The sequence below is a fragment of the Amborella trichopoda genome, chromosome 10 (genome assembly GCF_054954075.1).
Source record: "Amborella trichopoda isolate Santa Cruz 75 chromosome 10, AtrichopodaSantaCruz75HAP2 v2.0, whole genome shotgun sequence".
NCBI classification, from domain to species: domain Eukaryota; kingdom Viridiplantae; phylum Streptophyta; class Magnoliopsida; order Amborellales; family Amborellaceae; genus Amborella; species Amborella trichopoda.
In genome coordinates, this window is record NC_142345.1 from 3,071,760 (window position 1) to 3,143,848 (window position 72,089).

The window sequence follows — 72,089 nt, forward strand, 5'->3', positions numbered from 1 at the left end:
ATAAAAATCTTCAGTACATGCCTGTAAAGAAGGCCCATCCTCTCAAAGAAGTGACAACTGCAAGAAAAAGAATTGTCATGGCAATTGAATTTCACTAAGTAGGGTCTAGATCTCATCCCTGGGACTGCCACCTTAAAGGTAGCAACCTGTCCAATGTCTTCAACTGTCTCCCTTGTAAAATTAAAGCAATTAGCCACCTCTTTCCCAAATATCTTTAAAATCTTTTGAGTATAGATTTTTTATGCTTGTGACTCAATGAAAGTGGTTGTTCGTAAGATTGAAGTAGCAAGTCATTTTCCCTCTCTTTTCGCACCTTCTTATCTTGGACTTTTGCAACAACTTCTAATAATGTACCCAAGCTTGTTGTGGGTGTCAAGTACGTTTTGAAGTGTGAATTCCCGCTATAAATGTGTCAGCCAAGTATGCATCAACCCATTGCATTCGACAAGTATGCATCAACCCATTGCATTAACCCATTGCATTCGACAACTATAAAGCCTACTTAGCCATTCATTGTCTTCCAACTGATAATTCTCAATCATTGATTTCCATCCTGATTCAAATTCATTAAATCTTGGGCTAGCCACACACCTCCTAAAGGTATCTGAATAAGAATGATGCATACACAAGACATGACACATTTTTTCTGTGATCTTTATAAATATGTGCCACTTACAATGATGCTTACTTTGGAAAAAAACTTGTCTTACTGCATATGAAATTGCAGGATCTTGATCAGTGAGAATAACACCTGGCTGCCGTCCACCCATGGCTTCCAACCAGTTTTCAAATACCCATATAAATGATTCTATTTTCTCGTCAAATATGAGTGCAAATCCAAATAAAGTTGTATTGAAATGGTGATTTACACCACGTATAGGTGCAAAAGGCATACTAAACATATTTGTCTTATATGTGGTATCAAAGGTAACCACATCAGAAAAGCACTGGTAGGAAACTCTAGATGTAGAATCTACCCATAAGATACTGTGAATGTGATCCTCATCATCAAATCTCAAACTATAGAAAAATGTTGGATTCGATTGGTTCTTTCTATAGAGCCATTGCAAAATTAAATTGCCATCCTCTAAGTTTCCTTTTAGCGCTTGCTATTTCATTTTGGATATCCTTTTGTGTACAAGGGACATTGTCGATCCCTCCAGCCTGCTCTATGAATATATCATGAATATGTCTTGGCTTAACCATTGCCGAGCTCATTGAATGTATCAATGACTTTGTAACACTCGACAATGATCGATGTGTGAGAATTAAATGAGATTTTTTTGGAGTAACTAGATCGTGATTATGATCTAGCTCAATGCTAGTCACTTTCCACTCACCGTCTTCTTAGCTACTTGTTCATATCCTAAGCTTACACCCACACCTTAACTCAGGGTAAACCCTTCCACTTTTATTAGATTTTTCGGGTTTAAACCCTTCCTTCGAGCAAACATAAACCCTATCGATCCATTTACCTTTCTTGTTATGAGTGCTTCCTCTGTGAATACCAAAACCTCTGGTCAATGCATAGACTTAAAGTAGTCATTTGCATCATCCTCTGATCTAAACTTCATTCCTACACATGGTTCTTCTATTTCTTGGCCTATGTTTACTGAGCCACAACCACCATCCACGATTTCATCATTGCTGCCTACATTTGGGCATGTGCTAGATGGCACACCGACTGAACTGGTGGGATCCATCTCAGATTTTTAACTCATCCAATGTCTAACTGCAAACTACAAAAGTACATGTATTCAAACCTTCAGCTTAAGAATACCATGAAAGTAGAGCCAAAAGTGAAAGTATGAGGCAAGATGATGACAATTGACAAATTAGAGCGGTAAAATTATGCGCCATGCAAAATTTAATATATTGACCATTATGTGGGTACTAGGAAAAGGGCATGTCAATAAAACTATCAACCAATAAGAACTATGTGTCAAAAACCTCTCATGGTAGAGCAAGTGGATAAAGGTATGAGGATTGATGGGTTATTCAAACCTTCAGCTTAAGATATACCATGAAAGTAGAGACAAAAGCGAAAGCATAAGGCAAGATGAGGACAATTGACAAATTAGAGGAAAAAATTATGCAACATGCAAAATGTTATATATTCAGCATTATGTGGGTACTAGAAAAAAAAACCTGCTTTTCTTCTAAAATTACCTAGTAGTGAAAAAATAACTTGCTCTCAAAAGGGCTTAACCATTGTCAAAATGCAGGTGTCTCTACCACAAATACAGAGCAAAAACCTACTCTGAGAAAAATCAGAATAGGTATCAATTAACAAAGAAATATTCAAAGCAAAAACCTATTCTTGAACAAAGACATTTTCCGAGTGAAAACCTATTCTTTAACAAACAAACATTCTGAGCAAAATCCTATTATGAGAAAAAACCTATTCTGAGAAAAATCAACATAAAAATCAATTAACAAAGAAATATTCTTAGCAAACACCTATTCATGAACAAATACATGTTATGAGCAAAAAACCTATTCTTTAACAAACAAATATTCTGAGCAAAGTCCTATTATGAGCAAAACACTTATTCTTTAATAAACAAATATTCTGAGCAAAATCCTATTATGAGCAAATAACTTACTCTTTAACAAACAAATATTCTGTTGAGAATTATACTTAGTTTTATACGCTGGATCATGGACTGTTTTTTATGAAATCAAGACCAAATATACTCAAATATATTCGTATGCAAGCAAAAGCCCCTTATATGTTTGAGCAAAAAACTCATACATACACATCTACCACAGCCAAAACAAAGGACTCTGCACTTAACTATGTACAAATATTGCCAAGGGCATTAGGCCATCAAATGCTAATTGAAACGTATGAGATGATATTTCATGATACCATTGAGCACTTACATATCATTTGAATGGGAGTTTGTTGGTTAAATTGTGATGTATGAACTTCCCGATAGGATGACACTCCAATGGACTCCCCAACAGGATGATACCCTAATGGAGCTCATGGTAGAGCAAGTGGATAACGGTATGAGGATTGATGGGTTGTTCTCAAGGACTGTATGGATAGAGGCTCCATTGTGTCTACCCAACATGGTCCTAGGTTCAGTAGGGATAGGGTACAATGGAGAATTAAACAATTAGCAGTAATCTATAGCGATATTAAAAAATTCATTGCCCAGTCTGATTTTGGATTTGATGGGAGGAGGATGACAATCAGGTCAGCTTGGGAGGCGTATGTGAAGGTAATAAGAGCAAAAACATGTTCTGAGAAAAATATGTTATGAGAAAAATAAGTTCAGAATTTCAAAATACAAATAAGAGCAAAAATATGTTATGAAAAAAATCGCCTTAAAAATCAAAAAAATCAGGCATAAAAAAGGGACTTCGTATTATACAATTAAAAAGCATACAATTTTGGGAAACATTAGCACACATGAAAACCACAACCATCTCTTGCGTTCTATCCAATATTCAAAATAACAATAGATAGGGTATGAAAGATAAAAAAGAATCCCAACCTCTGAGAAAACAAAAAATCAAATGAACCTCCATCTATGCATTTTCAGGGCAAATATTGTAAAATCAATACTAGACAATAAATACAGAGAAAAAAAGATTTCTCAAAGAAAACAGAAAATCAAATGAAGCTCCATCTATGCATTTTCAAGGCAAAAATTGTAGAATCAATAGTAGACAAGAAATACAAAGAAAAAAAGATTTCTTAGGGAAAACAGAAAATCAAATGAGGCTTAATCTAAGCATTTTCAGGGCAAAAATTGTAGAATCAATAGTAGACAAGAAATACAGAGAAAAAAGAATTCTCAGAGAAAACAGAAAAACAAATGAAGCTCCATCTATGCATTTTCAGGGCAAAACTTGTAGAATCAATTGTAGAAAAGAAATATAGAGAAAAAAATTTTTCTCAGAGAAAACAGAAAATCAAATGAAGCTTAATCTTTGCATTTTCAGGGCAAATATTGTAGAATCAATAGTAGACAAGAAATACAGAGAAAAAAAGAATTCTCAAAGAAAACAGAAAAACAAATGAAGCTCCATCTATGCATTTTCAGGGCAAAACTTGTAGAATCAATTGTAGAAAAGAAATATAGAGAAAAAAAGTTTTCTCAAAGAAAACAGAAAATCAAATGAAGCTTAATCTTTGCATTTTCAAGGCAAAAATTGTAGAATCAATAGTAGACAAGAAATACAGAGAAAAAAAGATTTCTCAAAGAAAACAGAAAATCAAATGAAGCTCCATCTATGTATTTTCAGGGCAAAAATTGTAGAATCAATTGTAGAAAAGAAATATAGAGAAAAAACGTTTTCTCATAGAAAACAGAAAATCAAATGAAGCTTAATCTATGGATTTTCAGGGTAAAAATTGTAGAATCAATAGTAGACAATAAATACAGAGAAAAAAAGATTTCTCAGAGAAACCAGAAAATCAAATGAAGCTCCATCTATGCATTTTCAAGGCAAAAATTGTACAATCAATTGTAGAAAAGAAATACAGAGAAAAAAATATTTCTCAGAGAAAACAAAAAATCAAATGAAGCTTAATCTATGCATTTTCAAGGCAAAAATTGTAGAATCAATAGTAGACATGAAGTACCGAGAAAGAAACATTTCTCAGAGAAAACAGAAAATCAAATGAATCTCCATCTATGCATTTTCAGGGCTAAAATCGTAGAATCAATAGTAGACAAGAAATACAGAGAAAAACATGTTTCTCAAAGAAAACAGAAAATCAAATGAAGCTTAATCTATGCATTTTCAGGGTAAAAATTGTAGAATCAATAGTAAACAAGAAATACAGAACATAAAATCAAATGAAGCTTCATCTATGCATTTTCGAGGCAAAAATTGTAGAAACAATAGTAGACAATAAATACAGAGAAAAAAAGATTGGGGTTTTTGCAATACTATAAATCTCAAACAAATACAGAGATATTGGGGTTTTTGCAATACTATAAATCTCAGACAAATACAGGGAGAGAGAGAACCTTTACAGATGCAGTGGCCTGCAGAGAGGCACAGTGAAGAGAGCGATGGGTGGCTTCTTTCGGCTAGCAACATATGGGCGCGAGAGGGCAACAACAAGAACAAGAAGCAGGCGAGCAGAGAGAAAGACTTTGGCGCGAGCAGAGTGAGAGGGAGGGCATCTATAAATTGGGGGAAGTAGAAGAGAAAGAGAAAAAAACCCAAGAGATATAGTGAGAGAGGAAGTGCATTCTCCTTTTTAGGAAGTAGGAGAGAGAAAATCTAGGAGAGAAAGAGCGAGAGGCGCCCTTTTTAAGACGCTGTGATGACAACGTACCCACTCGGGACCTCGATTTTCAAATGCACAGACCTTTTTTCGTAAAAGGTGCAACTCGTTAAACCAACCGTTGGATTTTGTATTTTTCATCACAGCCATTCGGCTCATCTCAAAGGGGTGCACGAGCGGGCTAACCCCATATATATATATATATATATATATATATATATATATATATATATATATATATATATCCGGTTTGTCTAGGGTTAACAACCCCTCAAAATACAAAGGTTGAAGTTAAAAAGGGTTGTGATAGACAATCATTATTTTTTTATTAAAAGTTATTTAAATATGTAACTTTACCTTTAAGCAAATGTAACTTTGAAGTTTTCACAAAAATACAATGACATTTTGAAAGTTAGTGTCCTTGAACTTTATTTGTAGGGTGCGCTTGTCCTTTAGCTAAAATTTCAACTTTACCTTTATGGATATGAAAAAAGTACCCTTTGTCTTGTGGTAATATTTACAAAATTACCCAAAAAAAATAATTTTTTTTTAAAAATAGACTATAAAATTAATAAATCCACCCTTCGCAACTCTCTCTATCTTAAACTTTTGTAATTTGAAGGATTGTAACTTGAAATTTAGAGCATGTGTATATAAAAAATAGGTGAATCTTTAAAAATATCAAAAAAATATTTTACATGAAATAAATTGATCAAAATACCCCCGAAAAGTTTTGGGGGTGTTTTGGTCAAATTATTTTCGTGAATTATTGTTTTTATATTTTTATTAGGTGTGGCTTGATGAGAAGAACTGGTGTGGCTTGATGAGAAGAACACACGCCTAAAATTTCAAATGATTTGGATTTGTAGAAAAACAATTAAAATTTAAATACTACCAGACATCAGTGTTCGTCAGATCGACCCAGATTCAATCTGGGCCGTTGGGCTTATACTATTCCAGGAACTAGTGGGCTTATACGAACCTAGTCTTATCACTGTATGAAAAAATCAGGCGGCATGTGTTTTTCGACTACCACGGACCTAGCATGTCCATGGCGGTTAAAAAATTCACGTGGAATTGCAACGAACAACGCCGTCCATTCAATAAACCGCCACAGACATAGCAAGTCTGTGACGGTGGCAGAACATTATAGTATTTCCCCTATAGGCGTTTTTTGGGCTTTTCATATATATATATATACACACATTTACACATAAAAAAAGTTATGTCATATAACATTATTAAAACACCTAAAAAATAAAAATAATTAAATTTTAATACTCCAAAAAATATTACTTTGTGAATTTGAATTTTATTCATCAAAATTTCTTATAGATCAATCCAAGGTTGCATCGTTACAATATGGAAAAAAGCAACAAAGTATTAGCTAATTATTAATTCAAAATATAGTACCCTTTTGTGTGGTTATTGAAAAGAGTCATAATCATTCATAAAAAATACAAGCTTTCAAAACTAATAAAAGTCAATTACTAACACATGAAAAGGTACAATATAATTCATGCTATTAATGATAAAAGAGATGGACCAATAGAAATCTTATATGACACAAAGTAAAATTAGAATGGACAAGAGTAGTTGAAGAAGAGAGATGAATATCAGTGGTTCATAGCTTGGAGAGGGACAAACCAATGGTCAACAGGCTTCGAGAGGGAGAAACCAGTGGTCTACGATTTGTAAAGGGAGAAACTAGATGAGGATGGAGAAACCTTAGAAAGTTTCATAGTAGTTGAAATAAATTATATTTTTTATTTATAGTGACAATGACTTATAACAACCCTAATTTAACAAATAAAAATATATTTTATTTTTCAATTTTTATTCTAAACTACTTATTTTATTCTAAAATATTTGTTACTTTTAAAATAAAATATTATTCAATGAATAATGAAAGCTTCTAAAAAGAGAACTGTCGCTTTTAAAAAAAAAAAGGTGTCTAAAAAGTGGATACGGTAATAGACTCTTAATAGAGTTGTCGTATAAATATCTAAGAGTGTCGATATGCCTGTTGACATCCTCAAAGTGTCAACCCATGATCAAATCCCAGGAGACGGGTGTCTATGTTCAATGTGCTATACTAAACTGAGAATTTACTGCTCTATCTGCATATAGAAAAGGCTGTCAAATAATGTTAACTTAAAATGTTCAGTTAAATTCTAAAATGAAATTAAAGCCCGGAAGACAAATTAAACGAGCCAAATTCACTTCAAATTGAGATTATTTATTAAGTGATAAATCACAAGATACTTTGCAAATTAAATACGACTGCAATTTTTTCAATAGAACACCTCAACTTAATCAATTAAATTGTTACCCAAGAAGATTACATCTGATAAAAGAACGAGAAAAGTACGTAGTGGGCTCATTGCTTAGTGTAGTTGTTACTAAACTTTTTCCTTCTTTTCTTTTCTTTTGCTTTTTTTTAACATTCTTCAAGTTCATCCAAATTTTGTTTTTTTTCATTTCTTTTTTTTTTTTTGTTATCAAAGGGGTTTAGGTCATTTTGATGTTTCCTAAAGACTTTCTCTCTCTCTAATCCTGAAAAAATACGTTTCCATGGTGCATGGAATAGTTTCCCAAGTAACTAATAATCTAAAACCCGTGACCTCCAGAAAACAACTAATCCCTTCAAAAGAAAAATCATAACCATTTTTCAAAAAAGTGTTTAAAAAGTTGGACTAGGGTTCCAAGTTCCGACTAGTTATGCCTCTGAGCCCAGGACTCAGTCCACATACAACGAGTCCACATGGGAGAGGAGAGCTTTTATTAAGAAAAAAAATTATGAAAATTTGGGAGACTCAAGTAATTTTTTAACTTGCCGTTACTAAATAGTTGACATAAGGCTTGGATGATTATGAAGTGATTTTTTAACTTGGGGCAAGTCTTGATTTCGACTTACGATTCTTTAGACACTTATGCAAAACGTGCAAATACTATTTTCCTTTGTCTTTGCATTGCAACTCACAAAGCATATATTTTTGTCTGGCCATGACAAAGCATATATTTTTGTCTGGCCATGAAAAATCCAAATATTGGTTTCAAGCGATAGAAAAGCGGCAAAATATACATTTATATAAGTCTTTTGGTTGGGTAGAAACTCTCTAGCAAGTTATCAACCCTCCATCGACGATAAAAGGTTTTGTGGGAACAATTTTATATTTTAGATTTCAGGGTACATCATTTATGAAAAAATAAAAATTAAAAAAAATAAAAAAAAAAAAAAAAAGGGGGAAAGTGTGGGTAGGCAATAAGATATTGGGACATCAAAGCATCTATAGAACGAGCAGCAACCAATCGAGAGAGAGACAGAGGAGAATTGCAGAACCAAGCACAAGGGGAAGATAGCCGGAAGACCAGATTCACAGAACCGTTGGGCCCAAATGTGATAGAAGAGTTAGATTGTCTATAGCCAGAATCTATTGAAGGGAGCACCTAGTCTCATCTCAGTTTGTGTCTATGTCCGTGTCTCATCAGCGCTCATGCGCAAGCTGCAAGTCGAGCAAGAACGAGATACGAAGGGATGCACTTCACCTCATAGCTTTCCAATGTATTTGGATGTGTTAATATTTTTAGTTTTTTTGAAAATTTAGTGAGGCATACACACCCATACCTGGGTTTTAAATTGTTAGGTTTTCGAAGCTATGAATGGGATTCGAGAGCACGATGTACGACTAAGAGGCGTGCGTGCTAGCACCACAAATTAATAGCTTGTCAGATCCATGTTCGGATATGTTGCTTTAACGTCCTTGAGAGCATGTAAAGACAATGGCTGTACTATAGTGACACTATACTCGAGCAGAAATGTGGTCCATGTGAGGGACATACTTTGTAGTGCCTATTGACTCACCGGGCTGGGCAGTCTAGGCTTAGAAATGGAGTCCAAAACTCTTTAGACTTGAGCATTAGGTACAATCACGTAGTTTGCTCTCTTCCTATATACATGGAGACAATGAAGCCGAATTAATTCAACATCAACTCTATGGTGCCTAATTTTCTTTTGGTACTGGGAGTTTTTTGGCTCCAGGGACACCATTGTCATTGTCAGGATCTTTCTGGTCATCATGGTATATTTATGATTGTTTCTTTGTTTTGATCACCACGGCGCTTTCGCCATCATCTCTTTGCTTTGACCCTTGGATGAGTTTGTAATTACCTCTTTGTTAGTTTTGTCATTTTGGGCGTTGTCAAGGTCTAAAATATTTTAGTTTAGAGATAGATAATTTTTTGTGTGAATGCTTCCATTTTTGGTTTAGAGAAAGATAATTTATTGTGTAAATTAATGTGGTTGTAAAACCAATCGAGCTAACCAATAACCGTTCAGTTAGATTGAAACCGGCCAGTGGCCGGTTTCAGTTTTGGGCGATTTTGGTGATCAACCGATATTTTAAACTTTAAATACAATACTACTTCAAATTGATAATAGATGTATTAGAATTCAATTTCATTTCGTCATTGATTCACCACGGGATTCGAATTTGAAACAAGTCCTTTATTATTAGACACATTAACCAATAAACCATATACTACTTAGTAGACAAAAGAAGGGCCTATATTATTCATAACTTAAGCTTTTCTTCATTTTATATTTAAAAAAAGAGTTGGTCAAGACGATTTTTTCAATACTATTTTAATGTTCTTTACATTAAGGTAAAAACTAATTTTCTTTTTGTCAATGATACTTTTTTATTTTCCCATCTTTTTCATAAAATTTTAAAAATACCCCTCAACACAAATCGATTCATTAAAATCTATTTTTTTTCATTAATTTTCAACTTCATTTGAATGTGTTTTGTTTTAATCGCACAATTCTTAATGGAGTACCCTAATTTCTTATTGAATTCCTAAAAATCAATATTTATAATGAATTTTAATAATTTTTTCGGATTTTTTTGAAGCTTTATTCTGACCGATTCACCTGATTCCCGATCCGGATAACCGATTCACCGATCCGGATCGGTTTTTTGGGTGCCCAATCCGGGTCACCGATCCGTTTTTTAAACCATTGGTTGTAAGTCCTTAGCAACTCTAAACTCAACTTTTGTAAAAAATAGCAATACAATAACTAAAAAATCAATCTATTTTTATAGCAAATTCTCATGCGAAATTTTAAACTGAAGCCCAAAATTCTCTTGTTCAAAAGATTCGCTTTAAGTATCTATTTTTCTTGTAAGAGGAAGTGTACAATTCGCTCCCGTGAAGATGGGCAGACAGATTGTGGGGTGCACTCTTGTGGATGTAAACGTGCATTCATGCCCGCAAGTTAATTGTGCCACGCTGGGCATGTGTAGATTAGGGGTCACAACTTTGTTGATGCATTTGACATTTTTCTCTCAATTATTTTATGGTCCCATCTTAGCCAATATGGTTGGCTTTTAAATAATGGAAGAAATCATTGGCTCTACCAAAAATGGGGTATCCACTGCGTGCGTGCAGATCTGTTAAATTGCATATACTCTTAATAAGGGAAAGGTTTAAGATAAAGAACCAACTGATCACTGCCCTTGTATTTTGTCAAGAAAACCAAAACTTTACAATAGACATGCAAACAAATACCATAAATGACTCTTCCCCACAAATCACACATAAATTGTGTCACAAAGACAAGTGAGGATTTACAATCTTAATTTTTTTGTTGGGATTATATACCATGACTATTCGTCCATTTATTTAGATGGATTTTATTATCAGATTGTATACTACGATACGGTTTATCTTTTTTTCATAAAGATCACAATTACTACTAGCCATTAGATGTCAAATTGGATAGCATGGAGTGTCACAAAGTTAGAAGATTATTATTATTATTATTATTTCCAACTTTGAGTCTAGTTAGTAATACACTCGCAAGTTATTACGACCCCATTTGAAATATGACCGATAAAAATGATTGTGACCTGTTAAGATAAATAGTCTCTTTGTATATTTTCATTTATTTATACTGGTGGATTGCCATTCATATCAGATTTAGATGGTTTTCAATTCCAATAAACCAGACTGCTGATCCGGACAACGCGGTGGGAAACGTTCGAAGGAATCCAAGCATTGACATTGTGTCCTTTTCGAATCCCCTCCAGTGCACGAACAAGTTTTACACCAATAAGGGCAGCATTCCCACATATCAGCACAAAAGCAGAGTGGAGGACTTGACAGATAGCACCAAGATGAACGGCAGCATGTGCATGTGACACCTGCAAGAAGAGAACATATGGAGAATGAGAAATAGGTATAAAACTGAGAGATTGTATACAATGAAACCATTTACTTTTGGTACAAGGTGGTCACAATTATTTATAACCATCCGATGTGAAATCTGATAGCTTGAGTGTGCCACAAAGTTTGAGAAAATTTATTTTAAACTTTGAGTTTGGCAAATAAAATAAATGCAGCCAACAAATTTCACATCCAATAATCAAGATTAATTGTGACCATCTTGCACCAACGGTAAATGGTCTCATTATATACTTTCCCTAAAAGAGGGAATAGAGAGCTCAAAGAAATACACTTGGAATCAAAATGTTTCTGCAAACGAGGACCAGAATGTAGGATCGAAGAACATCCAAAGAGAGAGGACTGGATTTATTTTAAGCAAGAAGTCTTCTTCACAGGCTATAGTAAAGATGAGATGAAGACCTATTTAGTTTTAAGCACTAAGCCTTCTTCATCATATGAAACAATAAGAACTTAGAATGAGGTTGAGGTCGTGGTGGTAGCACTACTTGAGCCTCAATTACCGGTCTAGGTTTCCATTCCCATTGACGCATTCGAAATCTGCTAAATTATTTGTAAAAATGGGTAGGGCCTGTACTCCCCACGGATCTACCCAAAAAAAAAAAAAAGTAAGAACTAGTGTTGGAAAACAAGACACGCGGAACATAGCCATGGGCCGAGCCCAAGTAGCGAATGTAACTCGTGCCGAGTTCCGAGTTGCTTGGCCCAAAAAATTAAATAAATAAATAAATAATAAAAAAATATATTTCAAGTTAAAAATAGATGTTGAAAATATGACAGTGGTATTTTAAAAATAATGAAAAAAACAAGAAAAAAATATAAAAATAAGAATTCAGTGCCAGAAGATTTTTCAATCTTTACCATAATGACAGAAAATATAAAAAAAAATAATTTAAATAATTTTGTATTATATATATATATATATATATATATATATATATATATATATATATATATATATATATTTATTTATTTATTTATTTTGTTTTCCAACTAATCGGGATATTCAGCCCCGTTGGGGGTTCCGAGCCCGAGTTACTCAGGCGCGTTCAGGTTGGCTTGCCCGAGTAGTTGAACACTGTAAGAACTATTCATGTCTCCTTCGGCTTTCGCACAGTGATAGACATATTAATTTGAGTCAGGGAGTTCAACCGTTTCAACCTTCAAGTTAGTCCTGAAAAGCCCATGCAGGCTACAAAGCCTTAACATTTTTCCTTTTTTTTTTCTCAATATGTTTCGTCGGTGTATGGTACAATTACCCAACAAACTAATATCATGAAAAGCATAGTGGGATTCAAACAATGTTTTTTTCTTGTTCAATTTTTTTTTTTTTCCCTTAATGGTAGGGTGGGAGACCATATTTAGCAGAATAAATCAAACTTGAGCCATGTTGCTACAATCATCAATGAGTAGCTAATCAAGCCCAACCCTAATTAGTAGTCAGGCCATTTTATTGACAATTGCAACACTAAGTCATGTTTAAATCCCACAAATGTCTTACCAAAAAAACAACTAATCCATTCAAACTGAAACATCTTTAACCCTATTTTTGAGACAGTTAACAAAAGTTCGGCCCTAACACGAATTCACCAGGGTCCCGAGCTTGAGTCGGACTGTAGAATTTTGAATAAGATGAAAACTTGTGAAAAACCGAGAGACCCAAGCAATTCCAGGGTTTTTGCTATAGAATCTGTTCTGTCTAAGGCGAGTACTAAATTAATCAAGTGATTTCTAAAAACTGATTTGAAATACTAGGGTTCTCATTTGCCAGAGGGTTTTCCTCATTATTTTCTATGTTCCTTTTCGCAAAGTAGATTTTCTTTCCTTTTCTTTTTTTCTGGTGATGTAAAATACCTCGGCCGGCCTCGGATTCCATGCCCGTCACCCCACATTCACAAACAGCTATCAACACAACCAACGTGAGAACCACTCGAAAAGCCTCCATCCTTTCCTTTCAACACACACACAAAGAAAGAGAGGGAGAGAATGAGTAGGCTGTGCAGCATAAGGTTGCCCTGGCAGCGAAGAGGAGCCCATCATAGTTGAGGGTATATTCCCACTTGTTAAAGGTGGTGTCTGGACCATGTGGGGGTTGGTTTCACAGTAATGCCATTCATTTTCTCTTTATTATTTTTGTCTTGGGTAGGTGATTTCGAAAGAGAAATTACATGGCAGAGTAACAGAGAGAGAGATTAGATGGCACAACTAATCACCCACGACATGCCGGCACAAAACGTACATTTCAGTGGTCCATATTAATGGCTTGTGGTTGTGTATGCATAGAATGGGAACAATACATTTCAGTGGTCCATATTAATGGCTTGTGGTTGTGTATGCATAGAATGGGAACACAAGACAATGTACAGTTAACATTTTTCTATTCATTATTTTGGTCTCATTCATGTCAATCAATACCATGTGGGTCTCATAACATGATTGTCCCTGGCGTTTCTTATCCACCAGAAAGATTATACAAAGGAAGTGTATATGCTAAAGGGAAAGGTTTTTATACTTCCTCAATAAAGGATAAAACAAAGGTTTGGCAAAAATAAAAGAAAGAAAAATAGTGTCGGGAAATAAAATAACAAAAACATAAACATTTACGTAGCTCGACAAGTTGCCTATGTCTACGGGGCAGTAAGTGACATTTACTCAACCACTGTAGAAGACAACACCACCACAGACTGTAACTTTAATAACCAACTAACTGCACTACCTCCCAAAGAAAAAACATATTCGGTAGTAGACATTCTTTTATCCAAGTCACTTGTAAAGTCGGCATCGACATAACCAATGACTTTCAAATTTATTCCACTATACCAAATACCAGCATCGCAAGTTCCCTTCAAATACCGAAGGATCCATTTCACAGTGGTCCAGTGATCATGGCTAGGATTTTCCATATAACTGATCACAACTCCCATTGCTTGCACTATATCAGGTCTGGTGTTAACCATAAAAAACATGAAGCTCCCATTGCTCGTACTATATCAGATGCCTTCATTGTTTCCAAAATTTTAAGGACTTGATAGAAAATCAGAAAGGCAAGAGCATCAAGTGTCTAAGAATTAATAATGGAGGAGAATTTTGTTCTAGTGAATTTAATAATTTTTGTAATGAACATAGTATTTCTATGCAGTTGATAGTTCTTGGAACCCCTCAGCAAAATGGTATTGTTGAGAGAATGAATCACACCCACCAAGGTTTGGTAAAAATAAGGGAAAAAAAAATAGTGCAAAAAAATAAAAGAAGAGAAATACAAAACTTTACATGGTTCAGCAAGTTGCCTATGTCCACGGGGTCACAAAGTTCTCGTCCACTAATCAAAAAAAACATCATGTCAGCATTGAGAATACAAGGGATTACAAGCTCTTGGACAAATTCATGTTCTTGGTCCTGACTACCATCTTGCTAGTTCTCATGGGTGAATTCCACCTCAACAGCTTTTGCATCTGACTCTTTCTTTTTCTACATAGAATTTTCATTGAAAATAATATCTCGGCTAACTATAACCTTGTGATCAGTAGGATCCCACAATCTGTACCCCTTTGTGCCATCAACATAGCCAAGTAAAACACACTTCTTGAATTTTTCATTCAACTTAGTTTTTTGTCTTTGGAATCAAAGAATATGCATCACAGCCAAAAACACGAAAATAATCAACAGGTTTATCTGTCCAAACGTCTTTTGGTGTCGTGTAGTCAATAGCAAAACTAGGAGATATATTGATTAGGAAACAAGCAATACGAATAGTACTGCTCTAACCCGACAGTACTCAACATATACCTAGCACGTTCCTTAATCGTACGATTCATCCTCTCGGCAACACAATTTGCTGAGGTGTTCCAAGAACTGTCAACTACCTGGCAATACCATACTCACTACAAAAATTATTAAATTCATTAGAACAAAATTCTCCCCCATTATCAAATCTTAGACATTTGATGCTCTTGCCTTTCTGATTTTCTGTTATTGACTTAAATTTTAAGAAACAACTAAAGGCATTTGATTTCTTTTCAACATATAAACCCACTATTTTCTTAAAAAATCATCAATAAAAGTGACAAAATATGTAGCACTCCCCATAGAAAATATATGTGATTCCCATGTGTCTGAATGAATCAATTCCAAAAAATTCGTACTTCTAGCAGTGAATAAAACAGATCACAATTTGTCCTGCTTTCCAAATAAGCATGACTCATAAAAATCTAAATAAAAATATTTTAAATCAGGGAGAAGGTTTTTATCGAGAAGTACCTTGAGTCCGCATTCACTCATATGACCCAAACGTGCATGTCACGTCATGATAGCATTCACCTCTGTAATATCGGCCTCTCCCAAAAATGTTTCACCAACAAGCATGTGCAAATTTCCTACTCACTCTCCTTTCTCAACCACTAGTGCTCCTTTTGAAATTTTCTGACATCATTTTTCACCTGTAAACTTGAAACCTTGCTCATCAAATTTTCTCAAGGACATGAGACTTTTTTTAAGAACCGTATATGTCTGACACCTGGGATGGTGCATATGCCTCCATTGAACATCTTGATTCTTACAACTCTAACTCCCATTATTTTACATGAGTCATTATTTCCCATGTAAAGAATACCTTCATCATATGGTTGGTACCTATAGAACCTAACCCTATGTGGAGTCATGTGAAATGACACACTTCAATCAAGTAGCTAATACTGCAACACTTCCTCCCTATCCATTGACAAAACTTCCCCATCTTCAGAAAAGTCAACATCTTCTACTAGATTTCGTTGAGAATTACTTGAACTAGGCTTCTCATTAGCACCAGATTTAGGAGCTTCCTGGTTCCCTTTTTGTGCCTTGACCTAGCTTTCCAAAACTCCGACACTTCACTTTCTTATGCCTTCTTGATTTGAATATTTGACTGATCTCTACCTATAGTTCTCTCAATTGATCTTCCATGTGCTACAAACACATTCGCAAATGAATCCCGACCAGACTTTTGCCTAGACTCCTCTATCATAAGTTTCGAAACAACGGAATTAAATTCGAGAGATTTTGCACTACTGAGATTCATGATTAATACGTCCCAAGATTTCGGCATAAAACAAAGTAAAATAGCAGCGTTATCTTCTTCATCAATCTTTACATCCAATGACATCAACTTGTTAATCAAGGCATTAAAATCATTTAAGTGCCCTTGCAAAGATGGACTATTACTCATCTTGATATTATAAGAAGGGACTTACCTTCATAAGTATTTTTCAGCCTGTCTCATAAATCTTTCGTGGAAGTTTCTGAGAAAAAATTGAACAAAGCAGAATCATCAAGCGCTAGGAACATCTCCACCTTGAAAAATTTATCCTTCTCATCAATTTCTTCATCATCCATCTTTTTCGGTTTATTTTCTACGCCTTCTAAAGCCACTACACAACCATCTTTCACCAACATTGCATGCATCTTTAATTTCCAAGTTGAAAAATCCGAACAATCAAAATTTGGAATTTCATATCTAGTTGAACTTCCTCCAACCATCTTCAAAGATATGTGATCTGTCACAAACCTTATGCCCAACAAGGATCTTAAACAACCCTAAAGCTCTGATACCAATTTTAGAGGATGAAATCAAAGTTTGGCAAAAATAATGCCCAACAAGGTTCTTAAACAACCTTAAGGCTCTGATACCTGATACCAATTGTTGTGGATAAAACTAAGGTTTAACAAAAATAAAAGAAAGAAAAATAGTGCCAAAAAATAGAAGAACAGAAACTCAAAGATTTACGTACATACAAGGTATTACAAGCTCTCCGTCAAGCCCTAAAACATGGTCTTTGTCTCACTAGAATACCCACCTAAGGACTAAAGAACTAACCCTCTTTGCTCCGGCTTTTTTCTTATAAAATAATGTCTCTTTACAAAAGTTTTCTTTATAGAGGAGAGTCCCAAGAGAGCCACGCGTGGCCTTTTTCCTATTTCTAGTTTAACAAGGATGTCTTTCTTATAAAATAGGATCTCCAAGATATACAAAAGATATATAAAATAGGATCTCCAAGATATACAAAAGATGTACACAATCTCATATATATATATATGGGAGTCACTGCTCTATCCCTATAGGCGAATGGCCGAGATTGATCTGGGTCATTCTGTAGCCGATCTGACTCTCACGGATGTACGATAGTATTTGAATTTTTAATTTTTTTCTACAAATACTAATCACTTGAAATTTTAGGCTATGTTCTTCTCATCAAAGCGCACCTAATAAAAAATAAAAAAAATTCGTGAAAACAAAATTAACCAAATTACCCCCAAAAGATTTTGAGGGTATTTTAATCAATTTATTTCATGCAAAAGTTTTTTTTGATACTTTTCATAGATTCACCTATTTTTGAAGACCACACACCTAAAATTTATAGTGATTTGGATTTGTAGAAAAATAAATAAAATTCAAATACTATCGGACATCTGTGAGCGTCAAATTGGCCCAGATTCAATTTTTTCTTATTTGACGGCTGGGAGCTAATAGCTTATACTATTCATTATAGCTTGCAGCTTAGAGAATCTTTTTTTTTCCTTTTTTTATTTTCAATATCCCCAAGCTTGACCATCTCGAACTCTCCAAGGGCTACAAGTCCAAGTTACTCTGTCAACTCCAGGTTGGCTCGCCTGTGTAGTTGAACACTACTAAGAACTACTCATGTATCCTTGGGCTTTCACTGAGTGATAGACATATTGGTTTCAGTGAGGGAGTTCAATTGTTTGAACCTTTCAAGTTAGTCTTGAAAAGCTTAGGTTATCGAAGCATTGAAATATATATATATATATATATATATATATATATATATATTATTTTATTTATTTTTGTTTTTTCTATTTTTTTTCCTCAAGATGTTTCCTCTATGTTTGGTACAATTCCCCAACAAACAAATATCATGAAAAGGAAAAGAGCCAAAGCTTAAATAGTTAACGTTTGACAATTTATAATGCTATATCCTAGGCTCAATTCCTACCAAGGGTAAGGGCCCTCTCCCCACTGACTCACCCCAAAATAGACAAAAACAAATATCATGAAAGGCATGGTGGGATTCAAACATGGTTTTTATTTCTTCTCTTTTTCTTCTCATGGTAGAGTGGGAAGCTACAATCATCAATGACTAGCCAATCAAGCCCAACCCTGATTATTAGTTGACCATTTTATTGACAATTGCAACACTAAGTTCCAAATCCCACAAATGCCTTAACAAAAAACAACTAATCCATTCAAACTGAAACATCTTTAACTGTATTTTTGAGAGTCAAAAAAAGTTGGCTCCAACTCGAACTCGTCATGGTCCCGAGCCTGAGTCAGACTGTAGAAGTGTTAGTAAGATGAAAACTTGTGAAAAACCAGGAGATCCAAGCAATTCCTTGGTTTTCACCATAGAATCTGGTCTAGAATTTTAAGATGAAATCTTGAGAAAAACCGGGGGATCCAAGCAGTTCCAGGGTTTTTCACCATAGAATCTGGTCTGTCTCAGGAGCATCCTAAATTAAGCTGGAGATTTTTAAAGACTGATCTAAAATACTCGGGATTCTCCCTCACGAGACTGTTTTCCTAATTATTTTCCATGTTTCGAAACTTTTTTTTTCTTTTTTTTGGTGATGTAAAATACCTGGACGGGCTTCGGATTCCATGCCCTTCACCCCACACTCACAAACAGCTACCAAACACAACCAGCATGAGAACCACTCTCAAAGCACCCATCCTTTCTTTTCACACACACATACAGAGAGAGAGATTAGATGTCACAACTGCACCATTAACATGCGGGCATAAAATGTAGATTTAAGAGGGTCCATGTTAATGGCTTGTGCTTGTATGCATAGAATTGGGGACGCAAGAGATCGTATAGTTTACATTTTTCTCTAAATTATTTTGGCCTCATGCAAGCTAATCAATACCATGTGAGTCTCACAATATGATTGCCCTTTAAGTTGTGGTTGAGGATGTGTCACTGTTTAGACACGGTTTAAAATAAAATATCTAGAGTGTTGTGGTATATTTTTATTTATTGAATTTCACACCCAATGAATAAAAGTGATTGTGATTTTCTTGTATAAAAAATAAATCGCCTCATTGTATACAATTCTTTATCCAAAATTTCTTTTTATTCACATGAAATGTGATTCCAATCTCTAAGATAAAATCAAAGTGTGAAATATTGATCAAAGAGTCAAATTCACCCCAATTGGGGCCTTTTATTTATTTTTGTGCAAAGCAGCTTCACGACATTTGTGGATATTACAATTTTTGCAATAGAATAGCTATGCTTGTTCAATTACACCAATATTAAAGAAGATTACATCATATATATATATATATATATATATATATATATATATATAATGCTTGGCTTTCTTTCTCTCTTGAAGTTCCTTCGAATCTTGGTTTAGCCTCCATTATTATTATTATTATTATTATTTTATTTTTTTTTAATTTATTTTTTGTGTGGGGGGAAGGCAAGGGGGCGGAAATATTGAAAAAAAGGGTTGAAATTACAAAACGGGTCAAAAGATTACGAATTACACTTGTAGGTATGTTTTTGAATTTCTATATCCATTAGGAACATCCCTAAAAAAAAAAAATCAAAATTTTTAAATTGCCTTATTCAAGGTTGAGAACCTAAAATAATGGAGCACTTTGATCATTTTATCCCCAATCATCATTTAGTTATAGGCTATTCTGAAGTAAAATTATTAACGTACTGCTCTAGCATTCCAACACCCATACGAGCAATTTGGAAATATTTTGACTTTTTTCAAGGACATACTAACTGATATAGAAATTAAATTGTATTCTCAAGTTTTTAATATTTTTCCTTACTAGTCTTTGTTCTCTCCGTATTTTCTCTTTACATAACGTTCTTCATATCTTGACCTCTGTACAATGCCCTCTTTCTCTCTCTATCTCTCTCTCTCATACTCAAACTCTAAATTTTGTTATACAAAAATTTGAAGCCATCAATAAAACAACGACTCGTATCATGGTCATGCCGATAAACTTGAGCCAAGTCTGAGTTACTCGGCTCGAGTCGGGTTGAGTGCAGCCAAGCTAAAAAGTGTTAAAAATAAAAAGTACAAAAATTCTCAAAAAATCTGAGCATGGCAATCACCTTCTTTCACAAGGCCTTGAGTTTGAGAGGGAATGTTAAAGAAAGTGTATATTATTTATGAGGTTAGTTATAGAAAGCATGTATTATATAAAGGAAAGGTAGGTACAGTATCCTATATTTCATGGTAAGTGTGGGTATAGTTTAGATGTTTGTGATTTCTTTCTATTCTAATAATATGTTATTTGTTTAGATTTAGACAAATTTATATATTCATATATTAATGGATACAAAGAGTCCCTCCAAAAAAACTCTAAATTTTAACAAACTTAAGCTTGATATTACATATTACAACAAGCGTACCTTCTTCTTTATAATTGATTGTCGAAATTTATAGCACTTTTGGGTTGTTAATGTCTTTTATCGTTTACCTCTTCATGTTCTTGTTCCTCTTATTGCATTCTACTAAGTGTATCTTGTAAACCTTGTTGTACTACTGATGCATATCAAAATTTGTTGGCTACAAATTTTAATTTTAGTTTTTGTTAATTTTATTTTTGAGAGTTTGGGTAAAATTCTCATTTTTATTTATTAAGGTTAATTATTAAAAATATGATTTTTAAGGTTAGTTTGATGAACTGTTTTTTTATAAGTATGTTATTTTATGAATTGAGATAAATCTGTTTTTTTTTTTATATGAAAGAGTTTAGAAGGTTTATACTAGGTTTAAGCTCATCTTTTATTTGGAAGAAATCTTTAGAAAGGGGTTTAATTTAAAGAGATGGAATTGAGATATAAATAATTGAGGCAGCATTGGAATCACGTGGATGTAAAAGAAAGAAAGGATTTTTGTATGGTTATCTATTAGCAAGTAAAATAGGTAGAGGGAAGGTTTCTTTTGTTTATTAGAAGGGAAACCATTTAAAAGATTTTAGACTTATCTTTTGGATCACGTGGGTAGGAGTTGAATTAGGTATAAATAGGTAATTTGTTTTTGGTAATTATCTTCTTTTAAGTTTTGTGGAAGCAAAAAATCCTTTAAAAAGATCACGTGCATTGTAATTGGAAAGGAATCGAATTTTGATTAATAAAGAAAGTAGTTTTTTTTAGAGAGAGGCTTTTGTAGATGTTGTTTCTTCTCATGTGTTTATGGACCCATGTCGGAATACTAGTATCCGCGTGTTTTGTTCTTTCTTCTTGTGATTTTCTTTATAATTTTTGTTTCTATTGTTCTTTCTTCTTGTGATTTTCTTCATAATTTTTATTTCTCTCTCTTTAACAGGACGGTTATTTTTGTTAGTGTTGTTTGTCGATAAATTTTATACTGCATCAGATGGTATCAGAGCCTAGATTCTTGTGCGATTGGGTGCTCTTGATACGGCATCATGGTCCTGACAGAGCACAAAATTTATCGGTAAACAGCACCAGCAAAATTAACCTTATTTAATAGATAAATAACAATCGTGAAGAAAGTCATAAGAAGAAACAACGAAACACACAGATACGAGTATTTTAACATGGGCCTATAAACACAAGAGAATAAATAACACCCACAAAAGACCTTTCTCTCCAAAAAAAACACTTTCTCTATTAATCAAAATTCTATTCCATTCCAATATCAAAATTCTATTCCATTCCAATTATAATGCATGTGATCTTTTTTTAAAGGAGTTTTTGCTGCCACAAAACTTAAAAGAAGATAACTACCAAAGAAAATATATTACCTATTCAGACCTAATTCAACTCCTACCCACATGATTCCAAACGATAAGTCCAAATCTCCTAAATGATCCCCCTTTTGATAAAACAAAATAAACCTTCCTTCTACCTATTGTCCTTGCTAATCATAAAAAAAGGTCCTATGTTTATTTTCCATCTACGTGATTCAAATGCTACCTCCTCCTATTATTTCTATTTCAATTCCATCTCTTTAGATGAAACCCCTTTCTAAAGATTTCTTCCATTTCAATTCCATCTCTTTAGATGAAACCCCTTTCTAAAGATTTCTTCCAAATAAAAGATGAGCATAAACCTTCTAAATCCTCTCATATAAAAAAATAGATTTATCCCAACTCGGATTTGTCCCAACTCATAGAAAAGACTTATAAAAAAACAACTTATCAAACTAACCTAAAAAATCCCATTTTTAATAATTAACCCTAATAAATAACAATAAAAATTTTACCCAAACTCTAAAAATAAAATTAGCAAAAACTAAAATTAAATGTTGTAGCCACCAAATTTTGATATGCATCACTCTCCCCTAATTAGAGAAAACTTGTCATCAAGTTTTAAAATGTGATATAATCAAATTTGTAGTAGTCCCACCGCATTCTTCAACCTGAATCTTGAAAAAACAATCTGCATTGATCAAGACACAACGATGGTGTACTAAAATTGTGAAACAAGACACAACGATGGTGTACTGAAAAATCTATAGGTTACTGCATTGATCAAGACACAACGATGGTGTACTAAAATTGTGAAACAAGACACAACGATGGTGTACTAAAATTGTGAAACAAGACACAACGATGGTGTACTGAAATTGTGAAACCATTGAGGAAATGATCGTTGTATGTTGATTTTTAGCCACATCAACGTGCTAAAATTGCTCAAACTTCACCTTGGGGCACACCACGAATACATCGGTTTCTTCATCATACATCTCCATAAGCTCGATCTTGAATACATCAGTTTTTTCATCATACATCTCCATAGGCTGGATCTCCTCTAGGATCAAGTTAATATCTTGATTCTCTACTCTCCATCGATAAAAAAATTAGATATCATTGCTGCCTGGATAATTTCTTTCTTTTCATCTTGTTTTCCATAAAAACAAGAACTTCATCAAAGATGGGGTAACTTGTGACATCCAAGAATAATGATTGCAATTGATAATCCAAAACTATGCGTTCTTCAACTTCATCAAACTTAGATAGATTAATTTCCTCACTGACCATGAGGAAATAGATCATATCTTGACCATAAAGCTCCCGACACATAGCGTTAGTATGGAATGAGTTCTTGAAACTAGCATCCGACTCACTACCATCATCATAGTGTGTCAAAGCTGCCTTCTCAAATCTCTTGGAGAGCTCGGAGGTTTTATTATTGCTGGATGAGTTGAGTCTTGATGCCTAGCCATAGACCTTATCCACAAGCCATGAGGCCAATCGAAAAACACAACGATCTAGAAGAATCGGCTATGCTTTGATACCACTTGACGCAGTATAAAATTTACCAGCAAATAACACTAGCAAAAATAACCGCGTTTAAGAGAAAAATAAAAATTGTGAAAGAAATCACAATAAGAAAGAACAAAATATGTTAAGAAAGAAATAAAAATCGTAAAAGAAATCACAATAAGAAAGAACAAAACATGCGGATACGCGTATTCCGACATGAGCCCATAAACACAAGACAAAAAACATCACCAACAAAAGGCCCCTCTCTTTCCAAAAAAATACTTTCTTTATTAATCAAAATTCCATTCCCTTCCAATTACAATGCACGCGATCCTTTTAAAAGAGTTTTTGCTTCCACAAAACTTAAAAGAAGACAATTACCAAAAAAATATATTACCTATTCACACCTAATTCAACTCCTACCCATATGATTCCAAAAGATAAGTCTAAATCTCCTAGATGATCCTCGTCCTAATAAAACAAAAGAAACCTTCTTTCAGCCCATTTTCCTTGCTAATAGATAACCATAAAAAAATCCTATCTTTCTTTTCCATCTACGTGATTCAAATGTTACCTCCTATTATTATTTCTTTAGATGAAACCCCTTTCTAAAGATTTCTTCCAAATAAAAGATGAAACCCCTTTCTAAAGATTTCTTCCAAATAAAAGATGAGCATAAACCTAATATAAACCTTCTAAACCCTCTCATATAAAAAAATTGATTTATCCCAGCTCATAAAAAAATGGACCTATAAAAAAACGACTTATCAAATTAACCCCAAAAATCTTATTTTTAATAATTAATTTTAATAAATAAAAATAAGAATTCTACCCAAACTTTAAAAATAAAATTAACAAAAACTAAAATTAAAATTTGTAGCCACCAAAGTTTGATATGCATCAACTACTCTATTAAGGTCTTCTTTGAATCTCACAAATGATTGGTCTATATGATCTATAACTTGAGTGGTAAATGTTTGTGAAAGCATCATGGTTTATAGATCACAAGGCTATGATCTCGAAGCTCTAATACCAATTGATGTAGAGAAAAACTCTGATACTAATTAATGCAAGGAGAAAGGAAAAAAAATAAAAAAAATAAAATAATAATAATAATAATATTATTATTATTATTATTATTAAAGCCTAAGAGATTATACCCTCTCTCAAAATCAGTAAAAAGTCAACCCTTGAAGATCTCTTCATAAGATCCCAATCTTCCCACTCCATTTTTTTTCTTGGTATAATTACAATATATTTATAGAAGAAAACAAGTCTAAACCCTAACTTGTACACTAGGAAATCCTAATCAATAATAAAATAATCATTCATCTCTTAAAAATAAATTTTCAATCCTACCCCTCAAATATTTACAAAGAAAAAAAAACCAAAATAACTCTATAGAGAACTAGAAACCCAAAAGAACCCCTAAACTAAATATAAAACGAAAAACTAAGAAAAAAAAACAACCAATTTTTTAACATCAAAACAACCTTTTCCAATGAGCTTTGAAGTACGCCTTCCTTCTATAGTATAAAGTGGATACCTTACATATACTTTTGCCTTCTTTCTCCCTCCTCCCTAAAATAACTATCGTAAATATGTTTGGAAATGACGTTTTTTGTGGGATTTACTTGAAATTATGGCCTTTTTACTTCAGGTTTTAACAAGAAAAGTGCATTAATATTTTCCTACACCTCTTACTTTCCAAATGGAAGCTGATGATAATTGAATTCTTGCATCGCAACCATCAACAACCACATCCTAGACATTAATTAAGTAGGCTACTTATTTTTAAAAATTCAAGGTTTGAACTTCTGGCCCTTTTCATCTTAACCCTTTTTTGTTTTTTTTTTTTTTTTGTCTAAATTTTTGGAACTACTTAAGAATTATTAGATGATTATTTTTGAAATAGAAATTTTGATTTTTCCTTTTTCTTACACATAGATCTCATCCTCAAAATCTTGGATGGTCTCTATTCAATATTTAAACAATTTTTTTTTTGTGTGTATATAGAGTGACATTTGAAATTTTTCTTTTTTGAAGTTTGTCAATGTGTTGAAGAGGTTAAGTTCCCAAATTTTGGGATCCTGAAATCGCTACTAGATTTGAGTTTTACCTAAGGGAGTAAATGGATAGTATGCTCTCAAGGGAGCATAGAATCTGTTGGCTTAAACTTATTTCATGTATATGAGTTCGCATGCATGGCTGGCACAGGTGTTTGTGTGTGTGTTTGGTCTTTTCCCTCTTTTTTATCTTGGGTCGAATTCAGATTTATTGTGAACCATATATATTTGAGAGTAAAAATGCTTAAGCTCCAAACTAGTTGAGTACTAGTTCCTCAAATGTCATAAAAATAAAAAAAATGGGGTGAATGATTCACCAACTGCTCCAATTTTAGATCAAATAAACCCAAACAGGAAACGAAAATAAAAGTTCACAACCCCAAAATTCAAAATTTTAGACAACAAAGGAACATATCTTCAGAGATCTCAAAAGGAAACTCCACCAAGCCACAAGTGGGCAGGAAAGCCAAAATTACGGTTCGAAATAAGCAAATGGGGCACAAATAGCCTTATTATTCAAGGAAAAACATACAGGACATTTACTTTTAGTAGAGAAGATCACAATCACGTTAGATTTTAATTAGGACATGGTTTCTATGCGCCAGCCCGCATATTATAGAAATGCGGGCTTGACAATAAATATATTTTTTAAATATAATTTGATCTTAATTTTTAGATCGTATATAATCTTTAACAAGGAGATCATGAATACAAAAAGAGAAAAAAAAAATTGAAAGTTGGAAATAATAATTATATCAGGAAAACATTTGGACAGTTAGCTACACTTGTTTTTAGATGGACCACCTATTTGCATCCATCTTTAAGATAGATGCTTTATACCTCTAGACCGCATAGTGTAGAAATGCAGTCCAACCTGCATGAAACAATTTTTCTTTTAATTATAGTAGTTATAAGTAATCATTAACTAAACTTAAAGTTCATAAACAAAAAAAAAATTTGAACATCAAGACATACCCCAGGTCATCCAGTTTGAGATCTAATAGTTAAAGAGTTAATTGTTACTTCCTTGTAATAATGATAAATGATCTCGTGGTATACAATCCCATTACTTAAGCTACATCTATAGTGTATTTTGGTGTATGTACATTGCCAGGACATCCACCGTTTGTTACTTACAATCAAGGGATGTAAATCATAGTTCCCAACTGCCTATACATCAGCTATGCACTGTATGTGCTCTTGGGCTACGTCCTTTCCTTTGGGTAGGTCTATCAGTTGTAGTATTCTTTTACAAAGGGTACAACTCTTTGTGCATCCTCAGCAGTATTAGACTAGGGCTCGTATACTATGCTCCCTCGGGAGTATAGTTTATTTCTTCTCCCTTTGTCAGAAGGGAGGATTTTTTCAATCAGGAACCACTTCAAACTTACGAGATGATTATTGTGGAAAAAAAAAAAAGAAATTTGAGTCTTCTAATACTTAGATCTCACCATCTAAAAATCGAACGTCTCTATTTGATCTCGAGATATTATTGTTGTTTTAAGTACATAAAAGGTATAATTAAGAAACTCTTTTTTTATTAACGTTGATCTATAAGTTGAAGAGGTTACATTTCCAAGATTTGGGGTCCTAAAATTAATTCTACATGGGGTTTTACCCAACAGAGCGAATAAACATTCTACTCCCGCGACAGTAGAATATCTTCAAGCATTAGACTTAAGACAACCCCGTATCAAAAACCACTTTTTGGGTGGGTGAGAGACAGGCAAAATAAAAATCTTGAACTAAGTCCAAATGATGGTCCTCTGAATTTGACTACGAGTTCCACAGGATCTCCAAGTCTTTCATATCCACTGTCCATTCAAAATGGACGGCCTAGTATTGATTGGGATGTCAGCGGATTTAGGATGTGTTTTCAAACAGGAAGTTTTAGCGCCAAAAGTCAAAACTTCAAGGGTATCGTACATGCTCCTAGTTTGACGACTAAGAACTGCACAAAACCAATAATTGTGTACTCCTCAAAAATGAGAAGTGCGCACTTCCACCCCACCATGGAAGCGCATGATTCTCATAGCATAAGAAGTGCATACCTCTCATTGAAGCCTACCATTCTTTTATTTTTCATTTTATTTTTATATTTTTAAAGAAAATTTATCAAGATATCCATAAGAGATGAAAAATTTAGCACTTTTCCCATATCTTTTGATTTAATTCAATGTACTCATACAAAAGCACACGGTCTTGTGTTGGAATAGTTGCAAGAGGGCAAAATGTTAAATACTTCATCTCTTATTGGTTATTCGATAAATTTTTACTTTTATAAACCATCATCAAAATGAAAATTTGAGGGTGTGTTCATCTCATTCAGGTGCATCAATAAAAAATTATAAATATAATTTGTAAAAAAATAAAATCACTGATATTCCTAAATTTTTTTGTTATTTTGGTTTTTTTATTTATTTTTAATATAGCTCTTAAAAGTGTATGTGCCCCAAAACTTTCGCTTAATCCAATATGTAAAAATAAATAAAATTGAAATACTAAAAAATACTCTCAAAACTTAAATCAATTTCAAATCTCGAGTCATGAAAACTTCATGGTTTATCAAACCCAAGTTTCCATAATCCTTTAGAATCCCAAACAAGTTATCAAACATAATGTTTTCCATATCTAGATACAAATATTCCAACTGTCAAACTCTAGAATTTCTAAGTTTTTCCAGATGTCAAACATACCCTTAGGGGTCGTTTGGATACATGGAAATATATTGTTGACGAAATATATTACTGACGTAATATAGTACTACGTAATGCATTATCTGCAAATTGATTGTTACTGTTTGGGTAGTATTTAGATGCAACTTGGAAAATACATTGCTGCTATTTGGTTATGTTGGGAAGAAATATGGGAAATGCATTGCCAACATTTTACCAGCACTTGCCTATAAACTATCATTTCTTTCTTTCTTGTCACAAAATTCCACTAAAATACGGAATTAAAGTCATCATCTGACCATTCCAAAAAGATTTTCTAATACGAACATCACCACCATTCTAGAGAGAGAGAGATAAAATTATCAATAATTACCATTCCAAATATAGAGAGCTTGCCAAGTATAATGATCACCATTCCTTGCACTCATGGTATTTACTATCTCACACAGTCCCTTAGGCCAAAACATTTTCTCAATAACCAATCCATAAAGAGAAGCAGATAAATCTAATTAAAGCACAGAGAGAGAGATAGAGAAATCAATTTAAGCAACATGTATCATACTCTGTTTAATTTCAACAGCATTATGTATCATACTTAGATAATTTCAGCAACATGTATCATATTCTGTTTAGTGACACATAAATTATGCTACCAATAAGCTACCTATACTTGGTAAGATTATAGCTCACCTTGTTTATAAAAAGAATGCAACGAAATTCATATAAGAGAGTATCAAAATAATTCACTGTTATTCACATCAGATATAACTTAAACTCCAAAGAAATTTCTTAAATTTTAGAGAAAAATAGCCCATATAATGATCGGAAAAAGAGCTCGAAAAACTCGAGAGAGATTCCCAAATGATGAATCAAACAAAGATCTCACAAGAAATTCCATAGAGAGATACCCACACACAAAAAGCAATTAGCAAATAACCAAAGCCCAAAAAGAAAACCGATTGACCTTATGAAATAAATATTAGTAACTATTGTGTGATAACCCCATGATCAAGATTTCTGAAACCTTTCATAATTACTGATTTTATGTAAACTAAAATAACAAAAATGAGCCAAATCAACCTATAACTTTACTGATTTTATGGAAACTGGAGTAACAGAGAACGAACCAAATCAAGCTAATCTTACCTGTGCAAATCAACCATTTTGGCCTATAAAATGTTTACTGTTGCAAGATTCTTTTACCCACCAAACCTACTTTTATTGGGAATAGAAAAAATGAAAGCCCTAAATTTTTTAGGGCAGATTGATGTCATAGAAAAATAGGTAAAACCTTAATTTTTTAATATAGAGAGAGGGAGAGATAAATTGCTCTTACCTAGACACGGTGAGAGAGACAGATGCTGACTTCAAATAGGGTGAGAGAGGTTGCTCCAAGAGAGAGAGAAATGCAGCAGATTTGCTCAAGGTTGCTCCAAGAGAGAGAGAAATACAGCAGTTTTGCTCAAGGTTGCTCCAAGTTTGTTGCTCTGAGAGAGAGAGAGATGTAGCAAATTTGCTCGCAGAGGTTACCCACACGGCTTGCTTGTAGAGAGAGCACAAAGAAGGGAGTCTCAAAGAGGGCCATAGAAAAGAGGCTGAGTGAGCAGCAAAGGGATTTGGGGAAATGGAGCGTAAACAGTTACCCGTCATGCCCAGTAATTGATTTCTTAGCTTTCCCAGGTGTAATAGTTTTCACGATATATGGGGAAATGTAGCGTAATCTATTTTTATTTCCTTACTCTTTAGATATATCCAAACACTGAAAATGCTAGATTTCCTTGTAATCTATTTCCTTGTAATAGATTTCCAAGTATCCAAACGATCCTTTAGAGAAGTTTTGGAGCACGAAACTTCATTTTATATTTTTTTCTTTCTTTTGTTTTTTGAAGATATGATTTTCAAAGTAGCTTACTCAAATAAGATTTACTTAGGATATCCAAAAAAGCTCTAAATCCCCTAGATCTATTGCCCATTCCCAACATTAATGCGTCTTAGATTTGGCAATGGTCGATAAATTTGGCTTTAACTTTTCACGGGGATACTTAGATGAAGAGTGGAACAGACAAGCTAACTTGACCGGTTAGACCTCCAATCGATGCCTTGGCTAGTTCAGTCCAACGAAAGAACTAGGTTTAGTAAAACATAGTTCAAAATCAATATTTGGCTGAATGTGGCAGGTTCAAGCATCTAGGTTTCACTGGTTTGATTGGTTAAATAAGGTCAAAAAAAAAATTATAATATGGCTCCTTTCTTTTTAAGATAATTGTCCATCTTTTCACTTATTTTCTAAAAATTCAGATCAATCAATTCGACTTATGGTTCGGCCTATTTCAAACTGGATCAAACCCCTCTCCAATTCAATAGCTAGTCTAATCCCAATGATAGTTATAAATGTTGTAACTGTCCTTTTTAAGATTTTTATAAATCATCTTGATATAAAGTTTTGAGGTAACCTATTCTTATAGGGGCATGCCCAAAATATAAAAAATAATATTTCTTTTATAAAGTAAAATAACTAAGTACCTCTAAAACTTACGTGAGTATTTTAGGTACTTTGTTTTATAAAAGAAAAACTTTTTTAGGTATGCCCCTGTGAGAATAGACATGTCTTAAAAGGAATTTTTTGTCAAGATGATTCATACAAATCATTAAAAATAGAATACGCTAAGTCGTCTGATCAGACAATGAGAGGCTAATTTGTCACATTGAGACTGAAGCAATCCCAGCCATTTATTTAAAGCATGCAGTTGCGCAGGACAGACAACATATATAATTTATACAAGAGAGGAACATATAGTAGGATTTATATTTTATACAGCCCTAGATGGGAATTGTGGACTTAAACTCTCCATGAAACTTTGGTGAGAGTAGAAATACCCTTTACACTACAAAAGGATGGATTTTTTTTTTTTTTTAATTATTCAAAAAAAAAAAAATTGACACTATTCAACTGTGCAGCACTGTTTTTCATGTTTTCATGACCAAGGAAAGGGGGCCAATTTATCGTTTAACGAACTTCTACTTTCATGGGTGACACTATACAACTACCCTTCATTTTTCTAGGGTTTTTTTTGCGTGGGGAGCAGAAAGGGAAAGGAATGATGGAAGGAACCTTCACTTTTCGTTTTCGAGAAGAACTCGTTACCAAACAAGCCCAACCTTTCTAAGTCAAAAAGATTGTATGCAAATCTTGCACTCACTCTTGTGAATAAAATCGTTTAAAGGCACAGGACCCTAAACCCTACATTGTCGAATGTAATCTCCTCAGCCTAGTGGCTATTCTCAATAAATAAATAAAATTGCATATGCACTTCATGTATCTACTTGTCCTACGATTGAATAGAGATTGTCTAATTTTTGGATGGTCAACTCTATGCGTTCGGAACTTGATTTTCCCTTTTGTTTTTTTTTTTTTTTCCAAATACACTCATCTAGAGATAGTAAAAAAATCGGATCGAACGAATCCTCGTATATATGTATTTGCCCAAGGGAGTAAATGTATAATATGCGACATGTGGGAGTATGCCACTCTCTCTCACATATCTTTTAAACAAGATAATCTGTAGTGTCGTCCTGTGGGAGCACGCTATATGCTTAAATCTCTTATACTTAAGACATGTTGAAGATGATTTTCTTGAGGTGAAATCCACTACAGAATCATGATATGAATATGTTTAGAAAGTGAAAATAGTTTTTGAGTTCTGAAGTACTTATATCTGAAACAAACCAAAAATTGGACGGTCGCTATTCAACCCCCGAGGTGTTTTCTTTTGATAGAGTATATAACTTTTTCCTTATGTCAAAATTTGGTCTAAAAAATTGTTCAATAGAATCTAAAATGGAGTTCTGAACTATATAACCAAAGTTTAATGTCTAACCTAAGTTATTTTCATTATCATCCAAAACCCTAAAAGACACCCTTTGCATTTCCTTTTAAATTGTGAAAATTAAAACCTGAGGATTATAACTTGGAAAATTGTTTCATGGGAGCGAGGACCACATTTTTACCTTTGCAATCCTCCAGGTATAAAGCATCCATCCTAAGAATGGATGCAAATAGGTAGTCTCTTTTAAAACGATCGAAACCAATGATTCAAACGTTTTTTTAATCTAATTATTATTTTTAATTTTCAAAATTTATTTACTTTTCATATTCACGATCTACATGTTAGGGACTACATGTTTTTAAAAATTAAATTCAAAAATCAATCTCAAAAATAGATTTTTAAAAGGTAAACTCATTTCTACATCGACTCACAAAAAACCGTGTCCTTATAACTTACATTAAAAAACTAAGAGACAATATTTAAGTCCTACAACATGAGAGAGAGACATAGACTTTGCTTTTGATGCAGAGACCCACGTAGTATATTGTCCTTGTGGGAAATAATAGAAATTTTGTTCTCATTGAGAAAATATACGGTACAAATGGATAATTTGATCAAATAATAATGGGAAGAGGACCACCAATTTTCTTATAAATGTGAGTGGAAGACCAATGATTCGTCCTCTTACCTAATGATTTTGTGTTAATCCAAGGATTACTAAACATAAATCCATTGCACATAGGATTCCTAGTGTTCTTTAATAGGGGCCCCTCTCTCTCTATATATATATTTATATATAAATGTGGACACGCATATCCATTGATTCTGTTGTGTTTGGGATGGTTTTTAATAATAGGTGGACTGTCGGTTTCAAACTTTTGGTGTTAAAAACGTTTGGGGCAAATTACCAAAATGCCATGCAAAAATAAGTATTGAAAGTAGTGGGGTATTAATGGACCGTCTAAACTTCTACCAGTTATAATTTTGACTGAGCTGCCACTTTCATTGAAGTGGTGATGCTGTTCCTTTCTGCTTGTATTGAAGTGATAATAATGCCCCTTTCTTTTTTGTACAATTATCATAAGAGAGAGAGAGAGAGAGATTTTAGCCAGGAGCTGAATTTTCTTGTACTAGAGAGAGAGAGAGAGAGAAAGACGTGTCGTAGGGCTGGAAATGGATCGGCCTAGCCCGGTTTTGGTCCTAGTAGAGCCTGCCCAAGCCTTCCCCTTCTTGGATTTGGTTGAAGAAGTCCAAGCCCAGGTCTGGCCCTAGCCCTGTAAAGCTCAAGGCCTGGCCCTAGCCCTGTAAAGCTCAAGGCCTGGCCTTGGCCTTCCCTGTCCATGCGTTTGGAGAGAGAGAATATGTCTGTATGTGTATGTGTATGTCTGGGAAGAGACATTTTGTGGACTTGAGAGAGGGAGTTTTGTTGCATGGAGAGACATCTTGCATAGGATCAATGTTTGAAAAAACAGATTGATGGGGTAGATCAATCACCTCCAATCCCGGTCTGGATAGGTGATGCAGACCATTCTTTGATTCATCAGAATCGCGATATAAATAAAATAAAAAACAAATGATATCAGATAAAAATAAACATAGAGATTTATGGGGTGGGAATTTGGGGGAACAAAAAAGACATTAGATAAGTTTAAAGTAAAAAAAAAATTGGAAAAGGGGTTTTAGGAGGGATACCATTCAGAAATCAGTTCGGCCCCGACAAATTATGAATCTGAATCAACGACTTGGATCGAAAATAAGTGGATTTTAAAACACTGCATAGGATAATGGGGGTCAATTGGAGAGAGAGAGAGAGGGGAAGAGGTGCACATTGCATGGGAAGAGAGAGGAAGGGATGCTAAGAGTTTAGGCCCTGTTTGATTTTTGGGAAATGGATCCTGGGGAGATGCCTATCCTTGAATTGGCATCCCTTGGAATTGGCATCTCATATAATACAGATTACGGCATTTTGTAAGATACGTGTACACTATTTGGATCACTCGAAAGACACACCATTCCCAAGCCCATTTCCAAATAAATGGATCTCCCAGAGACCCATTTCTAGGGAACCAAACAAGCCCAGTGAATAATTCAGTGAGAGAAGAGTTTGGGGTTGAATAATTCCTTGAAGTGGATGGCAATTTAGCAGCAAACAAATTTGACTAGGCCACGCCCATCGACACCCTCCACCCCCCCCCCCCCCCCCTTCCCTTCAAAATAAATCATTCCTTTGACTTTGAAATTCCATTTTCAAATTCAAATTTTCACAAAATTTAAAACTTTTTTCATTTGTTTGAAACACCCTATCACTTCTCCATATGACATTGTCATCCCAAACCAGTTTAACATGCCAAATTACTGGTTCTCCAATAAAAATGGCCATTTTGCCCTTTCCTGTTGGAGTTACCCTCAATCCTATCCCAATTTTCCAACATAAATGAAACAAATGCCTCAAAATAGTCAAATTTTTCTTCATGACAATGATGTGTGTTGGATCTCAATAAAAATTTTGAAAAAGTTGGGCTCAAGTTAGAGCTTATCTAAAATTCAGGAAATTTAATTTGGCAAGCTTTTCATATTTCTCCATGTAGATATAACTTATACGTACCAAATCTGATTTAATAGATAGTTAGAAGTGAGTCGACTATAATATCATACATAAACTAAATATTTTTTTAAATTAATTTTTATTATAATATCCAAGCCAATTACAAGAAAAGATTTAAGAGATGGGAGTGGGAAGCACTTTATTGCCATGAGGGGTATTTTGGGATATTTCAGAAAGTATGGAGGGATTATTTGGTAATTCTTGAAAAAGTTCGGTTTATTTGATGCCACTTATGCTTTAGTCTTCTCTCTCCTTCCTCTCTCTCTCTGACTTTCTACCTGTATTCCCTGTGGGGTCAGTTAAACTCTCTCTCTCCTCTCTCTCTTTCTCTCTCTCTCTCGCCTCTTTCTTCTCTATTTTCTGTAACATGGGATTTTTTGGCATTCTCGAAGAAATTCGGGTCGTTTGATGTCAATTCTCTTTCTCTCTCTCTTCTTTCTCTCTCTACTTTCTTCCTATATTTTTTTTCTTCTCCCGAGACGCGGGTATCGGATTTATGTACTATTAAAAAATTCTGGCAACGAACACGCAAATCCAGATGCTTCGAAGTAAAGCAGAATAGATCCCATAACCGCCTGTGTTGCTTGCACGATCTCTCAAGGAAGGTGAGCTTTCTTTTTAATTTGATTTTCTTTATCTTTTTATCAGATAAAAACTGGGTTTTCTTTCAAAGAACGACTTTGAATCCTTCAATGTTTCAGACCCATCATTTTCTTTTCTTTTCTTTTCTTTTATATGGTACAACAGGTTGCAGAAAGGTGTTCTTTTTCTGGTTTTTGTGGTACCATTTTTATGGGTTTTCTTTTTGCTGAGCCTCAAATCATTGGAAAAGGGGGAAAATCATGGGTTTTCTGGTTTTTTGAGAAGTGGGTTTGATTTAAGAGGTCCTTTTCTTTTATTTTGGATTGAGAGTGGTGCAGGTTTTGTTGGGTTTTGTGATTTAGTCATTGGTTTCGTTTTGAAAGGAGATTTGCAGATTTCTCTTTTTTTTTTTTTTTGGTCTTTCTTGGGTTTGAATCACTGATTCATATGTTGGAATTGGAATTTCTCTGTTTTCTACAATCTTTCATGAGCGTGGTTTCTTTGATTTAGGGATTCTTTTGAGAGGATTGATCTTCTGCCCAGGAATAAAAGTATGCAGGTTTTAGCAACTTTTCCTAATTTTTCCCTTTTCTTGTGGTGATTTCAACCGTTAGACGGGACTTTTTGGCTGGTGTTGTTCATTTTGAAATTGGTTTCACTTTCCAGCTTATATGTGCTCGACTCATAATCTGTTTTGAATTGAATACAGGAAAGTTTGAATCCTCAAGGTAATTAATGCAATTTCAGAGCTATCTCATTTAGAGCTATTTTTTTGAGTATTTGGTAGGTTTTTCTTTCTTTCCTTCTTGCTTCTTTTCTTTCTTTTATCTTACTTTGAATAAAGTTTTACTTGATTAACATTCTTTTGCTTAACTTCATTTTTCAGTGATTGCTTGAAGCTCGCCATTGCTTTTCAGTGGAATTTGGAGGCTCAATAAATCAAAGTAAGTTTTCTTTAGTTCTTTCTTTCTTTTATTTTCACATTTATTTATGTCATCTGAGGACATATTAAGGTGGGATCTGGTTGGCATCAAAGATGGACATCTTGGTTTGATTGTTTGATAGGGTTTTTCACACATTCGGTTTTCATGGGATTATATAAACCAACATAAGCTCTCAAAAAAATGAATGCAATGTGCAAAAAAAAAATAACACGAATGCAATGCTTTTGGTGTTCTCTCTCTCTCTCTCTCGCTCTCTTTTTCTCTCTCTGATGGATGATTATAACTTCTCTCTCTCCCTCTCCCATTTGAGAGATGAATTTGATCATGTTTCTTCTCTGTCAACCATCTGGTTCATAAAGCTGGAAACAGCATTGCATTACCTCTAGTATCCATTGGTATGGCCCCTTCTATAATTGTTAGAAATTCAAATATATTTCTATTATTTGTGTTCCATTACCTTGAATTAGTACTCTGTAGAAATTGCTTTGTAAATGTTATACCTCTTCGTTTTAATCGTAGAATAGAATGTGATTGTCAAGGTTGCATAGCCTTAAAGATTCTCAGGTTTTTTTTTGCAGGATTCTGTTGATAGTGGGTGTGAGAAAGAGAATTTCAGCTCTTGTGATTTCTAGTGTGAGAAAGCAAACATCAGCGTGCCTCAACCATCAGTTTTAATAGCACGTAACAGATGGAAATGAGTGATGTTTCAATGAGCTCTGAGAGCATCAAGTCTAGTGGAGCAAGCATAAGGAGACATTCGGCAGGGAAAGCCATTACCAGATCTTCGTTATCTCCCCTTGAAACTGGAGAAAAGCTTCTTCCCCATTATCTCAGAGCTTCTACTAGTTCTTGCCATGACTTCTGCAAATATGGCCGAAAAAATGCCTTTGAATCCAAAGAAAAACACCCCATCCCTCCTCTTCTCAGCAGAAAACCAGAGTCCCCTGTCCAAGTCCAAAGCCCTCTTGTCAATTCAAGCTCCAATGAGAGGAAGAACAAGAAACCACCTATCAAGCTTGAGATTACATCCTCTGTTGAAATAAACTCTCTCTCCCCCAAACCCAAGCCATCTCTATCTGCCAAACCCAAGCCTTCTCTCTCCCCTAAACCCAAGCCTTCTCTCTCCACCAAACCTAAATTCAATGCAAAACCAAACCCCATGTTGATTAAAATCCCATCACTGAAAGTTTCAAGGATTTCAGTGAATAGGCTCAATGAGAATAAGAAAGTTAAGAGCAGTGAGACTAAGATAGTTAAGAGCAAGGACTCATCAACTGTTGAAGACAAGAAAAAACCCAAAGCAGTGACTTCCCTTTCACCTTCTATCAATGGAATCATGAGAGAGAAGAAGCAGCTTAAACCAGTGACCCCAACCTCACCTTCCAAGAGTGTTGGTAGTGGAGTTATTTTAGAGAAAGTAAAACCCAAACCAGCGAAATCTTTATCTTCGCCTTCCTCTGGCAATCAAGTTATTTCAGAAAAGAAACTCAAACTTGTAAATTCTTTATCTTTACCTTCCTATAGCAATGGACTTATTTCAGAGAAGAAAAAACCCAAACCTGTAAACTCTTCATCTTCGCCATCCTCTGTTAATGGAGTTACAGCTCTTCGTAATGGAATTATTTCGGAGAAGAAAAAACCCGATCCTGTAACCTTTTCATCTTTGCCAACCTATGGTAGTGGAGTTACACGTCTTCTTAAAGGAGTTATTACAGAAAAAAGAAAATCCACGCCTCTAACTTCTTTGCGTTCTTCAGCTAATGGTATTGGAGGCTTGAGAGAGACAAGGCAGCGTACCATGAAAACTTCTCCTTTGAATAAAACCTCAATTGAGAAAAGCAAAACCACAGTTGCCAAAGATCCCGCTACTCCTAACAAGAATCAAACAAACGCCAATAGTGGAAGAAGTCCCCAAATTAGCAGGAACTGCCACCAAATTAACGGAGCAAAGATAAGTAAGAACACTTCTCTTGACAAGAAACTGGAACCCCAATTAGCAGAGATCGACCACCTTCAAACCATAGATAAATTGTCCCCAACTTCTTCATCTCCTCCATCACCACCATTAGCTTCACCTCCATCATCTGAGAATTTGGAGCAAGAGGAGCTAGAGCTCTCGGATTGGGAGGAAATTGAATCTGATTCTCACTCTGAAGAAGCTCAACATGAAAATAGTGAGGATGGTGAAGTGGTAGAAAGGGAGAGTGGGGAAGGGAAACAATTCAGAAGAGAGAGAAGGGAAAGAGTGATGAACAATGAGAACCAAGATTGTGAGCCGAGGAAGATGAAGTTTAGAAGAGGAAGAGTGATCAGTATTCAGCCTGAGAATAATGGACCAAGAAGATTAAGGTTCAGGCAAGGAAGAGTGTTAGGGGAAACACCAGATGGTAAGGGTTATTTTGGGAGGAGGAGTTTCAGGAGAAGAGATAGTGGTGGGGGTGGAAACTCTCACTCTGAAACCCGAACTGTTGTGCTAAGGCATCAAGATGTTCAGGGAAGAAAAGATGGCCATGATTTGTTGTTGAACCATGTGATAGAGGAGACTGCAAATAAGCTGGTTGAGAGCAAGAAGAGTAAGGTGAAGGCTCTTGTTGGGGCCTTTGAAACTGTGATTCATCTTCGAGATGGTAATCCAGTAGATGCTTGAGCTTTAAATGGGGATGGGTGTCTCTCTGCCGTCATAACTATGATTGATTCGTCTCTAAGATGGTATGCAGGTAGATATCGCTTGAGTTTTGCATCTCTCTCTCTCTCACTTTTTGACAGAATTTTAGGTGCTGAGAACGTTGTGCCTTTCCCTCTCGCCCTCGCCCTCGCCCTCGCCCTCACCCTCGCCCTCGCCCTCCTCATCCCCATCCCCCCAAAACAAAACAAAAAAAAAACAATGAGAAGAAGCCTTCAAATCATTTTGACCTGAGAAGTTTGTGCTCTCTCTCCCCCCCCCCCCACAAAACACACACACACAATCCATGACAAGAAGCCTCTGAATCATTTTGAGCTGAGAAGTTTGTGCCTCCTTCTCCTCTCTCTCTCTCTCTCTCAATCCATGGCAGGAAGTCTGTAATATCTTTTTTACTTGGAAAGTTTGTGCCTCTGCCTCTCTCCCTCTGGTGGGCAGGCTTCCTTGTACGACTTGACTTGTAGAGAGATTGTGACTCTGTCTCTATGCACATCTGTCTCTATCGAGTGCATTTATTTGTTCAAAAAAGTTGACATGTAATTATGTCCAAGATTTCAAGGTCTAAAGATTTGTGCTTGGAACTTCTTCCCAGATCTGTAAAAAGTTTGGGTTTTTGACATATAAATAAGATATTTGAGTTTATGAGAAAGAGCCCCAGGATACCGGGTGGACACTAGGTATAAATTGTTTTGAGGAATGCATATCAAGTTGAATAGAGGCTGCGATATATCTCATGATTTTGTTTGTTTTTATTGTTGAAAGGAACATTACATTTGTAACAGATCTGCAAATTTGGTCATTTATTGTTGTGTTTCCCTTTTCTAATCTACCATGTTTCCTTGTCGATCATTTGTGAGAGAAATCACACAAAAGGCCACAGATGGTCACTCTCAGAGAGAGAGAGAGAGATTTACCAGCATTCACTAAATATGATATTTACATTTTAAGTATTGATTGAGATTTGTGGGTGATCCCTATTTGAGAATTGCGACCTTCCCCGCTGGTTTTCTACCAGAGACAGTCTTCTTAACAGCCCCAACTGAGACCAGGAATTCGTCAAGAGAAGAGAGGGTTTTCATGTCATCCGGGGGGAAGTAACTTGCTGCCTTGCCCATGAGAGAGGTGAAGAGTAGGGAAAGAGAGGGTCTTGATACATAGGGCTCACCCAAGAGCTCGTCTAAGAAACCAAAGGCAGTGAGGAAATCTGACCTGGTTGCAGCCACAGGAGCTGTGAAATGGGCTGGTATTATCCTCTTAAATCTCCAGTTCTTCGCTATGTAATCAATCCAATCCCAAACCTGCAATTTTATCGTGGTCATGAGAGACTATCAACTGATTAGAAAGGGAGAGATCCAGCCGTGACATGGGCAAAAAAAATGATGGTGTACCTGTTGAGGGTGTGTGTCTGTGTGTGTGTGAGAGAGAGAGAGAGACTTTGCTGAATACCCATGGTGTGTGTCTGTGTGTGTGAGAGAGAGAGACTTTGCTGAATACCCATGCCTTGACAATTGGACAAACAATCAGCTCCTGTAACATCTGAACAAACCTAGCGTTGGTTTTCAAAAAGCTTGAACACCCTAAAGACAATTTTCTCCTGTGTGTGCGCGTGTGAGAGAGAGAGAGAGAGGACCTTTTCAGGAACTTTACTAAATACCAATGTCTTGACAATGGGAGAAACAATGAGCTTCTGTGACATCTGAGCAAAACTGGCATTAGGTTCCAAAAGATTTGAAGGCCCTAAGAACAGTATTTGGAGAACCATTCTCTCCCATCCTGCAACAACCAAAGTATATAATTGGTTACATGTAAAAAAGTTTTTACTGATTCTATCCTTCTTCAATGAAGACCCCGACAGCAGTATCTCTAGTACTAACATTATCACATATAGGTGATGAATATAAAAGGGAAAATTTGATGGTAAAAGAACAAACCATGTTGCTCAAAATTATGACTTTATCAACATTAAATAGAATACAATTTTGTAAAACATGGATTCTGGTCGGGCTTTGCCAGGGTCCTAAGCCCGAGTCAGGTCCGATTGACTCAGCTGAATCTGTTAGACTACTCAGCAGAGCCAAATCAAAAAAAATAAAATAAAACAAAATAACTTATCGGGATCTGGCCAGACTTGGCTAGGTCCAATGTGTTTGGTTCCAGAATCAGCAGTCCACCCAGCCTGTCTAACTCAGGCAAAGCCCAAGTTGGACTTGTTAAGCTTCCCAAGACTGATAGAATCAATGAAGTATGAGGTCTCATGAGTGGAAAAGTAGTTTCAACTATCTTGACCACTATAGAAGACAACTACAAGGCCTATCAGATGGGAAACCACAACACGATTTTAAGAATGTGCTCATATATGTCTGTTTATGTGTGTGTGTGTGAGACCTTTTTGGCGATTAAACTTGTTATCTACAACTGGTTCCTCAGGAACTTCCTGGCCACCACTAAGAATTTTCACTGCTAAGCCATTCTTTGCCGCTGCTAAGAGAGACTCTTTGCTTATGCATTCAGGAGGCTGCCTTGGTACAAAGATTACAGCATCTGTTACCAGTAGTGTCTGAGAACGTTTATGGTAAAAAGCCACCTCTACATATGGCCCAATTCCTGCAAAGAAATATGAAATCAATAAACAATAAAGAGATCTGAAAAACTTCTGTGCTGGCCATTTTTAACCAAGGAAAATGAGAACAGGGAAATATATCACAGTTTATCTTTCTTAACTTTTCAAAATCTTAATAAATATTCTTGCTTTCCTTTTTCTTTTCATTTAATTACAATGTAAAATCGATCATGAATCATTGTTTCATGAGTTAGGCTTGGTCTAATTCTGCTTGGTCTAATTCTGAATGACTACCCAAGCCCATCGGCAGGCCGCCTTGACATCAGTTGAATAAGAACAATTTATTTCACAGCTAGGGGCACACACACATACACACATGCCATAGAGAGAGAGAGAGAGAGAGAGAGAGAGCAACAAACAATTGATAGCTAATGCACATTTGACACATTCCCTAAAAACTGACATTCAACTAAGGCTAGAAGAAAAGGCTAAACACCAAAGTCACAGGTACGTTGTCAACTAGGGGCACAACGGGCTGGGCTGTAACGGCCCGACCTGACCTTGTCTTGTCCTTGGGCCGTGGTGGCCCGGCCCAGGCCCTAGTCTTTTAGGCCATGCCGACCAGTCTGGGCAGGGCCAACCGGCCTATTGCACCCCAATTGTCAACTTAATAACACATGCAAAAGCCATCCAATTCAGGGTAGGTCTTTGGGTATTTAGGGTGGTTTTACAGAAACACGTTATTTAGTCAAGTTCAACAAGTAAAATAAACAGCTTCAGGGCTGCAAATGGGGTTGGGGTTGGGATTGGGTCCGGGTCGGGTGACCCTGAACTCTGCAGATTCCGAAGCTAATCAAGACTCTGGTGACCCAGGTTAGTAGTAAGAGGACCCGGCCGGGACCCAAACAGGTCCAAAGCAGACCCTACCTGCCAGTCCACTTTTTCGGTAACCTGTATAGCAGACCTAAACAATTTCACTCAATTATCCTCATAATGCATATTGTAATTCCCTAATATCACATTCAATTAAGGAGTTGAAGAGTGAAAACACTAACCAATTTCAGGTAAGCTTAGAACCTTGTGCTCAATCTCATCAAACCATGGGATAGATGTGTCTTCGTCTCTTATGGATTTGGATCTGAAAATACCAAAGAATTCAAGGGGCAAATTGACCGGCCAACTCCACTGCCTCTGTGCAACATAGACTTTTGCTCTTGGGAACTTTCTTGAGAAGGGCCCGACAAAGATTTTGTGTTCATATGCAAAAGTGGGCAGAACAATGTATTCTACTGGAGCATCCAATTCCTTCACGAGCTGTTGCTCTCATACAAAAGAAAACCATCCCAAATTCAGAAGAGGAAGAAAGACTCAGAATTCAAAATATCCGTCTGCAGTTTTACTCTATTAATACAGAGATGTTTTGGGCCAGACCCACAATATCAAGAAAAGTTTCTAGATTGGCCTTTCTCCGATCCCTATGCCCCAGTTATAGGAGCATATAATTCTTAGATATTTTGATTTATTCCTCAATAAACTACGTATTCTTAGATATTTTGATTTATTCCTCAATAAACTGAGTAACAAATATGTAAGATGTTCTCCTTTCTCCTTAGTGGTGTGCCGTAAATTTCACCAAGAATGAAAACCTGGATGCATTTAAGATTCTCTCCTTTCTCCTTAATGGTGTGCAATAAATTTCACAAAGAAGAAAACCTGGATGCATTCTTCAGTAGGAGCAATAGGTGCATGGATCCATAGTCCTCCAGACTTGAGCTTGATGACAGTCATCCTGATGTTTGTAGTGATGCTGCTGAAACCCAAGGCTTGCTGTTGCTCGAATGCCCATATGCTTCCTCTCACAACCTTAACAGAAACAATAGACCACTATGAATCATTAGAAGACAAAAAATTGTTTGGAGTTGAGAAAAAAGTAGATGATTCCATCGAAATATCTTTGTTTTTTTGGAACTTAGGTATACCCAAGTACGAGAATCCTCGCTGAACTCACTCCTCTCAGTACCTTAATAGAAATAATAAAGCAGTATGAATCATGGAAAAAGAAAGAAAAAATTTAAAATTAACAAAAGAAAAATAAGATTTCCTTGAAGTTGTTGTGCTCTTCATAATTTGGGCCCGGAGGCTTCTAATAAGAGATTTCTGGTTAGAACACAATTGTCCAAACAATATCAGATAGAATTGCTAGGTTCTTGAAACAAAACAAACCACTATTTCGAAGTCTCAATCCCATCATGTTTAAAGAGTCTTGAATGCCCAAGAGCAGTGATAATTCCTGCACCGTATAATCGACGTGCATCCATTAAAATTGCCACCCAAGTTTCCAGAAGCTGCAATTTATGCCCTAATTCATTGCTTCAAAAGCCTTCTCATGATTTGTCTTGTAATAGTTGTAAGCTATCAAAGCATACATAACCATTCTACAAATGGAACTTATACCATGGATGACCAGTTCTAAGATACCATGCTGTCTTTAGTGGTCTCTATTGGCATTTTCATCTGTTGTTGTGATTGTGAAGATTCTTAAGTTGCATGTGCATTATCAAATATAAAGTTTTTTACATATTTAATCCTTTGTTGAAATAGTAAAAACTCAGTTATATGGAAAGTCCAAAAATATTGACATCAAATTCAAGGGCAGGGTACTTGCACAAATAATATTCTGTTTATAATTCTCTCTCCTGTCATGGGTTTCTTATTCATGGTTTTGTTTATCTTCCTTACTCCTACAAAAAATATATACCAAGGATTCGAAAAATGCCGAGGAAATTAAGAATCAGTAGGCTCAGGATCGGGAGCCAAGCGATGCCGGACAAAGAAAGCCTGGAACCACCTGAGTCTCCCCAATTTTTTAAGATCTTTCAATTTTCTTAATAAAAATTGTCCACTCCACTCGGATTCACCTGAATCTGACTTGGGAGCCTCTGGCTCAACGGTCCAACCCCAGGCGGGTTGGATTCCGAGTTTGACTTTCTAAATGGTGAGACGTACTAGTAATTAAGAACATAAAACCAAGAATCAAAATAAAGGAGAAAAAATTAATCAGAATCTTCCCTCTTCTCCACTTGGTTCAATCCCAACCCAACAGTTCCATTTGGAAGGCATCCTAGCCCTATGGTAGGGAGCTCTATGTTTCAAAAGTCAGGTTTAAGCTTTAGTCCAGGTTTAAGCTTGAATCTACCAACCCGAAATAAGATAAATAAAATGGTATATAAACTTTGAATCAGTGTGATGAAGATCGGCCATTGCCTAGGCGAGTTACTTGGCCGATACCAAAATTCGGACTCGACTAAGTATCTACAGGGGCAAAGCACTGCAATAGTTTTTTAAAACAGTGATGATCCTACGAGAACCTCCCAAACCCATGTAGGTAGGACCTCGAAGGGACATGATTTTTCCATCTAATCAAATTGAATGTTGATCTTTTTAGGGTCGTACACGGTCATTTTTTCTTTTTTTTATAAATATAAACATACAAAAAATAAAATACAGGTAATAAAATTAAAATAAAATAAAAAATAACTTTAAAATGTCCAAATATTCTTAAAAAAAGTACAGAAAAAAGGACTTCAAAAAAATTAATCTACAGTTGGGGACATTAAAAAAAGAAAATCTAAAAAGTAGAAAAAAAAAAATAGTGATTATGGCAAAAAAGGCACTCACCAATCCATGCCAAACATATCCAATTCATATAGAAAATATTCATACAACATATCCATATCTTTTACAAATTCTTTGAATTTTTTTGAAAATTGTTTTATGTATCACACACATTTCGGGGACACTGCTTTCAATAATGTTTTAGCAGCTCAAAAAAGCATATATTAATAACAAACCCAAAAGAAAACATTTAAGATCCAGCAGAAAATAGAGAAAGAAGGCAAACCCAAATCACAAATTAGATACACTGGCACAGAGCGAGAAGCAAAATAAGACACAACTGCACTGCACCCAAATTACGGATAACAAATAAAATTTCCCAATTCCATAAACACCACAAGTTGTAGTAGAGAGAGAAAGGGAAGGGTACCTCATACCGGAAGGTTCGGCGATTAAGGAAGGGACCCAAAGGAAAGGGAAACCCAGTGAAGTTGAGGTAAAATCTACCCTTCTTCTTGCTGTTACTATCAGTCAAGGAAGCAAAAGCCTGAACGTTGAACAAATCTCTACTCTCTTTTATACCTTTCACTCTCTTATACTTGGTGGCCCTAAGCTCCCCACCAAGAAATGGCGAGCTGGGTTTCCTTGTAGAGAGAGAATTTTGCAGAGAAGTAGGTTCTTTAGGGGGAGAAACAACCGCACCTGAGATGCTAACAGTGACTACTGCCACCATTTTCTTCGGGAACCCAAATTCCTCAGCTATAAGAGAGAGAGAGAAACGCAGTACAGAGATTAGAGAGAGAAAGAAAGGGGGTTAGAGAGAGAGAGAGGGAGGGTCTGGACTCTGGAGTCTAGAGAGAGAAAGAAGACAAACTAGTTGGAATCTCTGGGAATATTGGACGACACGTGCATTAAACTTTGTCGTGCCACGTGGAGAGAGAGAGAAGCCCAAGACCAGTAGTAACCTCTCTATTTTTATCATCGTATTTCTGCTCACGGTTTCAAATTTATTTATGTGGATGTTGGAGTCCGTCGGTCGTTTAGAGCCGTATGAGGTTAGCATGCGGCCAGCCCGCGTATCGTAGAAATGCTGGCTGGGCAATAAATATATTTTTTAAATATAATTTGATCGTAATTTTTGACATGGAATATGAAAAAATAAATAAATTTTAAAAATTAAAAATAATAATTATATTAAAAAAATATTTAGACCGTTAATTATAGTTGTTTTTAGATGGACCACCTATTTATATTAATATTTAAGATGAATGCTGTATATCTCTTTTTTTATCTCCAACCGTCCATTTTTTAATGGAAGGTTAAGATTGTTCCAATCACAATGTCATGTCTCTATACTGTTTTATTTTAAATTTTTTTTATAAACTGTTTTGACACCAAATTTTGGACATCCATTTTTCTAATAAACTCGCATCAACGAAAAATATAAAAAAATTATTTTGATAAAATAAAATGATCAAAATACTCTTGAAAGATTCATAATATATTTTGGTTATTATTTTTTATCAAAAAATTATTATTAATATTTTTAATAGATACACTCCAATAAAAAAATGACACATACCAAATTTCATATTAAAAATATTTATATTAAAAAATTAAAAATAAAATACTTTGAAACGCCTGAACTAAAATCAAACTGAAACAGCGAGTGCTCTCTCGATAAGACGATCAAACTGAAACAGCGAGTGGCTCTCTTGATAAGACGATGAGTGACTCTCTTTATACAAAATAAAGAGTTGGATGGTAAGGGGATAAAACTTCCATCTTGTAGGAGAAAGCTTTTTTGTTTATTATATATGATTTAACTTTAATTTTATTATTTTATATGATTTAATTTTTTTAAATTAACCATAAGTTCTAGAGAGGGAAAATCTAGGCTCGGCGCCAGCGACTAGGTGGGGCCACATGTAATAAGTTGGTGCGTGGGTCAATTAAATGGGATGGCAATGTTTCCAAAAAAATTTAATGCACCTCAAACAATTATTTAAGGAGAGAGTTTTTTAACTTACAAGATGGGCGGCCAGTGCGTGGGTGGGTTAATTTCACGTCAAAGAGGTGAATAGATTAACAAGGGTGTAAGAATTATTAAAAGAGTGGAGAAGTTTAAAATCAAATACGTAAGAGAATCCTCTTTAATACGGGTCCGGATCTTGGGTTTGGATTTTGGGTCCTTAGTATCTTTTAAGGTACATGTCCAAATACAGGCCTACAATTAATATTTCGGGTATAGGTATGGATCAAGTGGGATCCGACCCATATCGGACCCATTGTCACTCCTAGAAACGACCCAAGACCCATTGGATATACCCAATATAGGTATAGGTCTGGGTATGAGTCTAATATTTGGACCTAACAAGTCAGGTCCAGGTTTAATACTTGGAATTAAACACTAGTCAGAACCGGATCCAGGTCCAACCAGTAAATTATTGGAGATGAAATAATTCAATACCTATTCGTTTGAATATATTAAGAACCACATACAATAAGATCTCGTTGTCATTTTTCGTTATTAAACGACAAATCCAACGGTTTAAAATCTAATGATAGGTGATTTGTGACATTGTTGTTAATAATACAAATATATGATGGTAAAAAAAAAAAAAACCTCATAATGAGATATGTAGAGGTAAAAAAAAAAAGACTTATAACGACGGTGACAAATAACCCATATAAACTCGAGACCGATCCAGTTTACTTAGGCCGGTACCATTCAGACTAGGGCCTAGACTGATCCAACCTAAGCCTGACTCATTGCCAGCCTTAGAGAAGCAAAGCGCTCTCTCTTGCACATGAGATATGAGATCTCCCTCTAAAGGTGTAAGTTTCTTTCTTTACGCCGGATCCGGTGTCAATGATACGTAGAGGGGATGAACCTAGTATGGAAAAATCGATCTGGAATGGTGGGCCAGAAGTGGTTCAACCCGCCTAACTTTTAAAACAGCCACTTCAACCGGCTTAATTGGGCAAGTAACGGATAATTAAAAAAATATTAAAATATTAAAAAAATAAAATAAAATATAAAAAATATATTTAAAATATGATTAAAAAGTTGAAGATTAATGAAAAAAATTAAATTTTAAAGAATTGATTTGCACATAGATTTTTTTTTAATTATCTAAAAAAATAAAAAAATGTAAAAATAAATAATAATAGTAGCCCAACTAATTTCCAATATTTGCTAAAATGATAAAAAACAATGTAAAACATATTACAAACAAAGTCCTTTATTTTTGTGAAATTTTATATAATCTTTTTAGGTTTTTTTTTTTTAATACCCAACCGATTTATCAAACCGAAAACTGGTCAACGAACGGTTCAGATTAATTGAGCTGTTAGAATTTGAACGACCCGATTTTTCTTATGCTAGATGAACCACTCCAAGGACTAAGGAGAACAGAACTAGAAGTAAGAATGGACTCGGGAGATCAAGCCATTTGATTTTAATTTTTTAGTAACTTCCTTTTCCTTAAATATAATTTTATTAAAAAAAATTATCAAAAATATACCACAATTTTTGTTTAATTGAAAAAAAAAAACCCTCAAATTTTCATAAACCCTATCCACACTTTTTTTTTTTTTTTTAATTTTGACTTTTTTTATATCAAAATAGCCTTCACAATAGACATATTATCATAATTATTACCACATTACGATATTTTATGATAGAACCTTCACTATAATACGACTACCGTTAAAGCTATTTTGGTAAAAAACAATGTCAAAAAAAAAATAAAAATAAATAAATAAAGAGAAAAAAAAAGAGGTGTAGACGACATTTATGAAAGTTGAAGTACTTTCCAATTAGACAGAAATTAAAATATATTTCTGATAATTTCTTTTTTTATTAACCTGCGAATCAAATAATTGTGACATTAAATTTCAGTGGATAATTTTGCACCTCAAATAATCGTGATCGTGGCATAAATCAGCTGTTAGAACCATTGATCCAAAGGAAATTGAATCTGCCAAAAATCCAATTACTTCTTGGCGAAATAAATGCAGCTCATCTAATTCAGCTGGATCAGACCAAAACCAATGAAATGAAAAGCCCACAAAATGAGAGAGAAAGCAAAGGGCCTCATATAGTAAACGAGAAAATCATGAGGGAAGGATGGACCTCATATAAAAATAGGAAGAAATAGCCAAAGCCCATGTACAAGACCATAACGAAGCGTAAAACCACACATAATCAACAAGCCATGAACAAAAGCTTGGAACTACAGAGTCTCAAAACACACAACAGTCACCAAAGAACCAAAACCCTAAAAAGTCACAAATAAACAAAAACCCTTAACTTAGTTGCATGCATCTCTCTTCCTGCATATAACAAGATCCATGCTCACCCAAAAGAACCAGCTCTTCCATGCTTTTTCTCCTCATCAGTTTTTGATGAGTAAGGGGCCAGCTCTGCCATTCTTTTTCTTTCTCTTTACTTTTCCCTATTTTTCTTTTCCTTTTTGATGAGGAAGAGCACCACTTACATTCCATGCAACAAAATCCATGATAACTCCCACCATCTTCAAAGCATTAAAACATCACCATTCGGTGACAAACAGGTAAACGAACCCAAAAACATGTAGAGAGAGGATACGACCACAGTTCTTTCTCATTAATTATGACAAAACCCCAAACAGGTTGTTGAGAGAAGCTACCCGAGTTTTCTGTCTCCAAAATGAGACCCTCAGAAAGGCAGGCAAGTCGGCAAATCACTCCATATCAACCAATTTTGCAGAGGGACAAAACAGTCAATAGGGTTCGAAGAAGGCCACCATTGCTCAAGTGACTATCTCTCTGACCAGCCAATCCAAACTTGGGTATGCAAAATATAATATAAGGAAAGATGGCAAGGCAAACAAGACAGTCACGAGAACATAGAGAGCCAAGATAATTGCACTAGCCGGAATCACATACACTATGATGAGAAGCAATATGAGGACCAAGGGAAACTTAGCAGTCAAGTGTACGAAGAAAACCAGTGATTTCCTCAAAGAAGAGTTCAGCCTCTCGACGTTGAGAAGATTAGGGTGCTGGTGACCAGCGTTTGGGTTAGGGTTAGGATTTTGCTCGACACGAGAGTTCAGAGCCCGCCGGACATGGGACACAACTGGGGTGGGCCACCCTGTTTGGTCCCCACAGAGGGCAGTATGGGATTTTGTTCGATCACCATTCATGCTTTCAACCATCCAAAGTAAGAAGAAATTTTTTCGAGGGAATTTGAGAGTACCCTTCCAAACGAGGCGAAATGATAGTAATTGACACCACGGGCAGGAGATGAAAAGGGGGAGCTGCAGGGGCAAATTGGGAAACTTGATGACAGCCCATTGTAAGCCAAGAACACAATTCTTGCATAGAGTGTGGCCACACCATAGAACATAAGGGACATTCTCAACTATGTTGAAAGACTCCCAACAAACAGGGCACTCGAGTCCTTCCTCCCTGCTTGAGCTCGAAGAGGAAGCATCATCATCTGAGCATTCAGAATTAGGGTTCAGAGTGTGGTGGTGGGGTTGATGGGCCTTTAGCCCTAAGGTTCCTGATATAGCACTCGAAGCTAAGCTCCACATGGTTACTTGTTCTAACCCCGACAACTCAACCAAGTCTCTCTCTCTCTCTCTCTCTCTCTCTCTCTCTCTCTCTCTCTGTGGCTAATCAGCGATCAAACCACATAGTTATTGGCTGAATCAAAGAGCTCAAATGGGTCTATTAAGTGGGCAATCGATAACCAATGAATAGAGGCCATAGCTCAAGCTTCACGTTTTCTTGTGATCCAAGAGCATCATTGGATGTGGATTCCCTTGGCATTAGATGCTGCAACGATCTCTGTTGCTGTGAACAGTTACAAACCTGCAGGATTTATTAGGTATAAAACAGAGATAAGAGTGTATATGTTAATGGGGAAAGCCCATCCCATAAGAAAAATCACCTGATTAAAAACTCTCTCTCTCTCTCTCTCTCTCTCTCTCTCTCTCTCTCTCTCTCTCTCAGTTGGAGAAAGATGGGCCAAGAATTAGTTTAGAGTGTCTATGTCTACTCCCACAGAAGCACATTATACACTTACTCCATCGGGTAAAAGCTACACGAGAATTTTGTAAATCTGAAATCTTGGGATTCACTTTAGGATCACTACAAGTGCATTTTCAAAAGAAAAGAAAAAAGGATTTGATTTTGGGTTTCTAAACACTTACATCTGACCTTCCCAAAATTGACATCTCTATTGAATTTTAGGATGATGATTTTTTCCAGGTCCATATGGAGTACATATAACCTTAATATTATTTTATAAGGGACAATGGCTAGGTTGACAAGGTCATATCCTCAAAATCTGAGGCAATACAAATGTTCATAGAAAGGGTTTGAGGGAGTGAGTGGAAAATATGCCCCGTGGGGAGCATATAATCTTTTTGGCATTAGTTTATATTTATAACAAAAAAAATATGCAACAAGGAATCAAGTCTATAATCATATAAACAACTAAGATGGAAGCTTTCAATAATTTTTGTTTTCTTAATCATCATCATCATCGCAGCATTTTCCCAATTAATTGGGATCGACTACACGAATCCTGGTCCGTCATTCTGCTCTATTAAAGGCCATACCTTCAATGAGGCCATAAATCTCCATATCTTTTCGGACTACTTCCAACCACTCCTTTTGAGCCCTAACCCTTGCACTCTTCAATCCCACCACTTGAATTAACTTGCACCTCCTAATAGGTGTTGAACTTGACCGGCACCACACATGGCCAACCCACCTAAATCTCTCTTTCTCATCTTATCGCCTATTGGTGCCACATCTAAATTCTCCTGAATGGATTCATTTCGAATTCTATCCCTTCTTGTTTTGCCACTCATCCATCTTAACATCTTCATCTCCACTACACTCATTCTATGGGTATATTGCTTTTTGTTCGCCCAACATTCTGCCCCAACATTTTTTTAATCACAATCCTTAAATTTAAAGTTTAAATACATTACCCGGTACACAGGATGACTGTAATTGTAATTGGCATTCTCAGCTAAGATGCGTAGAGAAGGATACAAATACAGACACAAACACAGATACAAAGAATTGCAATACGACTTGGTATTTCTTAAATCAAGAATACAGATGTGGATATGAGCATCCTATCATCAACAGATAAATGCTATGGCATGTATAAAGCAGAAACATATAGATCAAACATAAGAATACATATATATACCAAATATTATTATGTTATCAATATAGAAAAATGTTACACTTTCTTCATATTATATCTTTTATAATTGTGATTCCCTAGGGTTCTGCTTAGTGGGAGACATATACCTATGGATGAGGGAAGTCAAGGGTTTGAGCCTTCCAAGTTTATCTAAAAAATCCAAACAAGAGGACCTACCCTTTATTTAATGGAAAAGCTTTACATGTGACTCCACCCACATATAAATATATAACCCCTGCTCTTAGCCGTCAAATCTGAGTAAATGACTGAGATAGCTGGAGTCACAATGTCATAAGTTGACTCTCGAGCATCAGATCTTGATACGCATAGCAATGTTGTCATATTCGCTTCGGGGTCTTTTTCGGTTTGGTGATAAAAATGAAGCAATTCGGTGCTTCGGCCAATTCGGAAAAAGACTTCAAATTTTTTTCTAATTTAATATAAAATAAAAATTTCAAAAAAACAAAAAAAAAAATTTGTTACATAGATATTCCTTTGCTTGGGAAAAAGAGGCCAAATCTACTTGAAACATACCCGAATCGGCAGCATCAATATATAAAAACAAAAAAACTAAAAATAAAAATTTCAAAAAAAAATAAAAAAAATACTTTTATATAGATATTTCTTTGCTTGGACCGAAGAGCCCGAAGCTTCCGCTGAATCTGCCCAAAGCATACCCAAATCTGATCAAAGTGGCCCAAATCTGACTGAAACGGCAACACCAAGCTTCACTTCGCTTCAATCCGGGCCCAAAATCCGAAGGCTACAACCTCTTCAGCCGAAGCGAAGCAAATTTGACAACACTGGCTCATAGTGTTCTATTTTTATCTTTATTCTATAGATCATTTTGCTGCAAAATTTGGGGCATGCTTACATTTGATAGGAGCACACATGATAATAAAATAATAAAAAACTATTTCCTATGATGGAAAATTACCAGAATACCCCTAGAAATTGTGGGGGCATTTTGGTCATTTATATTCACAAGAAATTGTTTTTCTTTTTAATTTTGCTAGGTGTGGCCCAATAAGAAGATGGGACGCCCCAAATTTCACTCAAAGAGGTTTGGTAGGAAAAATAATAATAAATAAAACTTTAAATAGTGTTTTGGCGTGACAATGTGACATGAGCAATTCTAGCCGTCCATTTAGATGGAGGGGCTGAGAGGTGGGGTCACATATAATTTATATGTGGGTGGGATCACATAAAAAGTTTTCCCTTATTTAATTTATTTTATACAATTGTTTGACTTTACATTTACATATGCCGTAGGAGTATCTGTCATCACTATCGATGTCAAGTATCAGTGCATCAATGCCATTCAAACAGGATACAGTTTCTATGAATCATTGAGAGAGAGAAGCGGTGCGATTTTAGGTAACTTCATTAGCTCTATCAGTCATATTCAAAAAAAAGGGTATGGAGAACTTTCCGAGCTTCTAAAGTTTTAGACACGCATACTATGTGCTAGCATGTTGCCACATGCCAAGAACCATGACAAATGTCCAAGTTAAATAGGGTGGAATAGATTAGGGCCTTATGAAGGAGATTTCTACTTGGTATGATGGAATCGAGCAAGGTCTTAGTCATATCTTCAGGAGTGGCCGAACTGGGGAGATAGAACTGGAGAAGTTACAATAGAAGGGGAAAGAGATAAGATTAATATGCCAACGAAGCGGGTATTAATGCAAGATCTTTGGATGGGGATAGCATCCCCACCATAGTAATTGATATCAACAATGGGAACGGTTGTGGGATCGGATCAAGAGTGGGGGGATCGTGAAATACTAGAAGATACCTATGGTTGGGAGTGTTGTCTGTAGTCCATACAATGCACATGTTAAGGTTCGAGATCCCCAAATGTTAGAAATCGATATTCCAACCGTTTGGGGATCTTGTTTCTGACCTTTTGGGATCTCGATCAAAACTTCTTAGGGATCTTGCTACCAACCTTAAAATGTATGATAATCTAGGATTATGTATACTCTTTAAAGTAGAGATCTCATTATTGATAACAAGCAAGCAATGCAACTATAGTAAAAGTATATTTGTGTTGATAGATGGCTATAAACGAAGAAAATCATCAATTTCGTTGTTGTCTTGGTCTTTAACGTTGGGATCAAGATCCCTAAACGCAGGAATCGAGATCTCTATCAATGAGGATCAAGATCCCTGAGAGATCCGCTCTGGGAGCAACATAATCGAGATCCTAGAAGGGATCGCCTACCAAAGTAAGAGATCCCAGTAACTATGGTCCTAACCTAGAAGAGTTTTTTTCCCTTTTTTGGTTCTCAGGGCTCAAGTGAATGGAGATGTTGTAGAGATAAAACATGAATTTGGAATAGTGAGACACACTTCTAAATAGAGATAAGACCGCTTAGATCTGAGAAATTGTTTTAAAGGCCCCTAAGTTTAAGAGAAACGGTGTGAATGGTGCGATCATTGTTTGCAAATTTGGATGCCTGGAGACCGCAGGCTTTAAAACCACCTAGGCATGCCTTAGGCAGAGGTGCCTCTAGGTGCCCGCCTTAGCCCCTTGGCCCTCTCCTTTCTTTCTTACATTATAAATTATATACTTTATATATTATATGATATATATGGTCATAGCAGCATATAATATGCATTATCTAGTATTATATAGTACTCTGGTAAATTAGAATGATATATTATACCGTACTATATGGTACTAGCCATTACTACTATGTATTCACCATTATAGTACTATAGTACTATAAAGATCTTTATATATTATAGTACGATACAACTATAGTAAATTATAGTACTACCTATTTATTACTTTATATTATTATATATCTTGGATCGATAATTCAGGAAAATAGATAGATCGAGGAAGATGTTGCACATAGAATTAGAGCTGGGCAAGCGATGTGGAGATGTGCGACTGAAATTTTATGTGATCGCCGCATACCAATGAGGCTAAAGGGCAAGTTCTATAGGACAGCGGCGAGACCAGCTTTGCTCTATGGAGAGGAATGTAGGGCAGACAAAAAACAATATACCCATATAATGAGTGTAGCGGAGAAATGAGATGGATGAGTGGCAAGATAAGAAATGATAGAACTCGAAATGCATCTATACGAGAGAATTTAGGTGTGGCACCAATAAACAATAAAATTAGAGAGAGTAGACTTAGGTACGCTGGCCATGTGTGGCGCCGAGCAAGTACAACACCTGTTAGGAGGTACAAGTTAGTTCAAGTGGATGGATTGAAAAGGGCAAGAGGTAGGCCCACAAGAACGTTATTGGAAGTAGTCCAAAAAGCTATGGGGACTTGTGGCCTCACTGAGGATATGACCTTTAATAGAGCAGAATGGAGAACAAGGATTCATGTAACCAACCCTAATTAATTGGGAAAAGGCTAAAATGATGGTGATACTATATATTGTATAATATTATATACTATTGATGTAGTATAATAAATTAATAATATATTACAGTTCTACATTATTACTACATTAATATATTACATATTATAGAGAGAGAGAGAGAGAGGGTAGATGATAGGTCTCTACCTTTGTTTTCTCTAACTTTCCACTTTTCTATATTAGTGTATATATATATATATATATATAATATAGTGTGTATATATATATTAAATAGTATGTATATGTACTACACCCCGACCCCTTACCCTCCCCCCCTCCCCCCACAAAAAAAAAAGAAAACAAAAACAACAAACAAACAAAAAAAAAAAAGCCCGCTCCCTCATCTCCTTGTCATGAGACACCAGCCTAGGCAGCCTAGACACCTGGGCTGCCCAGGTGGCCGCCTCTACATTTTTTAACAATGGATGCAATCATTTTATTTTGAATGGATAATGGTGGCAATCCTTCTAGGTAAAATTTTTGTCCAAATCCTCCTAACTCAACGAGAAATTGAAGGATAGAACAGAGACATCTTCATACTGGACAGTGATTTCCAAAAGGAGATCACAAGAACACTTCCCACTAGGATGAGGAAATACACAAGAGACAAAATCAATGACTTTCAGGATATGACTCAAATTGATATTTATTGGAGGCAGGAACCAAAGGTGAGATGATCACCTTAAAAGAAAGGGATGGAAGCAAGAATATGTTCGTAGGATGGCTATATATTGAAGCATCCTAATATAACTATATCAACCTGAGGAAGATCTAGAAACAATATTAAAGAGCCTAAAGAGCCAGTATTGGATATCTCTGAGAGGTCTACTGTATTGACAAAATCTGAAGCTTTAGATAAGAAGCTTCCTAGATTCACACTGAATACCACTGTTTGTGGATGGGATTACCTGAAGCTCATCCATTTCTGGGCTGCCACCCAGCTTGAGTTCTGGCCTGAGAAAAGACCGAATCATATTGGGATAGCCCAGACCGGCCTAGCGCTTTTTTCTTTTTTTTAAGATCTACGTCACCCAACCCAACCCAACCCCCCCCACCCCCCCCCCCCCCCCCCCCCCCCCCCCCCAAAACCCACCGCACGCATGCAGGGAGCTACTTTATCTCTCTCGCTAAATTTTTTTTAACATGTAATAAACTGCATATGAATGGCCCATTTACAACAGCTGGTATGAAGAGAAGGAAAGCAATTTGACTCTCTCTCTCTCTCTCAGACCGATCAATCCCCACTCGATTTACAACAACATATGGTTCAAATAGGCTTGCTCTGTGACCAATTAACAAATATTTCCACAAATCAATCATTAGAAACAACTGATTAAGGCATTGTAAACTGGAGCAAGTAACAACCAATTATGTAACAACACCACAAAGAAACTGCACTCTCAAAAGCCCATACAACATTCTATGCATCGCAATCAAAAGCTGAAATAAACTTCAAATTCCGTTATTTTTCACAAAAACCAAACAAAACAGAGAAAGAAACGCTCTTTGAGGGTTTATAATTAGGTTTTTACAGAGAGAGAGGTGAGGTGGTTTACAATTAGGCTTTGGGATTTAGGTTTTAACAGAGAGGGGTGAGGGGGCTTACAATTAGGATTTTGGATTAGGTTTTTACAGAGAGAGTTGAAGGGGATTACAATTAGGTTTTTGAAAGAGAGAGAGAGAGAGAGAGAGAGGTGAGGCCGGGTTTTGGGCTTTAGGCCCAGGCACGGGCCATCAGTGTACAGCCCAACCCAGCCCAAAACTACATCGGGAATGTGGCATGTGAGGAAGTGAAAACTAAATTAATTATTTGGAAGGATTTACATTGTATTCAAATAGAAGTTACTGTATAGGCTGATTCTCTACTCAAGGGGGGGTAACTAAGCATGTGGATTTGAAAGATCGTCCTTGTTGCAATTTTATGTTTCTTTCACAAGTATTCCTTGGAGTTAGTTTAATAAATAAAATGTAGCACTTGTACTTCTTACTTATCAAAAAAAAATTGGACACTGTTACTGGTGATCAACAAAAGGTACTTATCAAACCTTCTTTATAAGGAAAATAAATTTCTAATAAAACGTGCTCAAGTCCATCAGCATGAAATTTACATTTGAAGGTTCCTATCAGGTAATCAAAATTCAATGAGTCCCACTCAGACTAGGCAGGCTACCCGGTGCAGAACCTAACCCATAGGAAACCGCCGAGTCTGGCCAGTCCCCAATATTTAATATAGTTCTATAAGACTCTGAGAATAGGCTGAGTCTATCAGACCTGAGATGGGCTTGGGATTACCCAAGTTCTTGTTCTAAGCCACCGGTTGCTACCATACAAAAAACAACTCAATAATGTTTTACTTTCAGGAAAGTGAAACTTTCCATGAGATAATGACAAACTACAATTAAACAATTAATTGCAAAACAAAACAAAACAAATATTTCCATCAATAAAACCCAAATTGATTCAATTATCAAAACATGCCCCACCCCACCCCCAACAAGCACGGTAGGCTCTTACCCTATAAATAATTTAGCATATTTCCAGCTCTAGAAATAGCATCAAACATAAGATTTGGCTTTCCATCACAAATTTTAGAGGTTTGGCTTGTTATATTGAAATCCATAAGCCAATATTAGAACACTATGGATTAAGTCCCATCAAAGTTCTGCATATCTGAGCTTCTCAACAAAAGCACTAAAAAGAATTATTCCAGAGTTTTACTAAGGCACCGCAAGGAAAAGAATTATTCCGGAGTTTTACTTAGGCACCGCAAGGAAATCCTATCCAAGAAAAAGAAAGGTCATTTCTTGGTAATTCAGGGAAAAAAAACTCTTAAGAAAAATCAACAATAAAAAAATTTAATATCTAAGGCGAACATCAACTGGAATGGTTCCCATACACAAGCATCCATTAGATAGAGAACCCAAACCAGCATCGTAATTCATTGATCCCAAACAAAAATGGCGAACATAAATCCCTAAAATACTTGAATTTAAACTTAAACCTCTCAATTTCATGCAATAGACAACAAAAACAGAAAAATCATCATCTTTCTATGAATAACCATCAATTCTTCATATACGATATTCAAATAAAGAATGTACTACCAGAAACAAGTAAGAGAAACAGGAACAAAATGGATGATAAAAATAGCATTTTCAATGGTAGATCTTGGGCGGCGACATGAATTATACGGCTGATCATCATGGATTGGAGAGTTGAAAACAAAAGTGCATACCTAACATTGAGAATTGGAGGGTTTAGAAGGCGTACCTTGAGAGATACTAGGATTGGAGTTAGGGTTATGGTTTGGAGTTGCAGGCTAGATGCAGGATGAGGGTGCCTGCACCATGGCCCTCCATTCCCATAGAATCCCTGATACAGAGAGAAAGAGAGATTCAAGAACTTGCAACTGGAATATCGGAGTGGTTAATATACGGTGAGAGATCTGACCACGACACCCTTCTTATTTATTTAGAGAGAGAGAGAGAGAGAGAGAAACTGGCCACTTGGCCAGAGGAAGAAAATTGACCACCCTTGAATTGGGAAAAAAGGGTAAAGGTCGGAATGGTTCGACCTGGACCCGACCCACGTATAAGTTAGACCCACATCCGGATTTGGGTTCAGGTTGGGTCCAAGTCATTTGAATCTGGACCCAACCTATGGGATTAGGTCAAGTCCATGTCATAATTAGTAGGGTTATGTTAGGGTGCTTATATTTTAGAGTAATTTATCAATGTACTCAACAATTTTGGACATGTCTAGTTTTTGTTTTGTGCATTGAGTATTTTCTAATAGAAAAAGTTTACATAGAGCCAAGGCTCTAAACAATCAAATTGGAGCCTATAACAAAATTTTCACTAGAAGAAGTTGTTTTGGGGCCCAAATATCCTCAAATTGATCATCTCGACATCAAGATGCATGGACGTGATAAACAAATTGATTTCAAGTTTTGGAAATAGTGTATTTTGTAATACATTTTTAGACCATCAATTTTTAAGATTTTCAAGATTTCATAGATCTATCAATTTACACTACTTTTGAAGCTTTAAAATTTATAAATAAAAATAAAAATATATTTTAAGGTGATCAAAAAGATTTTTAGTATTGAAACCACATTTTCGACACTATTTGCAGAAAAGCTCTAATTTGGTTATTTAGAGCATATACTCTATACAAACCGGGTATTTTTTGTTATTAGGAGGGGTGTCGCGTCAATCTACATGGGATGTGACATCACCTACATAAAACACGAGATTTAATACTCTATGTGAGTGATATGATATCCTATGTAGATCATATTACCTCCTTCTTATTGACAAAAAATACTTTATAATGTGAGGACCCTAACATAACCCTAATTAGTATTATTTATATTAATATATTTTGGTCTGGTTGACCTCAACCTAACTCAAACCAAAAAGATCCAGGTTGGATCTGGACCCAGACTGCATCAGGTTAATGTCAAGCAAACTTAGACCCAATCTATACCTCAATGGTTTAAACACTGCTTACCTTTCATAAATCTCTCTCTCTCTCTCTCTCTTTCACACTCTTTTATTTATGCTTCTAACTCTCAACAGTGAAAAAGATAGTAGAAGGGAAGAGAGAGAAACCTTCTCCATAAGAATCCCTTTAAACTTCTAGCTATAAGCTATACCATAGCTATAATATATTATATAATAATACATTATATTACAAAATTATGTTATTATCATCATCATCACATTTTTTTTTCAACTAATTGGGGTCGACTATAAATATCGTGGTCTGTCATTTTGCTCTATCAAGAGCCATATCATCAGTGATGCATAAGTCCTCATATCTTTTTTTATATTTCCAACTATGTTTTTTTGGGCCTAACATTAAAAATTATGTCATATAGTATATAAAAAATATAATTAAATAATAGTACATTATACTGTATTACAATATCATTATAATAACATGGGCCTATATGAAGGGTCAATACTAAAATCATATCTCTTTGTTTTGGTTATAGACGAGTTAACCAGACGCATATAAGATGAGGTACTATAGTATATATTGTTCGTGGAATATGTAGTTTTGATCGATGAGACTAGAAGCAGTGTCAATAAAAAGTTAGAATGTTGAAGGGATGCACTAGAATCTAAAGGTTTTAAAATTAGCCAGGAATAGAAACGAGAAAGTATATAAGATTACTAGTCAAAAAATACCTAAAAGGGATTGATTTCAATATCTAGGTCGATAATCCAGGAGAATTGAGAAATTAAGGAAGATATCGCATATAAAATTAGAGCAAGATGGGCAAAGTGGAGACATACATCCGAAATTTTATGCGATTACACAATTTTAATAAATAATATCCTCTTAAGTATGTCATTACCCAACAAGGTAAATTATTATAATTTAGAGCCAATTACAAAATTGTTCGTAGTAAGAATATAACATGCTTAAGCTATTAATTTGGAACCTGCTAAATTGCAATTTGCCTTAAATTGAATTTAGCTTGCAATATGTTTGGAATCAAACTCTTTATGTATGAAGTCTCAAAGTAGATGAACTTAATGAGAGACAAGACAAAGGAGAGAGAAGGTGGGAGGGAGGGGATAATTGTCTCCTCCGAAACGTCCAATAAAATTGGAAGGATGCACAAAAGATTACTATGGTCCTTGCGAAATGATGACATGCACAAATCGAGAAATGATCCAAATTTCTCAAATGCTGATAATTAGATAGGTGCGGTTTATATAAGGCTGAGGCCCTAAATAATCAAACTAAGATACATTGTCAAATTGTGTCGAAAGATGTTTTAGTATTATAAATCTTTGTGATAGCCTGAATATTTATTCTCATCTCTAATTAGAAGATAAAAAGTTCCAAAAATAGGGTAAATCATGCTTGATCTATAAACACTAGAAACTTTTGAAAATTGATAGTCCAGAAAAAGCATTACAAGATGCACTATTTTTATGACTTGAAATCTATTTTTTCTCATGTCTATATATCTTAAGGTCGAGATGATCAATCTGAAGATTTTTGAGCAACAAAACAACCTCTTCTAATGAATTTTTGAGCTGCCCCTTAATTTAATTGTTTAAAACCTCACCTTTATATAAACTTTTTCCTAATTAGATACCCCTTTTGGAAATCAAACTCTTAACGTATGAACATAGAGAAAGAGTTCGAAGGGGGGCGTAGTATAATAAGAGGATACCCCCTTTTATGAGAGAAGTAGGCTTAGTTTTTTTATTCTAGCTTAGTTGCATTGTCCGATATCAACCCCTTAAGGAAGTGTCCTCCATCCAAAAAGGTCATGATCAATCAGATATCTCTATTTATAAAGAAAAAAAAAGAAAGAAAGAAAGAGAAAATAGCATTAGAGATGTAATGGACGAATTGTCTGTGAAATAGTGAGTTAAAGAAAGGAATGAGTTCTAGGTGAGATAGGAGTGGCAATGGACCCAACTAGACCGGGGATCCGATGGGATACTCAACTTCAGGTTCGAGAATGGGTCTAAATTTTGGACCCGAATACTATTTGGGTCCAGATCTGGGTCAAGCCGGGTCCGGGTCCGGGTTCGGGTCCGGGTCCGGGTCCGGGTCCAGCCGAACCTGACCTTTACCCATAGTCCTAAGATATATGAGAGCAATCATATGTCTTTTGAGGCACACTAGGTGTTCATATTGTCACAATATCGACAACATTTACTTGTATTATTGGTAAAAAAGAAGAAGCTCATAATCATAAGGTATATAATAGTAAAAAAAAGGGAGAAAAAAAAGAAGCTCATAATTATAGGGTGACAATAGATCCTACCAAACCTGGTATCTGATGGGTAGACCCGGGACCCAATGGGTTTGAGTATGGGTCTAAATTTTGGACCCGAATACTATCCGGGTCCGGGTCCTGGTTCAGGTCTATGTCCAACTGGACCCGACCCGTTGCCACCCCTAAGGTGAGGCTTGGGAGAGAGAATTTTTAGGGATATAGGATTCCTAGCTTTAGAACTATTGGAGTTTGAAGGAAAATTGTTGGGCTTGGGGGTTTTCTCCATATTTTGTATGGTCTGTTTTAAAAAAATTAAATTGTTATTTATTGTTAGTTATTGTTATTTTATAAATTACTAAATCATCCCCATTTTTTACACTGTCTACTGTTTTTAAAACCTTCTCCATATTTTTTCTTTCAACCCATTGAATCAAAGAGGGCTATTACTTTGAGGTAGCGTTTTGGGAGTTTGTTAGGGTGCGGTTCTCATTCTCTTCCAACATGACATTTTCTCTCTTACTAAGTATTTAGAGGAATCTTGAACCTAAAAGTACATCTATAGCTTTTCAAAAGATACCTTAATTATCTATCATGAAGTCATCTTGATTTCATCATCTCTTAATCACGTTCTATCTCTATATTGTTATTAATCACTATATATTTAAGATAGTCTAGCAAGATATTCGCAAAACATTGATGCTCTAAAGGTACGGTTATGTTATTATCTAGAAGCCCTAATCGGAGCATCTCGGTGAGTTCGTTCCATACATCATGCTTAATTATTTTTTATATAATTTATGATTAGGATAAAACATGAAAAAGATGATGATATAATGGGCATTGATTCATAGTTTATTAGTGAACACTTAGTTGTAGGTATATATTTATCTCAATGATTGTTATGTGATTTGATAGATTGGGCATTAGTTCGCAGTTTCAGTGAGCCCTCAGTTCTAGCTATATATTTATGTTAATAATTGTCATGCAATTGAATTATGTGCATGTGTAAGTGTTTGATAATATTTTCAAATACGATTTAACGATAGGTATTGATCCAAAGCCATATTAGTAACCATTTTAGTAGCCCTCTTCAAATCGATCCAAGAAAAATACAGGCGGGCCCTTCAAAAGTTACACTTCTATTTTGCTTGCATATACATTTAGCTCTGGTTTAGAGATAGAGAAAGTGAAAGAGAGAGAAACTACTTGTGCTCAATTAATGACACATTACTACTCATCAAATTTCACATACATTAGTTGACAATAATTGTGATCATTTTATATCAAAAGTAAATGATTTCATCATATCCATTTTCTTTAAAAGTTGACTAAAAGAATGATAAGACATTTTAAATAAAAAAAAGTATAGATAGGATACTAAATTGTCCAAATCTTAAGTATAGTTTGATAAATTTCTTATAAAAAAAAAAAGAAAATAATTCATGCTTTGGGAAGAATGTAGAGTAAGAATTTCAAATCGTATAATCCAGCTCGCAGTTGTTTGAAGTAGTGTAAGCAATGAGCCTATTTATCTCGCAGGCACAAAGTTAAAAAATCTCCCGAGCTGTTAGATGCAAAAGCCGAAGGTTCCTACTAAAACAACTCCCCATACTGTTGTTAGATGTGACATCCCACGGTTGAGGTCTACACCAAGTCCGGGACAAATGCTAGTGTAGGGCAAAGGACAAATCTCGCTGCGGGAAGGTTGTTTCTAGTTCAAAAAACAAAGGGTTGTTTCCAGTTCATTCTAAAGCCTGTCCACCACGTGGATGGTGTTCTACAAGAGAGCTATAACACATGTTAAAAAAATATAATATTTTATTTATACAAATAAATGTACGATATTATATATATATATATATATATATATATATATATATCAGTGTTTAAAAAAACGTCAAGTCGAACCGGATTCGTCCGATTCGACTCGGGAATCGCCATGGAAGGATCGAATTGGAGAAAAAAATGGGAATCGTCCGGTTCTAGAGAGAACAGGACGATTCTATACAGTGACTCACCGATTCACTGTACGGAATCGGCGAGTTCGAACAGTGAATCGGCGAGTCCCGTACGGAATTTTTTTTTTTTTTTTTTTTTTTTTTTTTTTTTTTTTTTTTTTTTTTTTTTGTAATCCATGATAGATTTTTTTGTAATACTTGATCGATTTTTTTGTAATCCATGATCGAATTGTTTTTTTTTTTTGTAATCCATGATCGAATTTCTTGTTTTTTTTTTTTTTTTGTAACCCATGATAGAATTTTTTGTAATCCATGATCGAATTTTTTGTAATCCATGATCGAAATGTTTGTTTTTTTTTCTTGTAATCCATGATCGAATTTTTTGTTTTTTTTTTTTTTTTTGTAACCCATGATAGAATTTTTTGTAATCCATGATTGAATGTTTTGTAATACATGATCGAAATGTTTGTTCTTTTTTTGTAATCCATGATCGAAATGTTTGTTTTTTTTTTTGTAATCCATGATCGAATTTTTGGTTTTTTGCTTTTTTTGTAACTCATGATAGAGTTTTTTGTAATCCATGATTGAATTTTTTGTAACCCATGATCGAATTGTTTTTTTCTTTTTTTGTAATCCACGATTGAATTTTTTGTTTTTTTTTGTTTGTTTTTTTTTGTAATCCATGATCGAATTTTTTTTTGTAATCCATGGTAGAATTTTTTGAAAATTTGTGATTTTTTTGTTTTAATCCATGATCGAATTTTTTTTTGTAATCCATGATAGAATTTTTTGAAAATTTGTGATTTTTTTTTTTAATCCATGATCGATTTTTTTGAAAATTTGTTTTTTTTTTTTTTTAATCCATATTATTCAAAGAGAAAATGAGAGAGATGATGATTCTGAGGCCACCCTATCCCAGCCATATTATTCAGCAATAGTGTGGGGATGAGCACGACAGTGCAGGTGAGCATGAAGGATGGACAATCTTCGGGGATTTTAGATTGGGAACACAACAAAACACTAACACTCAGGGATTTGGGAATAGTCAGACGCCTGCTAATATCGATGATTCGTTTTTAGATCGAATCAATGAATTGTTAAACGAATTCAATTAATGGCACCAGCGTGACCAAGAAGAACAATAACGTCGTCTATCATTTTATTTTTAGATCATATGTTACTAATTTTATGCTTTATTGTAGTCCATGTATGTTGATATACTTATTCCATGATAATTATATGTTTATCCTTTTGTGTGATGTAAATTAAATGCTGAATGGCGGTTCATGCAGGGAAAGAACATATCAATATTCGCATATTCATTCAAAAACATGAAAATTCTTAATGGAGTACCCTCATTTCTTATTGAATTCCTAAAAAACAATATTTATAATGAATTTTAATAAATTTTTCGGATTTTTTTTAAGCTTTATTATGACCGATTCACCCTATTCCCAATCCGGATCTCCGATTCGCCGATCCGGATCGGTTTTTTGGAAGCCCGATCCGGGTCACCGATCCGTTTTTTAAACCATTTATATATATATATATATATAAAATGATTATATAAGACCCTCTCCCACCCATATATGTAAAACTTCAAAGGATCACCATTAAAGTTAGCATAGATTTGTAGAAAAGTTATCACATGGGTGTGGGACTTGACTTTTTTATAGATCCGTGTCAAATTTAATGATGCTCTTTTAAAGTTTTACACACATGGGTAGGGAAGGGCCCTATAAGATCATTTCTCTCTCTCTCTCTCTCTCTCTCTCTCTCTTTCGCTATATATATATATATATATATATATCCAGATTGGCTGTTTAAGTCTACGTACTAGATACTTATGACAAATGCATAGTATTGCGTGCAAGACAATATCTAGAACATTTATTTTCATGTTTTTATAGATCTACTACATTTCTCAATCTCCTCAAGTTTCTGTCACAGAATTGCTATATCTTCTTTCTACTCCATTCCGAAAGAAAATCTCTTCACTCATTTAAGGAGTTCCTATACTTCAAGTGAAGACACTTGTAGACACCATTTTTGAAATTTTGGTTTAGGGGAACTCCTAAAAGCCTCAATTCTGAGCCCAAAGGACTACATAAACCTCAGTAAACTACAAACAATCTAAATACAATATAATTGTACCAAAACTACTTAAAACCTATCCCAAGTCGATCCAAATATCTCCTGAATCGAATCTATAGATAAAAAGATCTTGTCTAATGGCCCAAGGTGACGCGCCGACCGGGTGTTGGGCCGGCTCGCTTGATAAGCGGCGCGTCGGGCATGCCCTCAAAGCCCTTCATGGGCCCAATTAGTCTTGATGACATAGTAAAAGAGGCATTTTCTTGATGATAAGCCAAAAAATTCCAAATACACTCTAAAAATTCTGAAAAAAATCCAAAACAATTAGGAAAATCACAAATTGAGCTTTATAAATACCCCCTCCAGAACCAAAAGAAGAGACGAAGAAATCGTGGGAAATTCCCGAAATTGAAAAAATAACTCAAAACTAGCCTAGAAAATACCATAAAAATAGAAAAACCCCTTTAAAAATTCAAAAAGATTAAGACAAGTCCCAAAAAAATCCAAAAATTCTAATTTAATCTTAGGAACCTCCAAAAGCCTTAAAAAACTGAGGACCCTCCTAAACCCTAAGAAAAACCCATGTAGACACTACCAAAAATTCCCAAGCTTTCCCTCGGCCTCAGGAACTTTAGATTTAGGTTAAAATACCTCAGATCTATTGATTCCAGCAAGCATAAGAATCTAAAAGAAGATGGTGGCTCAAATCAGAAGAGTGGCCTGATCCAAGCCTGAAACTCCGGGTTCCAGGTCCCCAGAGGTAACTTCCCTTCCCTTCCTCAATGTTAGATAATTTTCTCATTTAATTTAATTTTATCTTCTATATTTTTTGTTATTTCTTAGTTTATAAAGTTTTTAAAGAGTTTTTAATGTAAAATACACAAATCTGGAAGCTGACGCTGCCAATGGACCTAAAAAAAGATCATATAAGAATAGATCTATACAATTCTTGAGCCAATTATTTGATCGACCCCACAAAATCTATTTTTCAAAACTAATTTTTTGTTAAGATTTGAGCAGATCTCATCCCGAGATTGGAGTGGATCGGAGTGTAAACCGTTTGGCCCCCACCGTGGGGCTTCCAAATTTGTGTTTTCTACATTAAAATAATAAAAAAAAAACAAACTTTTTTTTTGAAAATTTTATAGTCCCTGTTTTCGTAAAAACAAAGAGCCAACAATCTAAAACCGGGCCACAAAGACATCGAAAAACAACACGAGGCCCTGAAATTTTGATTCGGGGTTCACTGCTTTGCCTGGCAAGCCCCGTGTCGTGCACCCCCGACACGGCCCGTGTCGTATATAGTTGCCCAACACTCCCCATGTCATGCAACCCAACACTCCCTATGTCGTGCAACAGACTATTGCCCAGAAATATTTCTGGCAGCCCGTCATCCATTTTCTCACCTCTTCAGGTGATTTTGGCGTGCTTAGTCTCCTTGTGTTTGCCTTATGTAAAATCTGAATATATATATATATATATATATATATATATATATATATATAGGGGGAGAGAGGGAGAGAGAGAGAGAGGGAGAAAGAGAGAGAGAGAAAAAAAAATGTTGGGATTAGCTCACTAGCTCATACGGCCATATGAGACCAACGGCCAAGATTAAATCTGGGCTGATCTTACGGTCATGGCCTCATTTCATGTTTAAATTTTAATGTTTTTTATAGAAATCCAGATAACTTAAAATTTTAGGAGTCCAATCTTTGCATCAAGGTGCACCTAATAAAAATATTTAAAAAATAATTTGCAATAAATAAATTGACCAAAATACCCCAAAATATTTTCAAGGGTATTGTGATCAATTTATTTATTGTAAATTATTTTTTTGATATTTTTATTAGATTATCCTATTTTTTTAGAACACGTGCCTAAAATTTCAAGTTATTTGGATTTGTAGAAAAAATTAAAATGCAAACACGAAATGAGGTCGTGACCGTTAGATCAGCCCAGATTCAATTTGGGCCATTGGGCTTATATGAACTCATATGTTCATATGAGCTAGTGGGCTAATCTCAATATTTTCCATATATATATATATATATATATATATATATATATATATATATATATATATATATATATATATAGATGGTGTAGTTTGTATAGAGCCGAGGCTCTAAACAATCAAATTTGAGCCTGCCTTCAAATAGTGTCAAGAAATATGGTTTTAATATTCGAAATTTTTGTAATAGTCTTAAAATATATTTTCATCTTTAATTATAAAATTTAAAACTTCAAAAATAGTGTAGATCGAGTAGATCTATGAAAACTTGAAAATCTTGAAAATTGACAGTTAAAAGATGCGTTACAAGATGCACTATTTCCAAAACTTGACATCCATTTTTTTTTCATGTCCATGCATCTTGATGTCGAGATGATCAATTTGATGATATTTGGATATCAAAAGGACTTTTTCTAGCGAAATTTTTTAGTTACGCTCTAATTAGATTGTTTAGAGCCTAGGCTCTATACAAATTTTTCCCATATATATATATATATATATATATATATATATATATATGGAAGATACTACAAAATGCCTATAGGCGAAAATGAATTGTGATTTCATTTACCATCATCACCATCCAAGCTTCATCACACGATAACAGTTGTCTGGTAGAGTTTCAATTTTTATTTATTTTTTACTAGTTGGAATTATTTAAAATTTGGACCGTGTATACATCTTAATGAGGTGCACCAAATAAAAATATGAAAAAAATATTTCATAAAATATAAATTGACCAAAATACCCTCTTAAATTTATAAGGGTATTTTGGTCAATTTATATTTTTTGAATTATTATTTTTCATATTTTTATTTGGTGCACCTCACTAAGATGTACACATGCTCTAAATTTCTAATAATTTGGATTTGTAAAAAAAAATAAAAATTGAAACACTACCAGATACCTGTGACCGTGAGATAAAGTTTGGATGGTGGTGAGGGTAGGCAAAATCACTGTTCATTTTCACCTATAGGCATTGGGAAGAGTTTTCCTATATATATATATATATATAAGTCCAAAAAAATTAGATTTGAAAATGAGATCTTCTTTCTTAAGCTAGATTTCATCATCTCTGTTTTTCTTAGATTTATTTTTATCTTTTTAGATTCATCTCTATCTTTTAACCCATCCTTTTCTTTTCAGATTAATATTTACCTCTTTATATTCATTTTCATCTCTTTAGAGTATATTTATCTATTTAGATTTATTCTCATCTCTTTAGAGCATATTTATCTCTTTAGATTCATTCTCATCTCTTTAGAGTATATTTATCTCTTCATATTCATTTTCATCTCTTTAGAGCATATTTATCTCTTTAGGTTCATTCTCATCTCTTTAGAGCATATTTATCTTTTTAGATTCATTCTCATCTCTTTAGAGCATATTTATCTCTTCAGATTTATTCTCATCTCTTTAGAGCATATTTATCTCTTTAGATTCATCTCCATCTCTTTAGAGCATATTTATCACTTTAGATTCATTCTCATCTCTTTAGAACATATTTATCTCTTTAGATTCATCTCCATCTTTTAGAGCATATTTATCTCTTTAGATTCGTCTCCATCTTTTTAGAGCATATTTATCTCTTTAGATTCATTCTCATCTCTTTAGAGGATATTTATCTCTTTATATTTATTCTCATCTCCTTGGAGCATATTTATCTCTTTAGATTCATCTCCATCTTTTAGGGCATGTTCATCTCCTTAGATTTATATCTTTTCGAATTCATCTTTATCATCTCTAGATTTATCTTTATCATTTTTTTTTTAAGATTCATCCTTATCTTTTAAATCATCCTTATCTTTATAAACTGTCTTTATCTTCTCTTCTCAAATTGATAAAAATTAAAAAAAAAAAAATATTTTCTCTTACTTTTTCTTGGTAGATTAGAGTTTATCCTCTTTACTTTAATCTTGCTTTGACTATATCTACTAGTTTAGATTTCTTTTGATCATATCTTGATTAAACCAAATCTTTTTCATGCTTATCTTCATTAGATTTTAGGTTGTCTTTTGCATGTCTCTCTTTGGATCACTCATTGCATACACACTACTGAGTGTTGCTTTTACACACCAATCACACACACATCAAACATACCAAAGTCTACAAAGTTTTTGAAAAACCCTACATCGACCTTTAGTCATGCGGGAACCTAGCTTTATGCGTAGGGCATTGGGGTGCTCCAGCTACGAAGTAATGCACCTCTCTGGGGAAACCTGACCATGAATGCAAATCCACTTTTAAGTAAGGACTGGCCTCTCGCAGTCGCTATAGCCATACCTTATGTGGGCACCCATATAAGCCTAACTCATTTCAGCATTTTCTTTAGATAGGAACACAAACTTGGCCTAAACTACCCATAGTGACATTAGGCCAAAAGATTCTTTCAAATCTATTTCGAGTGCTTCTTGTATTGCATAGTCATGTTTGTAGTCCGTGGTGACTCGGATACAGAGTCCACCACCACATCTAGACCCCTTAGGATGACTGGAACCGAGGGACCTTATGGCTCAGTTCCCTGGGCCTACCTTGCTCCAAATCCCTTTAGATCGAGTTCCAATGGGTCCATTGTCCCACACCCAAGGTTAAACATAGCTAACCCATCTATGAGTCATCCAAGCCGAGTAGTCCAGCAGGTCTGCATGACCCAAGGCACCCTTAATAATCAAGGTATTCGCAGGTCTAAAGAACCAGGGTTGAACCCACTATCATCTTTTAGGTCTAAGTCTAGGGGAGATACTGCTCAATCAGTAGCTCAAACCCCTTTATCTTCCAAGTCTAAAGGAGATGCCACCTAACTAGGGTCGCATCACCCACAAATGCTTGAGTCTAGGGGAAGTGCTGCCTAACCGGCAGCTCATCCCACATTGTCATACAAGTCTAAGAGTGATGCTACCCAACTAAGGGCACACCACCCACATTTGTCTAGCTCTAAAGTTGATTTTGCCCAACTAGGGGCCCGCCATCCACCTTGACAAGTGTCCAAGTTTGAGGCAGGTGCTGTCGAAATTTACACCATCGACAGCACCCCAGCTCCCCCTAACTTGCTTGACCCACAAGGTCAAGTGGACCCGAGTCTACCTCCTCAAGGTGGGGTTCTGGTCCAGTCACATCAGGATCCTCAAAAGATCCATTCTAAGGGCTTTAATAGTCAGAATCCGAGCCATCATAGTTCACCCAACAGAGGCATGCACCCTAAGTTCCCCCAAGTTGATCTAGAACTCCCCGAGTTCTATGATACATTTTCGTTTGAGAGGCGCAATAACTTGCCTTCAGTCAAGGCCTTCTTGAGGCGTGCGGGCCATGTTGAACCATACACCCCACCTATGGCATCGAGTTGTCAGTCGGGTCAGAGTGAGA

General features: G+C 35.2%; 3 protein-coding genes, 1 long non-coding RNA gene and 1 other non-coding gene across 11 annotated transcripts; 2 read left to right on the forward strand and 3 right to left on the reverse strand.

The window, feature by feature from the left end:
• Positions 1-11,041: 11,041 nt before the first annotated feature.
• LOC148780005 (uncharacterized) lies at positions 11,042-13,502 on the reverse strand. The gene is made up of 2 exons (XR_016043121.1): positions 13,355-13,502; positions 11,042-11,460 (listed from the first exon to the last, which is right to left on the reverse strand). It is a non-coding gene; the product is annotated as an uncharacterized LOC148780005 (long non-coding RNA).
• A 23,638-nt stretch (positions 13,503-37,140) lies between these two features.
• Positions 37,141-39,781, forward strand: LOC18438489 (uncharacterized). The gene has a single exon (XM_020670028.2). The coding sequence runs from the start codon at positions 37,141-37,143 to the stop codon at positions 39,097-39,099; it is 1,959 nt and encodes a 652-aa protein (XP_020525687.1). The 3' UTR covers positions 39,100-39,781.
• Positions 39,782-39,859: 78 nt separating this feature from the next.
• Positions 39,860-59,317, reverse strand: LOC18438488 (lysine-tRNA ligase). Of its 7 annotated transcripts, none has more exons than XM_088850060.1 (7): positions 45,745-46,070; positions 43,406-43,555; positions 42,748-43,006; positions 41,518-41,736; positions 40,763-40,905; positions 40,579-40,668; positions 39,860-40,430 (listed from the first exon to the last, which is right to left on the reverse strand). In XM_088850060.1, the coding sequence occupies exons 2-7, from the start codon at positions 43,478-43,480 to the stop codon at positions 40,107-40,109; spliced, it is 1,110 nt and encodes a 369-aa protein (XP_088706186.1). In that variant the 5' UTR covers positions 43,481-43,555; positions 45,745-46,070; the 3' UTR covers positions 39,860-40,106. The 7 variants fall into 7 exon arrangements, with proteins under 7 accessions (XP_088706186.1, XP_088706190.1, XP_020525688.1 ...); XM_088850064.1 differs by having other exon boundaries at positions 40,521-40,668; XM_020670029.2 differs by having other exon boundaries at positions 45,738-46,070.
• On the reverse strand, positions 49,420-50,928 carry LOC18438487 (RING/U-box superfamily protein). The gene has a single exon (XM_011626750.3). It carries the CDS (start codon positions 50,890-50,892, stop codon positions 50,104-50,106), a length of 789 nt encoding a protein of 262 aa, XP_011625052.2. The 5' UTR covers positions 50,893-50,928; the 3' UTR covers positions 49,420-50,103.
• Positions 59,318-61,506: 2,189 nt separating the features above from the next.
• On the forward strand, positions 61,507-61,609 carry LOC148780006 (U6 spliceosomal RNA). Its single transcript, XR_016043473.1, has one exon. It is a non-coding gene; the product is annotated as a U6 spliceosomal RNA (small nuclear RNA).
• Positions 61,610-72,089: the final 10,480 nt, after the last annotated feature.

Bases quoted from the DNA above. Each gene is read 5' to 3' on its own strand.
- LOC18438489 (XM_020670028.2), top strand. From the start codon at position 37,141: ATGGAAATGAGTGATGTTTCAATGAGCTCTGAGAGCATCAAGTCTAGT.
- LOC18438488 (XM_020670029.2), bottom strand. From the start codon at position 46,040: ATGGTGGCAGTAGTCACTGTTAGCATCTCAGGTGCGGTTGTTTCTCCC. The intron at 43,007-43,405 runs GTTTTCTTCTTT...TGAGAGCAACAG, and splicing joins CTACTGAAGAATGCATCCAG to CTCGTGAAGGAATTGGATGC. The intron at 40,669-40,762 runs GTCCTCTCTCTC...AGGTTTGTTCAG, and splicing joins TTAGTAAAGTTCCTGAAAAG to ATGTTACAGGAGCTGATTGT.
- LOC18438487 (XM_011626750.3), bottom strand. From the start codon at position 50,892: ATGTGGAGCTTAGCTTCGAGTGCTATATCAGGAACCTTAGGGCTAAAG.